The 62,916-nt window shown below is 41.7% G+C and overlaps 6 protein-coding genes across 6 annotated transcripts in view; 3 read left to right on the forward strand and 3 right to left on the reverse strand.

Annotated features, from left to right (window-relative positions):
- Positions 1-8,120, forward strand: part of prickle2b (prickle homolog 2b) — a 21,285-nt gene extending 13,165 nt beyond the window's left edge. The window contains exons 4-8 of the mRNA XM_080025450.1: positions 1,182-1,319; positions 3,033-3,236; positions 3,857-4,043; positions 5,305-6,186; positions 6,527-8,120. Coding sequence (XP_079881576.1) covers positions 1,182-1,319; positions 3,033-3,236; positions 3,857-4,043; positions 5,305-6,186; positions 6,527-7,503 — 2,388 coding nt within the window. The 3' untranslated portion in view covers positions 7,504-8,120. The remainder of the gene's footprint in view (positions 1-1,181; positions 1,320-3,032; positions 3,237-3,856; positions 4,044-5,304; positions 6,187-6,526) is intronic.
- Positions 8,121-16,629: 8,509 nt separating this feature from the next.
- On the reverse strand, positions 16,630-21,850 carry slc2a9l1 (solute carrier family 2 member 9, like 1; the record flags this gene model as incomplete). Its single annotated transcript, XM_080026609.1, has 12 exons — positions 16,630-16,815; positions 17,220-17,347; positions 17,471-17,546; positions 17,774-17,878; positions 18,405-18,515; positions 18,654-18,841; positions 19,004-19,152; positions 19,454-19,583; positions 19,677-19,801; positions 19,880-20,040; positions 20,136-20,231; positions 21,827-21,850. 12 exons carry the CDS (start codon positions 21,848-21,850, stop codon positions 16,630-16,632), a joined length of 1,479 nt encoding a protein of 492 aa, XP_079882735.1.
- A 927-nt stretch (positions 21,851-22,777) lies between these two features.
- psmd6 (proteasome 26S subunit, non-ATPase 6) lies at positions 22,778-26,680 on the forward strand. Its single transcript, XM_080027009.1, has 8 exons — positions 22,778-23,004; positions 23,479-23,684; positions 24,631-24,776; positions 24,859-25,078; positions 25,223-25,331; positions 25,594-25,762; positions 26,288-26,365; positions 26,456-26,680. Exons 1-8 carry the CDS (start codon positions 22,860-22,862, stop codon positions 26,550-26,552), a joined length of 1,170 nt encoding a protein of 389 aa, XP_079883135.1. The 5' UTR covers positions 22,778-22,859; the 3' UTR covers positions 26,553-26,680.
- A 135-nt stretch (positions 26,681-26,815) lies between these two features.
- On the reverse strand, positions 26,816-50,510 carry atxn7 (ataxin 7). The gene is made up of 13 exons (XM_080027007.1): positions 50,375-50,510; positions 49,303-49,400; positions 45,348-45,563; positions 45,083-45,151; positions 40,342-40,446; positions 36,104-36,383; positions 35,152-35,471; positions 34,873-34,955; positions 33,134-33,414; positions 31,586-31,775; positions 31,294-31,415; positions 30,075-31,188; positions 26,816-29,865 (listed from the first exon to the last, which is right to left on the reverse strand). Exons 3-13 carry the CDS (start codon positions 45,553-45,555, stop codon positions 29,848-29,850), a joined length of 2,790 nt encoding a protein of 929 aa, XP_079883133.1. The 5' UTR covers positions 45,556-45,563; positions 49,303-49,400; positions 50,375-50,510; the 3' UTR covers positions 26,816-29,847.
- Positions 50,511-51,253: 743 nt separating this feature from the next.
- thoc7 (THO complex 7) lies at positions 51,254-53,469 on the forward strand. Its single transcript, XM_080025741.1, has 8 exons — positions 51,254-51,300; positions 51,562-51,682; positions 51,808-51,935; positions 52,162-52,248; positions 52,781-52,838; positions 52,939-53,005; positions 53,095-53,164; positions 53,300-53,469. Exons 1-8 carry the CDS (start codon positions 51,282-51,284, stop codon positions 53,359-53,361), a joined length of 612 nt encoding a protein of 203 aa, XP_079881867.1. The 5' UTR covers positions 51,254-51,281; the 3' UTR covers positions 53,362-53,469.
- A 669-nt stretch (positions 53,470-54,138) lies between these two features.
- LOC307249806 (interferon-induced GTP-binding protein Mx) lies at positions 54,139-58,901 on the reverse strand. Its single transcript, XM_080026657.1, has 12 exons — positions 58,621-58,901; positions 57,824-57,961; positions 57,558-57,712; positions 56,896-57,034; positions 56,603-56,801; positions 56,429-56,507; positions 56,210-56,332; positions 55,967-56,108; positions 55,563-55,721; positions 55,357-55,433; positions 55,002-55,244; positions 54,139-54,885 (listed from the first exon to the last, which is right to left on the reverse strand). Exons 1-12 carry the CDS (start codon positions 58,805-58,807, stop codon positions 54,661-54,663), a joined length of 1,866 nt encoding a protein of 621 aa, XP_079882783.1. The 5' UTR covers positions 58,808-58,901; the 3' UTR covers positions 54,139-54,660.
- Between the last annotated feature and the right edge of the window lie 4,015 nt (positions 58,902-62,916).

Genomic DNA, 62,916 nt, shown 5'->3' on the forward strand with positions numbered 1-62,916 from the left:
GTTGTTATACAGTATGTGTGTATGACTATTTAAGTTTTTAAAATCAATTAATTATAATCTTGAGATTTAGTTGATTGCCTTAAAAAAGTGGTCACTAAACAGTTTATCACACATGTACAAGACCAAAATTGGTGTTTTAATATAGTTAGTATCAATGCATTTGAACATGTCCGTTTTTCTTGGAACGATTTACGGCAGGCAGATTAGAACAGCTTATGTTCCTGAATGGTACTAAATCAAAGTTTTACCTGCTTTACCATCATCATATTACCATTATTGATCTTACAAAGTCACATAAAAATACATTACCTCATCACGAGGCATCTGCGGTCTCTTTTTTCATGAACGTATTCACACGTTTCCTCAACAAAAGCCCGCGCCTTGGCTCTTGCGTTGGAGCCTAGGCGCTACTAACTAAAAGCTAAAAACTACTATTATCCCAAGGTGCCTCTCAAATCAAACAGCTTGTATGTCGTCCACATCTCCATGTGCGGCTTGTAGCCATTTTTAATGATTCTATATGTCTAGCTAGCTATGTAGCCATCCCCATTCTTAAACCCGCCAGCCAAGCTTGATTGGTTGACTTTCCTACTGGAAAAACGGCTGTCAATGAGCACAACGCCAGACGTATTTGAATCCACTAGGACAGTGTTTCAGTGGCCTGTAATCAGGCTTCCACTTGGATGAATTTCACTTAATTCATTGGTTTTATTTAGCAGGACATTTGATTGATAGTTTAATTTCACTTAAAGTCTTTCCTCCTGCAGCACAGATAACTCTGCTGCAACACAGCTTATCTCAGTTCCTTGGAATGGAAAAGGATGGAAATGTAAAAAACGCTGATAGAAAATTGACTTCCAGCATGTTCATCCTCATCTGGAAAGCCAGTTGGGAATACCCCAGGCTGAAATACCATCTTTCCATTTGTGATGGAAAGCACAAAGATAATTTACTGAAATGGTCAGTACTATTTACTTAAGATAAACGTTTCCTTTCATTATGGTAAGGTTTGACGATAGTATATTGATTTAAAAAACACAGACACTATCTAACAGTTTGCAGTAACCTTGTGTGTGTGTGTGTGTGTGTGTGTGTGTGTGTGTGTGTGTGTGTGTGTGTGTGTGTGTGTGTGTGTGTGTGTGTGTGTGTGTGTGTGTGTGTGTGTGTGTGTGTGTGTGTAGGTGCGCTACTGTAACAGTCTGGACGAGGAGGAGAAGCGAGAACTGAAGCTCTTCAGCAACCAGCGGAAACGGGAGAACCTGGGCCGCGGCAACGTCAGGCCGTTTCCCGTGACGATGACAGGGGCCATCTGCGAACAGGTAGCCTGACATGGATATTAAAATAAAATCATTCTTGTATCGTTTCCCCAGCGGTCAAGAGACATGACAGTCTCAAAGAGGCTCATCAGTTTCACTTCTAAATGTTATTTCTGCATCGCGTCCCGTGACAAGAGTGAATTAAGTTTGACGAGATCAAAGGTGCCTCATGTGGCCGGCGGAATGAAAGCAATGAATCATGTGACAGAGATCCTGTGCAGCTTGCTGACATGTCTGGTTAAGATGTATGAGAGGGGCTTGATGTTGACATATAAAGGGCAGTTGTCTGCTTTTATAACAACGTCACGTAGTGGCATCTCACAGTCTTGTTTGGGTGGTATGCGTGTGCATGCTGTGTGTCATTTGTACTCATTCATACTCGGCCATACCAGCTGTCTCACTCAAACTACACCTATCAAAGGATTTTAAATGGAAACATAGCTTTATATCTCATCGAAACTGAGGTACAGTTAGAACTGCTCCCCTGGAAATATTGCTGAGTAGAACTCCATTCAATATTTAATCTATTCCCTACATTTTTGTTTGTGGCCTTATGGGACTACGAAAGTGCAATGGAGAGTGTTCTTTAAACATCAAACTAACGCACTTCAGCATCCGTTAGCAATTTGTTTTTTTGTGTACAACAAGCTCTAGCAAAATGGAGCTACCATCAGTTGTGTTAGTGTCCCCCGGTGTATAGCTGCTTTACAGCTTGCGTTTCTCGTTCGCTTAGCTGACACACACACACACACACACACACACAAACACACACAAACACATATACATGAGGGAGCAGATTGTGAGGAGAGAGTGTATTGATTGAAATCCCCACTCCCCTTTGGTCTCCTTGCAGCAGGAGGCTTTGTGGCAGTTAGGATAACCTGATTGTATCTCTCTCTCTCTCTCTCTCTCTCTCTCTCTCTCTCTCTCTCTCTCTCTCTGTCTGCAACGTCCCACCACTGTAAATCTACCTTGCCTACCCGACCTTTCAACCTGTCTCTTTAGCACTCCCTCTCGTTTATCTCCCCGGGACCTCAACCTTTACACCCCCATGCCCATCACCCTCTTCTCTTTATCTTCCAATGCATCACTCACTTTTTATACCTCCCCTTTGCCCCACCAATGTCCTCCAGCAGCCGTTCAACCTCCTCTCTGTATTTGCCGTAGGTGGCCACACATGTAAACATATCCTCGTGCTCTCAGTTAAGTCCAGCTTCCATGCAAAATTGTGTTAAGGATAGAGACACACCAATCTAATACTCTGAATCAGTGTCGGCATTGCTACGGAACATGTTAAAGATCCCAGGAAAGGAGCTTGAACTGAAAAGAATACCTCTTCAGTGGTCAGTTGGTCAATTTATTTTTAATTTTTCTAGGAATTTCTTCACACTTAGCAAGCATTGACCATACAGTGTTTCAAGATGATGTCTTATCCATTCATTCCAATGAATATGCTTATGCTAGCGTTTTTAAAGAATGCTTTTTGGCATTCTGCTTTCGTTGGACATTGACAGTGTAAGATGCAGACATTCACAATCACTTGGAAACCCATGTGTATCCCAGCCATGCAAGATCAACTACTTGGTTAGTGAGTGGTTTAGTTTAGGTATCCAAATTGTTATCGGGAGAGATAAATAGGGGAAGGCGTTCATAGAATCTTTGTGGCTGCTTCCATGTGATGAAAAACTCTCGTCTTTTTCCTCCTTGTCCTTCTAGTGTGGAGGCCAGATAAACGGTGGGGACATTGCTGTATTTGCATCGCGGGCAGGCCACAGCGTGTGTTGGCACCCTGCCTGCTTCGTGTGCAGTATGTGTAACGAGCTGCTGGTGGACCTCATCTACTTCCATCAGGACGGAAAGATCTACTGTGGCCGGCACCACGCAGAGAGGCTGAAGCCGCGCTGCACCGCCTGCGATGAGGTACAAGCCTGTCATGTACACACACGCATGCATGCTCATGTGTTAATGGGCACAAATATCCCCTACTTAAACATTATGTGCCTATAATGTGGGATGGTGTTTATAGAGCCATTCATTTAGTATTTACACACACAAATTCTGCACGTATGCACGCCGACATGCGCAACAAAATGCTGTCATATGATGCTCATGTGCTTCCAACGCACACTGTCACATGCAAGAGTTTTCTCCAGTCTAATGGGGTCATCTCTCAATATTCTCACCCCCTCCCCAACCATTAGCACTGACGTACTCTCTGTGCAAATGGGGACAAGGACACTGTTAGTACTTGACAAGCACCCAGGCGTTTTTTAACAGCAGCATAATTAAAAGTAAATGCCCCATCTAGATTTCACCAAGTCCCCACACGCATTAGCCTCCCACGCAAGTCAGTGACAAAGAGGGAAGATCTAATAGTACCTTGCCACAGAGGAGAAAGTGGTGCGTATGGAGGAAGGAGGGAGGGGGGGGGAGCCGAGCCTTTGTCCTGTCACTCAGCACACGTTAATAACTCTACTAAGATTTAACCTCAGTGGACCCGTGATAAACGATACTCTTTCTTATATCTCCCCATTCTTAAGATCATCCTTGCGGACGAGTGCACCGAGGCAGAGGGGCGTCACTGGCACATGAAGCACTTCTGCTGTTTCGAGTGCGAGACGGTCCTGGGGGGCCAGCGCTACATCATGAAGGAGGGCCGGCCCTACTGCTGCTCCTGCTTCGAGTCCCTCTACGCCGAGTTCTGTGACTCCTGCGGGGAACACATTGGTATGCTGCACCACCACCACCACCACCGCTAGGCATCCATCAATGTTCATACAAACTGCATTAATCTCCAGCAGGTCATGTAAAGAAACCATTACAGAGAAACATATAATAAAGATGGATAAATGGATGCATGGGTGGAATGTTTAGGTTTTCTGAAGGAGGTCTTAAAGAGTGACCTCAATTTTTTTTTGCGGTAAGAAACACAGAGGAAAAAAAGCCACAGTAGAGAAGTTGTGGCCTAGTTTCTAGCATGTTATCACTGTATGATGTCATCCATGGCCACACATAAAAGGGAAAGGGCAGATAGCAGGAGGCCACAGAGTCCTCAGTTTACAGCGCACAGAAATATGTACAGTACATATCATGCAGCGTGAAACCAACCTGCGGCAAAGGCATGTGTGTATCATGTGACTTTTCAATGTCAGGATCTGTTTTTATCTCGGACACATGCACATGCAAAGTGTCAGTTACACAGTGCAGTACACATTTAAACATCTCACAACCTCTTGTGATAGTGGCAAAGCAACTGAGGGAAGAGACTGGGGTATGTTCCAGCAGGAAACCTTTTATATTAGCGCCTCTTGGCCCCATTCCACCTCCTGTTAAAAAACTCAGCTTGTTCGTATGTGTGCGTTATCCCCCGGCAGGATGCCCAGGTGTGATTTTGGCACATACCTCTAAACAAATTTGCTCTGTAATTATTTTTCAGACAGGATACACAAAAGTATTTGGCTAAAAAACACAACTGATTATAAATTGAAACTACCAGAAAACATGCTCGGACCAGATGGCAGCGATTAGCAAATAGCTGGTTTTCTTTTCCCCTGCTACAACTTCAGTGCAATGTGTTTATACAATGCTGAGCATGCGCAATAATGGGGTTTCCCCCAAGCACAGTTAAGTTACAGCCTTCTGATCTATTTTCTCAGTCAACAAGCAACTTGTAATGTGCTATTTTCACATTAAACTACATTTTAAATATAGACATTAAGGTTTTCAATATAAAGCTCTTTGGTACAGACATGTTCTGTATTTCTTTATTGCATATACTGTATAATGTATATAATTGTTGTTGTGTCCTTTATAATTTAGATATTGTACATTTTCACTTTCTTTAGTTTCTCTATACCGCTTAGTTTTGCTTTACTGTTTGCACTATATTAGATATTTTCGATTCCTCTGTATGTCTGGCAAATATTGCAGACATTGACAATGAAGTTGACTTTGACTTTGATTGGTGTGTTGTTTATCTTTCCTGCAGGCATTGACCAAGGCCAGATGACATATGATGGGCAGCACTGGCACGCCACGGAGGGCTGCTTCTGCTGCGCCCGCTGTAAACGCTCTCTGCTGGGTCGGCCCTTCCTGCCCAAGCAAGGCCAGATCTTCTGCTCCCGCTCCTGCAGTCTGGGAGAGGAGCCTAATGGTTCGGACTCGTCTGATTCGGCCTTCCAAAGCGCTCGCTCCACCAGAGAGTCCAGACACAGCTCCAAGACAGGGAAGAGTGGAGGAGGGGGAGGGGGGCAGACTGAGAGGTTTTCAGGTGAGGTGGACCCACTCTCTTTGCAAATGGATCTTCTGAGTCTCTCCAGCCAAACGCCCAGTTTGACTCGAGAGCCGCCTGCCTGGCAGAGCCAAGAGCAAGCGGGTGAGGGCTATAATTATGAATCCCAGTCAGACCAAACCGCCAACCCAACTCCTCTACAGCTCCTCAGCCAGTGCAATGTCAGGACTGCCTATAACCCCAGCTGCTCCGGACAGAGCAATCTACAGCACGATCACAGGATCAAGGAGAGCGTCGGTTTAAAGAGACCGCCCATCTCAGCCATGAAGGGCCACTCGCTCAATGAGACGTGGTTCCAGCAGCCAGCTCCAGAGGAGTACTATCCACCAAAGCTGAGGACCCAAAAGAGCTTCACCGAGGTGTCCCATTGTTCACAGCACCACAATGGCTTCTCCGCTGACAAGCGCTCCATCAGTTTGCATGGCTTTCAGAGGGACAGAGATGCAGGACCCCCAGCAGCAACTCAGGTGGCAAGAAGCAGGAACCCCATCAATGCACTTAGCTTTAGTGAGCAACTGACCCCTCTAGAGCAGACCCCAAGAGGATCAATGGAGTCCCTGGCTCTGTCCAATACTACAGGTGGGTGTGGAAGCAATCTATAGACCTCTGTGCGGTTTTGTTATCTGTTTGGTAGCATGACCAGGTTTTGCTGAGTGTTTTTATGGTAGTACACTTCACAACTTCTGGTCATGTTATCTCAAATTCAGCTTGTAAGAAGTTCCGTCTTAAATTAAAGGTTGCTCTTAAAAGAGAACTTTAAATACAATTGAATCGATATATTCAAATGGTTATGTTCTTAAAAGAAAACATCAGTGGACTTAATTCCATTTGCAGAATTTCTAAAAGATGTGGATTCAAGAATATTCTAATGAATAAAAGGCTGAGTTAACAAAAAAATGTCTACTCTATTTCCCTACAGGAAACTCAGCAGACGGAGGAGGGAGGCGTCAGGAGCACCTCTCTCGTTTCTCCATGCCAGACCTGAGCAAGGACTCTGGGATGAACGTGTCGGAGAAAAGTCACCTGAGCACCCTCAACTCCTCGGTGCAGTTCCGTAGCTCGGAGTCTGTTCACAGCCTCACAGCCGGTCAGCCCTACATGGAGATGGATCCTGGTCCTAGGTCCTCTAAGTACAAGGTGCAGTACTGTGACCCCCCTGGCATGGCTGTGGGTATGGGCATGACTCATTTACCCCCTGGCTTCACCTTCCAGGAAGAGGATAGGGTGAGTTTGGTGAGCAGCGCCAATGCTGCCCGCCTGCCGCCCATCAGCGAGCGTAGGGTTGGCGGTGTTGGAGGAGGAGGTGGGAGGGGAGCAAGTATCCATGTAGACGCCCCTGAGGAGACTCCCCAGAGGCGCCGGCACCACCACCACCACCGCTCCCGAAGGTCCCGACGCTCTCGCTCAGAAAACGCTCTCCACTTGGTGTCAGAGCGCAGGGCCAGACCTCAAGAAAGACCACAGCTGCGTGTGCGTGAGGATTATGACCGATTCCCGCCTCCAAGGAGCGCCAGGGAGCAGTTTGGAGTAGGAGGAGGAGGAGGTGGAGGAGGAGGAATGGGGCGATACCAGCCCCAGCCCTTCAGGCCGTGTCCCAGAACCACTTCAGACTTGACTCTTCAGAACCCCGGGGCCGGCCGACGCACCGGCTTGAGCCAGTACTCTTGGGACGATTACGACGACGATGACTGGTGCTCCACCTGCTCGTCTTCCTCAGAATCAGAGGATGAAGGTTACTTTCTGGGCGAGCCCATCCCCAGGCCCATCCAGCTGCGCTACCTCAGCAACCAGGAGCTAGTCCACAAGTACACCAACCCAGGGATGGGGGGACCCAATCGCAACGGGCAGTTACACACCCGAAAACGCCGAAAAAGCAAGAACTGCATTATCTCCTAACACCCCTTGACGCTCAGTACAGTAAATGACGTCTAACTCGTGTACACTAACATCTTCCATCTGGAACAAAAAAAAACAAATACAACTCACAGTCCACGTATTCAGTATTGTTGAGTGTTGAATATCATGTAATTGAAAGTCCGTGATGAATTCCAGTCAATACAGTGAAAAAAGGCAACAGTGTTCGCATGTTTGTTCATTTTAATGTTTCGGAATATCTCCTGAGTATTAAGGCTAACTGTCACACGTGCAATTCTATCAAGTCACACCGTTTATCAAAAGCTGATGTGCAATTTTCTTTTTTAATCATAAGTTCATTTCCATGCAGCAAACAAGTGTGCAAGGTAGTCCGTTTGCTACAGTTTAGCTTTTTCAAGCAATGTGATTTAGATGTAGGATATGATGTACTATTGTATTCAGTTCATAGTGTGTACATAGATAAATGAATTAATAATTTCACTTAAGTTAAGGAAGTCTGTGTACATATGGTTGTAAATGAGGTCTCACATATTTTTATATTTTGTATGGATAGAATCATTTATGTATTAAATATCTATAATGTAGAGATGTAGAAAATGACAAAAACAACTTATGCATGTTTTATTTGGCTGAGCTGGTCCTGCATTTGGAATAAAGGAGTATTTCAGTGAGTATTTTGATTGATGGCTCATGTTTTTCTCCCGGGGATGACAACACGTGTGTGTGTGTGTGTGTGTGTGTGTGTGTGTGTGTGTGTGTGTGTGTGTGTGTGTGTGTGTGTGTGTGTGTGTGTGTGTGTGTGTGTGTGTGTGTGTGTGTGTGTGTGTGTGTGTAAAAGGCACCTTCTCCATCTGTTAAATGCATAAATGAATGACAACATGGTGTAGAGGTTGATAAGAGAGTCACCTTCCACTGGAGTGTACGCAGACTGTAACGGCTGCCGTCACATTCAACACAACACAAAGCTCCATTGTCCTGGAAGCAGATGCCACTGAAGTTCTGGTTTATTGCATCAGCCTGTACAAGTTGGAAACTGCTGACAAAGCTAGAGACTTAGTTATTGAAATCTGGTGATGCTTTGTGTGAGTATTTCTTTTTTAAGCCATGGGGCAATTGGGGCTCTGACAGAGCTGCTGGTCCAACACTTTTAGAAAACTTCTAGAGGGGTTGCCACAAAATTTGGCACAGACATGCATGTTCCCCTATGGAAAAAAAGCAAAAAACTTTGGCGACCCCCTGCTTTATTATTTTAGCATCATATTTATGTTAAATGTTTCATTTGTCCAAAAGATCAACCTTAGCTATTCTTTTACACCTAATTGGCGAATGTTAACCATGCCGAAAAACAAATCTTATACAAGTGGACTGTTCCCATTAGAATATTGGCACATAAAGTATAACAGGTTGTATCTGTAAGTGTTAAGCAGTGTCATACTGTAAATTGGATTGCCTCTGACGTCCATGTGGTCCGAGGATTACTGTCGCTAGCCCCCATAATCCACCGACACACACAAACACACATATGTTTGGAACAGTGTATGAATGCCAATCTCTTGATTAGGGGCGTTAAAGCACTAATGCCGTTAACATGATTGGCACATTAGTACGTTTAGGCTACTTCACCTAACCATGGCGTCTTAGGGCTGGGCTCCAGGTTTCATGTTTACTCTTGGACACTCTCATAACTCCCAGACAGGGAGGAAGAGAGTCCTTGTTTAGTCAGCTATGATACGACGAAACCAGCTGCATAAACACGTGAGATACATTATGTTACATGACTGCTGATGGCCTGCTTCGTAAATGTGGGCTTTCCCCTGCTCTTAGCAAGTCTTTAAATCTCCAGCTGCAGACTATGAGTATCACTGCAATCACTGTTTCCAAGTGTAATGAGACGGACATTAAAAACACACACAAACCTCATTACTGGATATTTTCGTCCCTGACACATGAGCTTTCCTGACATCACCATTAACTTAGCCTACATTAGTTTGTTTCTTTATTAGTGCTTTGCCAGACCTTTTACCGGAGCGTAGGGTGTCTCCATGTGTTTAATTAAAAGCAAATGAAGGCCCTACAGTGAGGGTTTGCCACAGATTGCAGCCATATGCTTCCCGCGGTGTGCCATATTCATGGTAGTGAATGGTTGGGATATAATCCTCCGTTAGCTTTGATGCTTCCAGTTGTGACAGTCGTGTTGTCAGCCAATCTGTGACTGCCAGTGAATTAGATCCACCAGTGGTTACAGTAGATACCGTCAGGATAAACACAATGTATTGTTTTCCAGGTCAGGTGGAAATCAATGATACAAACCTGCCTTTCTGTCCAATCCTTAAAACCAAAGTTAGGAACAAGTTTAGTTACAACTTTAGATAATATGCTATTCTATAAGTGTTGCACCTATTTGACTCAATAAAAGTGTTACTCTGTTTGGCATCCTTTGCTTGTGTGTGTGTCACATTGTTTAGCCTACTGACAATTACATAGTTGGTTAATTAATTTGTTTGTATACAAAATGGAACGGTGTATTTTTATAACATATAAGGAACCACAGCCATTGGTTATACCAAGTTACAAGACTTGAAATGGAGCTAAACAGCAGAAGTGAATCCAAAGATGAATGCAGGGAAACAGTTCAGCGTTATTTAGTGAAGGTTATTTTTTAAGTAATTTCTGAAATGTGTCATTTCAGCTGGGAAAACAGCCAGGCAGGTTAGTTAGACTGGATGGCAAATCAATGTTGGGGCATCAATATATGATAAAGGAACATACAACTTTGGTGCAAAATAATAATGAAAATTATTGGGATCATTGCTGCACCGCGGGTTCTTCTATAACATAAACCAGCCAAGGATTCTTATCTTATTTTCTAATTTATTTTCCCCCAGTAATCCATCTGTCAAGTGACTCACATTTATTGCATTCTGCTTGGTTTAAGCCTGAGCCTGACCGTGTCTGGAGAACAGACAGTCATCATTTCATTAACCCGGAGGTATGTGTCTGCACTGGATAAACAACACGAAAAATCAGCTGACAAAGAAGACAGAGGTCCGGTAAGGTCCACGATCTACCTATATCTGCCTACCAAGCTCCCTCTTTCATCTTTCTTCATTTTAAATTTGGTAAAATTGCAATTTTTTTCATAAGAAGGGTGGGAGTTGTTCAGCTTGTATTCATTTTGCAAAACAAGATATTTCTCAAATGATCCCATTCATTTCACTGAAGGCACTAAAATGTTGAGTGGTCTAATTAATATATTTTTATTTTTATTTTTATTTTTATTTTTATTTTTATTTTTATTTTTATTTTTATTTTTATTTTTATTTTTATTTTTATTTTTATTTTTATTTTTATTTTTATTTTTATTTTTATTTTTATTTTTATTTTTATTTTTTATTTTTTATTTTTTATTTATTCATTCATAAACGCACAAAGTGGACGACTCGAGTAGTATTTGAATGAAATCCACAACAGTTGGAAAATGTAACAGTTTGATTAACAGCCACACATGTACACTATAAGGGCATGTACTGTATGTACAGAATGTGTTTGTTAAGGCCCAGATGCACAGCTGTCATGAGTTGTAGCCGTTTGCGTGGTTTTCGGAACCTCTAAGAGCTGTAATTACCGGTCCTTAAGAGCAGAACGGCTGCAAATTACAGCTGCGCTCTGAGCAAACTAAAATAGCTTGATTCAATCATTTACAAATGAAGAATGCCAATGGTGTGTTATCGCACACAGGACCAGCTTGCTTTCATATAGGCACGCAAGTACACACACACACACAAACTGGGATGGTGAATAGGAGATGTGTGACAGTACTGACTGGTGCCTTACCAGAAGTCTGCCCTCCTTCGGCCCCATCATGTGTGTTCAATTACCATGGCAAGACTGCAACAGAACAATGTCAACACAAACACAGATACCACATTGTACTACAATCTGGCATTAAGATACATGAGCAACACTGGGATGAAAATCACTTTTTCAAGCCGATGTGGTCAAATCATTATCAGAGCTTGTGTTTATCTCTTCCCTGGGGGTGTGAAAGCCCCATATTAAGATCCGGATGTGCTGGGATATATTCGCTCCTTATGGCTCATAATCCGCCAAAAAAAAGGTCATCAGGGCATCAGGGATTCCCCCTGGTTGCTCACTCTCAGAATCCCCTCTGTCATTCAGACCCACGGACCTGTCTGAGAGGCTCACTCCTCTCCTGAGGTGGATCCGTTAATATCGTGTGACAGTAACCCAGCTGTCCATCTGCTACCTCTCCTCTCCTCTCCTCTCTTCTCTTCTCCTCTCCTCCCCCTGTATCCTCGATCCACCCCGCTGGCTTAACCTCCCGCTTCACTTCTTCATACCAGACCCCAAAAATGTGATTATCTCCAACAAGTTCCTTGCTGTTTACTTTCAAGCAGCTTCCAAGTGTCTGCACAAGAAGAAAAAGGATAGTGAATGATAGTTAAGTAGTCAAGCACAGTATTAGACTTGTAGACCTTGACTAAACCCACTAATCTCAAAATGCATCCTCGCCCACTTAAGTGTGACCTTTGACCTTCCACTGGCCTCCACTGCCCCGGTCAACACGTTGTATCCCAATCTGTTTCACTTCTCAAACTAATCCCTGCTTTTATAGACTTGACCTGGAGTTTGTTTTAATTTCGTTGAAGTTTTTGAAAACAATTAAATACTGCTAATAATCATGACACACGTTCTGCCCCATTAATTGGAGCCCATAATGAGCCTCCATGAGGTGCCCTCATCAGGCCTGCTTGTTGTCTTTCAGCCACAGTGAAAGAAAACAATAATTCATTTCCAGTGTTTGCTCAGTCTGACACGTGGCGCGGTGAAATGCTGCCAAGGTTTGGGTTAATCCGCAGCTCCAACGGCCTGAGGGGGCACCTCGCCATAATGGAGAGTGGCATGCTGGGTACCTCGATGTTGTGTTGCCAGAGGGCTCTGTCTGGTTGCTGATATCAGCCCAACTTCACCCCTCCTCATGGTGACTCATTAACAAGCTCAGGTCTCAGGAGGGGTCCCATCTGTGTGCCACCTGTACCAGATCAGCACCGATTACAACATTTAACGCAGGACAGCGTTCACGTTTGTTTCAAAGTTTCCCTCATGCATACCACTTAACTGACTGTTGTGTCTACTCACTTCTTTCCTGCCCTTTTCCTTCTTCTCTGTCTCTGCCTGTCTGTTGTGCACAGATGATGGATGGACCGATTAGTCCACCAGATGTAAATGAGGCAGACAAGGTCTGTGATATTGACTTTACAGCGACACATTTTCCCAAACTTTCCATGACCTACAGTACACATTATCATTACCCTGTGATTTGAATAAAAGGCAAATGGGCCTTTTGGTCTTATAACATTTGCAGTTGTAGCTCTGATGGATTGCATGTGTCTGAGAAAAGGTACAATGGATGAAATATATGAAAATATTGATTTGACAAAGTTTTAAATAACCAAAAGTGTCTGCAATATTTTAGGACGGCCATACCCTCTACAGTGGCTCTGCTTAGCAACATAAGGTGTTGAAGTTATAACCTTAAAATCTTGATTATGCATCCGTAGTTGTAATGGCTCTAATGCTTTATCCTTCAAACGTGTTTGCTCTCTGTAATGGCCTCACTGTATAGTAGATTTCATTGTTGGGGGCGGAGTCTGCCATAATTAAATTTCCCATGTGTACAAAGGGATTCATAGTCAAATAAAGACAACAACCTTTATTATATATATTTTTTTTTAAGATATTTTTTTGGCATTTTTATGCTTTTATTGATAGAGTTGAAATGGGGCAGAGAGGGGAGTGACATGCAGAGAACGACCGCGGGCTGGAATCGAACCCGGGTCCGCTGCTGACCGAGGCCCATGGGGGGGACGCCCTACCTACTGAGCTAAGGGCGCCCCCAACAACCTTTATTATATTCTATATTGTGTTTGTACGATACAGACTCACTGAATCTTCACACAGTCCAGCCATACTAGGTTCGACAAGTCCTATGGCAGATCCATATCCCAAAATATTGTCAAGTGATTTAAACGCAGTGGTAACACAATGGCATTAAGGCAAAATATCATCACTTTGGGTATTGGGTATTGTTTATTGTTAACACAGCTACGGTTGCCATCTATGTATTGGAGACAAATCAAGCATAAAGTTAAGAGCTGAAATGCTTTTTGCATAGTGTATAACTCCAAGAAAATTTTTCATTTGCACAGACAGGGAAATTGAAACCGCCCTTCACTGGGGCTGCTGATGACTAATGTCAGTGTGACAGCGCTAATTCCCCTGACATCTGCTACACATCCTATCCTACTTAGACAAAGGAGATAACCTCTAGACACAATGGACAATTTAATCAGGTAGAATTGATGTGAGTCCTGTGACCAACTGACATGGTTTGTTTTAATAGTTATATTCACAAGGTTTACACTGATGATCAAACTGTATAGGCCTATTTACTGAGGAAATCGGTGCAGTTTTTGCATGCCCAGAAAATCATCCAAGTCGACTGATGTACAACTTGAGACTTACAAAATGTTGACTCACTTTGTCTGTTATACATCCAACTGTATTCACGCCTCTCTGATTTGCAGCGCTGCCAGTGAGCTCAGTGTTGCCAGGCGGAGAGAGACAGAAGAACAATTGGCCAAAATGCTGCTTTTTAAAAGTATGTCCCAGACAAAGACTTCTTCTAACTTCAGTTTACCTTTGTGTTTTCCCATAAGATATAAAAATTTAAACATCACGCAGACCCAATTTCCAAAGTGTCTTTTTCTGTAGTAATATGGGACTAAATTACTTCAGGAGTGATTAATCACTGGGTTATAAACCTTAGACGCAGTAGATTTAACATGTACTCAAAGTTACTGAGTTACTGCTTGAACTGTGCATCCGTGGCTAAAGCTCAATTACCAGAGCTCAATTATAGTACTAACCGTAAATGTTATTATTTATTTCGACTTTGTTTCATATACTTTATATCAGGACAAAGTGGGATGAGAGCACCTATGAACCTTGATATTTGTGAATTTTCAATGAAATTGCCCGTCATTATTATGGGCTAGGGTTATTTTAACTTGTCAATGTGCATGCTTTGAGGGCTTCATCTGTCTGGTGTGTCATGGGAGAAGATTAACAGCGCCATCTGTTGATGCGACAGAGCCATTACAGCTTTAAACTAAGGCCACTGAGAACTAGACAACCACTTTAACACTACACATCGCTGTATTCTTACTCCTTATGTTTCTCTGTTTGGTTGCCTTGTTAGGACATGCTTTACATTGGACAACAAGAAATCATTGTTTTTATTTCCTGTATATCATTCCTCCAATTGGTGCCAAAATGCTAAATAAATAACAGGCAAACAGCCAGGGTTTGCCAGGATTGCAGTAGTAGCCCTGGCGATGGTTTCCCCAATTAATGGCCCAGTTAATCCTCCTCCAGTGTTAACAAGGCACAGCGGGACATCGGTGCAGGATGATCAGCCTAGCCAAGACGCTGCCAATCAGAGCTCACATCCCCTTAGTGCTGGACTGTGGACAGAGCGTGCTTATAGCAGCTAATGAAGACCCTGTGGCTACTCACAGCTGCTGGCTAGAGATAAGGAAGGTTGACCTTCAAAGACTCACATATATTTCATTATAGGCCAGGACTCATGATAGAGGAAAGTGACCACAAGAGTGGGAGAGTGTCCTGCACTATAAACTGTCCACTGGGCATTTCTTGATTCCAGTGTTCTAGTTTTCAGTTAGTAGAAATTGCTGACACAATGTGCTTCACTGGCCCGACACATACTGTATAAGCAAGCAATACTATGCAGGGAACACAGCCCCATGTCCTGATGAGACGAAGAAGAGATGTAACGTTAAGGAATCAGTTAAGTCCATTGAACAGTCAGTGGAATTGAAATGAAAGCCCGACTATAAGCCTTCAGATAATAAGTAACACATCCTTCCTCTTACAAATTAAAGTTAAAATTCATAAACAATAAAAATAACAACGGAAGGCCTACCATTTCTGAATTCATGACACTCTTCCTTGGTCTGGTATGAACACAAACTTATGGTTCTCAATGTTAGCAAACTTTAACTAAATATTATTGTATGAAAAGTGGAGAAGGATCAGGAATCCTGCCCTAGTAATGTCTGTGCTACAGTCACAGTACAGTTTAGCTAATTGCTTAACAGAGATTAGTTTATTAGTTTAGCATTATACTATACTTGTCACCTGTAGCCGCAGTAGCTGCTGTTCAGTCAAAGTTAGTACCACTTTAAGGATGTGATGTAAGAGTAGAATACACCAGTTAGTGTGAGTATGAAGGTGATAAACACCAAGGTCACCAAAAGGCCTCCAAAAATGACCAGCGCCTCCATGTGAGCTCAATCAAATGCCCCCAGAGAGGGACAATGGGAGAGGAAAGAATGGTGCTGTACAACGTTGTGTGAATTTGTGAGACAGTCTCCATTAATAGTATTCCCTGCTGTGGTCAAAGAGCGGACAGCAGAGCCCACAGGGACCAAAGGGAGCAGTGGATGATTTATTGCCAGAGACCTGAAGGGAGAAAACTGCTGACCTCAGTGACAAACACATCGCAGCTGCAGGTGCTGTTTTCCAGGTACGGTTAACCCACATGACAGCGCAGCTGCACTGATCTAGAACTGTATTTTTCTTTCTTTTTTTACACGGTTAAATAAAAACTAAATTAATATTAATAATAATGAATACAATTGCTTAGCTTCACAAAAGTATTATACATGTTGGTGTTAAATTATAGCAGTTTGTTTGCTGTTCTAGGTGTTTAACTTGGTGTTTGCACATGTGGGATGTTGTAGACTCTTGGAAAGAAATCCCATAAAAAGCCTCCCCGACAAAGACACATTTGTTGTGGAACAAGAATAGACATAGCCTAACAGAAACTGCACCGTAACATTACATTGGCATCAAAAGTGACACCTACCTGACAATGACAGGAAATCAATTGCACTGTTTTTGCAGTGTTTATTGAGTGACAGCTTTGCCTTTTGATTTGATCGCTTCACAAAGCATAAATGCTGTCCATTTCTCACACAGAGTCATCCATTATTTCTCTGTTAGTTTCAAAAAACAGTCTGTAGCTACTGTCGTTAGAATGCCTCAGAACTTGGTCTCCACGCTCTTTTCCCCTATGAAGGATTTTCCACAGACCGTGATGGCTTTGAACTCATTGGAGATCTCCAGCAGGGTCTTCCCTTTGGTTTCAGGCAGGAGGAAGAAGGTATAAAGGCAACCCATCAGGCATGTACAGGCGAACAGCACAAAGCAGTACGAGTTCAGGGCATTCTGGGACGGAGGAAACACAGTGTGAAGCATCAGAACGCGCTTCATCTTTTCACAAGGTTTCACAGGGATGTTTGGTACATGACACATGACACAAATTGCACACTAAAACATTTCCATTCCCAAAATATACCATGACCAAAAGTCCATATTGTTCATTCAAAGGTGGAGTCAGCGATTCTGGAGAATGCTTGTTGTCTAAGACACGTTTGTCAAAATGGATGAATATCTCCTCAGTACAGACAGGTAGCGGATTGTGATATGATATTCACTGGTTTTGGCAAAAATTGATTTTGACAACAATCGTTCTCCATAATCACTGACTCCACCTTTATTTAAATCCTTCAAAGACAGTTGTTACAGTGAACGCCTTAGTGTGTTTCTTGACTTTGGCTTGTTGTACTCACTATAAGGAATGGAAAGACTAGGCCCATCACAGCAAACATCATCCAGCGCAGGATCCCCGTCAGCACAAAGGCTGCCGATCGATCGGACTGGATGAAGATCTCATTTTCGAGAGTTGCTGTACCTGCAGCTGGGTGAGAGAAAGAGACCACACAGGTGATTCTTCAATTAGCTTTAATGTGTGTCAGCCATAATGTAATATACTGAAATTCCTTTTTTCCACCCCCAACACTCAGCTTTGTATAGCACGTACCAGGTCCTCCGCCGAAGAAGATGATGAAAAGGATGATAAGACTAGCGGTAATGTAGGGAACCCAATAGCTGGAATCCTGCATGAAAAAAATATATATTATGTAAATATGTTCACATTTTGCTGTAGAGACATTTATGAAATCAGAGCAGAACACTCAGAGACAGATGTCTGAAACCTGCGCAAAATACTGAACTGAAACAGTTTGCACGGCTTGACGCTAATTTGGGTGAACTGACCTTTTTTTTTAAATACACATTTTGTAACCTCACGCCTGGCTCCATCTGAGTCTAGTAACAGGTTTACCTTCAGGTTGAGTGCGACAGTGACCAACACCCAGGTGGCAGACATGGCACCATAACCCCCCCAGAACAACGGTCTCCTCCCTGTCTTCTCAATCAGCAGCAGTCCCTGAGAGAGAGAATGATAGAATTATTATGCTAAGAAATAAAAATGTATTGTACGGTATGTCCTTCAGAAGTACTTAGCCAAGTGTCATTTTTCTGTTTCTTTTTTGTCTGTTCGCACTTTGCTCTTTAACCCAACGATAATGTTGTGCTTACGCAGTACATAGATCTTGTTTGTCAATCATTCCACCAGCTCATATGGAATGGATGATGTGAGTGTTGAATATGAACAGTGTTCTATTAGGCTCCCTAGAAAAATATGATTACTGTACACACGGAGCTTGCGGGGTGATGCTGCGAAGGAGGTGGGGCTTTTGAAATGCTATGTATCGTCAAGTGACAGAGTAGTACACCATGTGTTGGATATGCAGTATGTTACAGTGAGAAGAGTTGCTTTATGTGAATTGAACAGCCCAGAAGGTAAACTAAAAAAAAGAAGAAGAAGCAACTTTTCAGGGCCGTCATCACAACTGCAGTGTGAAGATTTGGAAGCACTCGAAGAGCTGATACAGTCTGAGGGAGTCACTCACACAGGAGATGGAGGTGAGGATTTCAGCTAGTCCAAGACCCAAGGTGACATAGCGAATCTTGTCTCTGGGTATACCCGACTCCAGGAAGATGTCAAAAGAGAAGATGCTGACCTGGGAAGTCGAGAAGCATGGGATTGATTTTGAGTGGCAATTATCTGTATTGTTTGGAGGCTGATAACTATAAATATGTATTTATTCTTAGGGGGCATCTGCTGTATTCAGATGCCCTAAAATAAGAGGCATCCTCACGGCAGACATGCCCGACAGCTGGTTGCAGCAGTAGATAGTGCACATGGTGATGAGCTGCAAACGGACAGTCCTGTGCCTCAGCAGCTGCAGGGGGCTTTTGGGAGGGGCTGCCTCAATGGCCGCCTGCTCAGCCAACATCTCTTCCATCTCCTGTTTGTAGTCGCCTTGGCCCCACAGACTCTGGAGAGCTGGGATGATTTAGTTTCAAACAAAGACCAGAGACATGGACACAATAACTGAGAAATGGAAACGTTTCTGTCATTCAAAACATTTGAGAGAAATATGTTATTATGGGTGACATAGTTTTAGTTTTTGAGGACTGCTGCATTTATATGAGGAAATACACCAACCTTTTTTGCAAGCCTTATCATCTCCTTTCTCTATGAATAAGTATCTGGGAGCTTCAGGAAGAAAGGGCAACACTAAGACATGAACCACGGAGAAGAAAGCAGGGACACATAGGACAATGTTCCACAGCTCCTCGCCACCAAGGATCTCACTGACAACAAAATATGTAAATAAACAAAGTATTTTGTTAAAGCTTGTTTAAAGACATAACTGCGTCTTTTTTTACTTTTTTTTTAAAACACAGGTTTTAAATAGGTGGAAAAAAAAGTGAGAGGGTTGATTTTTATTTTGCACAGTGACTTTCTGCCTCCCTATATCTTGTTCACATTTTCTTCATAAAAATGAAGAGACGTTGGCTTCTGCCTGGATCTTCTCATTTGCACATGAAAGAAGTTTGCCAGGAATATTTTTTTGGTTTTCTTTTCTTACACAATGACAATAATATAGCATACCTAAGTCCAAAAAACTGTCCGGATAGTTTGCCGAGGGATAAGAAGGTTGCTGAGGTCAGAGTCACCATACCTCTGAACTTTCTGGGTGCAATCTCTCCCAGGTACATTGAGTGGGTGCTGCTTCCCAAAGCTGCAGGTCACCAAAGGGAGCTTAATCAGCAAAGTGAAATAAATAAATAAAAACATGATATATGCATTATGCTCATCACCGAATACTGGTTACCTGCTGAGTAGCCATACAGAATCCTCGCCACGATAATCATTTCATACGACTTGGCGCCTTTACTCATCAGCATGATCCCCGCTGCAACAATGGCAATGAAGCTGTTGGCGATCATGGCCTTCTTTCTGATGAGGGAGAATATATCACTTCCAAGTCTTTTCAGGTGATTGGACTGCATGCACGGAGTCTCTCTTTATACTCACCTTCCCAGCTTCCCCGAGACCAGTTTGATGCTGAGTGCACCAAAGAGTCCCCCGACTGCATACATGGAGACAATGAGGGACCAGATCATGGTGATGGTCTGCAGAGGCGGGGGCTCTTCGTATCTGTCATACCAGCTGCTGTTGATGAAGCGCTGTATGTGCTGCAGTGGGAGATTTAAACAACATTTTTGTTCAGATTTTAAACAGACGACCGCACACTGTCTGTGACTGGAGTTGAAGATTGGAAGTAGCTCACCGGCGAGGGAGAACTCAGTCCAGTATTGTGGTAGCCAGTTTGGAAGCTTCCGCCAATTCCCAAAATAATGATGAGGAACAGAGCATTGCCACGTGTCTAAAAGTCAAAGCGGTGAACAGAAATGGGACTCAGAAGTGATGTGACATTTTTATTTATTCTATGGTTTTTTTAAACATTTTAGTCCCCTTGATTCCTGTAAGTACATTGTCTTGTTTTGGTGAAGGTCTGCAGAATCACTCAAAAACACTGATTAGGGTATTTCCTCAAGATATTACTCTTTCTTAAGATATGCAAAATACAACTTTACCACCTCAGTTGTGTATTTTAATGGTGTAGAAGAGTGAACAATCCTTCCTGCTTTGGACCATAGAAAACTGGAAACCTTCCCTGAGGTGTGATGCTGAATTACCTAACATAAATTGTTCATAATGAGGATTACACGTACTGGAAAAAGGATGGTCTTTTGTGAAATGTTACACAATAAATTGATCATTCTCAAAAAAATATGCTCTTATCTTAATCATTCAGGATATCTTCAGGTATACTGTTTCCCATGGGAATAAATACTGAGAACATTATCATATCTCAGAGAGGAAACCTGTTTCATACGAAAAAGAAATGCAATCTTAAATGTCTTTTTTTTTGTTCTCTTATTTCAAAACTGCTTGTTTTGCTCTCAACAGCTGTGTCTTTGCTATATCTTTGTACTCTCTTGTTTTGTTCTGTACTGTGTATTGTTTTGTAATGAGTTCTCTTCTTTTGTTCTCTGTTCTTTTGGCTGATTCTGGCATTTTCAACCCATATGATTATAATTTTTAATAATTTGCACTTCTTAAATAAATGTAATTGAATTCAATGTATAATTTAAAAGAAACTCACACACTGACTAAGTGGGATGACTCAGCTAAAAACTGAACGAGTCACTGAACTCTGCTCGCCTGAAACAACATGTTTAGTTTTTCTTCCATTTTCCCTATTAATAAAAGTTAGCATGAGGCTAGAGCTGGGGCATAATGTAGGGAATAACAACAGTGTTTCTAAAAGATTTTGACATATTTCTTTTACTGCTTAAACCGTCCAAGGTAACATTTATTTACACTATAATTCGAAATTCATACTGTATTATTTGTATTTGAAATAGTTTGACCCCAAAGAAGGATAATACAATGATTCAAATTTACATTTAGTCGATGTCCCCACAGAGTTGCATGACAGGGAAGAATGCTGTTGTAACATTTATAGTCTATAAAGTCTATTAATCTCAGACTGAATAGGTCTAAACTGTGATTTATCAGTCCTTTGTGTGTACAGCTGAATGATGAAACAACATGCTTGTTAATTCAAACGTGTGGACCTGTTCCTATTTAAAGTTTCCCATATGTTGATGCTAGGTGTCAAATGTATCTTACTAATGGCTGGTGAGTTGTTATATTCTTATTTAACAGGCAACTGAAAACGCAAGAAGTGAGAAATAGACCTCCTGGTAATTTGTCAGTCTAATTTGCAGTTTTTTGTCCTCCATGTACAGAATTTTTTTTTTCAAACCCTTCATAGAACATAAAATCTATTAAATGTAGGATATTAATAGATAGTAAAGAATAATGCATTCCAAATTTCTGAAAGGTGTAGTATGTATGTCAAAATGATTGTCTTATTTTAAACAAATCCAGTAGAATTCAGTAAAAGCCTACCAGCTGTTGCAGCAAAGACTCCATTCTGTCTTCACTGGCATGGACCTTACAGTGCATGTTTTTAGACCGCATTGTTCTCTGCTTGGTATTTCAGGCTGCTTATCATTAACTTCTCAGACTGTCTCTCTAGAAATAAAGTAACCAGCAATCCCCACGCAACACTGACAATGACTTGCTCCTTTGTGAGTCACTCGTTTGCCAGGCGGAGTGGACGGATGTTACTGTGCAGGGCAATCGATTCCTTTTCATTAAGACCGAAATCTATCCTAATAGTACAAATTCATAATCAAGTGATGTAGATGAGGGATTTGATAGCTTTTGCCAACATCATCTGTGTGTTTGTAGTATGTTAAATGTCAAAGGATTGGCCTACGCCAGTGCTTTGGCATGTTACAGAGCATTTAAATAATTTAAAGCTGCTACGAGGAACTTTTAAATGTTTCTGAAACAGTCAAATTTTTCCTCTGATGATCATGAATTACATGTAACAACAAACGAGACCATCAGTGCAAAGAATGCTAATTTTATAGGCTATAGTTTTTCTTCATGCCCTTTGAATTGAAAGTTCCCCGGAGCAAATAACACACTTCTGTGGGGCACACAATAGATTCTTTTTGGAGTTTAAATTGTGTTTTTTTATACAGGCATTCATTTTGGTCTATTCTTCTCATTTAAGTGTAGACAGGGGGACTGAAGGATGGAGGCACAGACTGCTAACCATTGAGCATAATTCGCATTACACGAATGCTACTGAAACCCTGGAAAAACACTATTTGGAAGTTCATTTGGTTAGTAGGCCGGTATGGAAAGGGGAATTGTTGTTCATACTCATGTCCGGCAGAGGGCAGTACATTATAACTTGACTGTAAAACGTTGTACTGCGCTCCGCTCTTTCCTGTCCTCACTGTCTCACGCTCCGGCGGAAACAACACCATCCAGTGTTTCCCCGTAGTCATCGTTGACTAGTAGGCGAATCATCTACACAAAGAAAGCCATTCAGTTTTTTGCGTTGTTTCTATAGTTTAGACTAAAAATGCCGCAAGAGAATCTGGAGGAAGAGGGTCTTCCCAAGAACCCCGACCTGAGGATAGCACAGCTGAAGTTTCTGCTCACAATGGACGGATACAAACAGGATGTTAAAGTGAAGACTGAGCTCATGGACGCTATCAAAGCTAACAGTGAGTTAGCATCTATCTGCTCTGGGGCGCTTGTAGTGGGAACCTCAGTAGCCCGGTTAATTTATACACGGCCCTGATATTAATGGGCAGACATATTACATATTCCTATGCGCATAAAGGCTAAACAAGTCCAAAAAATGTATTCCAACGTAACATACCGATCACCACAGAGACATTAGCACGCGAGCTAACTACTGTAGCAAACGTCAGTTAGCCAACAAGCAATCTGACGAAGTGTTTTTAAAGTTTGCGCTTACACTTGATAAAGCAACATTTCTCATTGTTTCAAGCTCCCCGTGTTTATGTCGCCCTCCAGATGAATTAACATGGAGTAAAATAGAGACTGCTCCCATTTTTAATTAGTAATATACTTTTTTTATTTATAATAATCCCCTTGAAATCTGACTGGGTAATAGGCCTATACATGAGATTCATCAGCAGGTTATACTTCATTGGTCTCTCTCTCTGTTTCAGACATGGCACCCTACTACGAGGGTCTGTGTAAGGACCTGAAGTGGCAGCTGGACGGCGACCTGCACAACAAAATGAAGAAGGCCAACGAGGAGGAGCTGAAGCGCCTGGACGATGTGCTGGAGGACGCAGAGAAGAACCTGGGAGAGAGCGAGATACGCGACGCCATGATGGCAAAAGCTGAATACCTCATCAGAATTGGAGACAAGGTGTGTCCCTTATTCCATCTATGAATAGGCTTTCTTTGGCTTCTCGTCCTGCAAAGTGTGAAAGTCACATCTGGGCCACCTGTAGGTGTTTAGTGCGACGGTACATTTGTCTTGTCTGTCTGTCTGTCTGTATGCGTGTTTCATTTTGTTTCTGACCAGCGATACACAGCATGCCAAGCCATAGTGAAGAGGGGGAAAATGTACTTTTATTGCAATATCTCAATATCATAACTATTTGTGCATTATGTCAGGTAAGTTGGAGTATTAAGGAATTTCCTTTCCTTTTCTAAGGTCACTATGATAATTACTTCAATGACACCATTAATTTGTCTCAAGAAGTGCAGGCTAAACTTCCTCGTCATATTGAGTAATACAGTGTTGAGCCTATATGACTGAAAATCATCTGTTTAAGGTAGTCTGTCAATTATTTGTTTCTGCTGTAGTCACTCAGCCCCGTACTGAGAAGAATTATACTGTAATTGGTCATTTGCTTTGATTTGTGTGTGTGTGTGTGTGTGCGCGCGCATGCATACGCTAGGCCAGAAACCACAAAATCTTAAAGTCACACTAAAGCATTTTATTCATATGCGAGACCAAGCTTTTTCCATAAAAAAATACATTCTAAATCAAATTTTACTTTCTTTTGATTTTCTTCGTGCCACAGATTCCAGTAAACCTTGTCAGGTGTCTCCTTAGCAAGGGCCCATTCCTATCTTAATAATATGATCACAATCTCAAACCCTCCATCATTGTTTACCTGTCATCCCAAGTTGCACTCTTGCCTAGTCTCTTTAGTTTCTGTACATACCTCTTAAAGTGATAAGGCATTAAAGCAACGTGACTGATTATTATTATTTTTTTTTAATGGTATAGCAGTAAATACATTTATGTGAGCATTTGAGTTGTATGAACACACATTTTAACAGATTCATTGATATGTCCACAGGAGGGCGCCCTCACAGCCTTCAGGAAGACCTATGACAAGACCGTGGCTCTGGGTCACCGACTAGATATTGTCTTCTACCTGCTGAGGATCGGTCTCTTCTACATGGATAGCGACCTCATCACACGCAACTCGGAGAAAGCAAAGAGGTAAAGGCTCTTAATATGCTTGTCCCTCAACAGTTTGGGTCATCTCTTCAGTACTCAATCATCCTCCTGTGCATCTCCACAGCCTGATCGAGGAGGGGGGCGACTGGGACCGGAGGAATCGTCTGAAGGTGTACCAGGGCCTTTACTGCGTGGCCATCAGGGACTTCAAACAAGCTGCCGAGCTCTTCCTCGACACGGTCTCCACGTTCACCTCCTATGAGCTCATGGACTACAAGACCTTTGTCACCTACACCGTCTACGTCTGCATGATCGCCCTCAAGAGGCCTGACCTCCGTGAAAAGGTAGCAGTGCAAAAGGAAGGGAATTCCACTCACTTCTTCATACCTACAGTTTTTCCACGGGATTTGTGAAATACCTTCAACCAGGTTTTGAAACATATGTTTAAGTTGGCGCTATGACTGACAATGAAATGTGTTTCTCTTCAGGTAATAAAGGGATCAGAGATCTTGGAGGTCCTGCACAGTCTGCCTTCTGTTCGCCAGTATCTGTTCTCCCTGTACGAGTGCCGTTACTCAGTCTTCTTCCAGTCTCTGGGTGAGGAAGCCTTTTCATTTTTGGACTTGAAAAACGTTGAAGGAACAAACACCTATCTGGTCACCTGTAGACTGTTATGTTGTTGTTTATATCATTCATTACTGATTGAAAGTTTTTTTCCAGTCTGTTATTTCATATATTCCAATAATGAATTTGTCAGAATAGGCTTTCTGTGACAGGCATTGTGTGTGTGCCCTCAATGCTCCACCTCATCGTGACACTTGAGTAATGACCGTGCACCTTTGTCCTCCCTGTGCCACAGCCACGGTGGAGCAGGAGATGAAGAAGGACTGGCTCTTTGCCCCACACTACCGCTACTATGTGAGGGAGATGAGGATCCAGGCCTACAGCCAGCTGCTGGAGTCCTACCGCTCCCTCACCCTGGGCTACATGGCTGAGGCCTTTGGTGTCAGCACGGAGTTCATCGACCAGTGAGTACCCATACTTCTAAAAAAGTCATCTTGTACACCGGCTGGGCCTCAGATGGTTTCCTCAGGACTTAATAGTAGGGTTAGTGTCTACATGTACATGGGTGGAAACATAGATCTGTGCTTTCTGGCCAAATTCTATAGAAAGGACATGTAAAGGGCAAAACAGAAACTACAGGAGACTCCTGGAAGTTCGTCCACCTGGGCCTGGCACATAACCCCCACCCTGTAACACTTATGTTGTTTTTACTTAATCAAACAGGATGTTAAGTATTGGTGCTGGTGGTTGTGTTAAGTTGCCTTTGCACAGAGCCAGTCTAGCTGTTTCCAGTCATTATACTAAGCTAAGCAGCTGATGGCTGGAGCTTCACATCTTCCGTACAGACATGACAATCTTCTAACTCTTGGCAGGAAAGCGCATTTCCCAACATTTTTAACTACTCCTTTAAACAACCACTATTTGTCATACCACGTGTTAAGGTTTTATGGCTGCATCAGGTTGACACTTAATCTCTTCTCCTTCCTCAGGGAACTGTCCCGATTCATAGCTGCTGGCCGTCTCCACTGTAAGATCGATAAAGTGAATGAGATTGTGGAAACAAATAGGTAAAGTTACTTTTCTTCAAACTTTCAATACATGTAGAAATAACTCCATAAACAAAGGCAGAACTCTAATTATCTCCCTTTTCTTTCCAGACCTGACAGCAAAAACTGGCAGTACCAAGAAACCATCAAGAAGGGCGACTTGCTGCTCAACAGAGTCCAGAAGCTGTCTAGGGTTATAAACATGTAACCTGAGGCCATATTTTCTCACCACAGCAAGGGGGACTTGCATCATTCTTATTGGTTTACCCTTTCCTGTAGTTTGTCTGGCAAAGTGACTCTTATATTGTGTATATAATACAATTTTGTTTAACTGTTGTCAATGTGGTTTTATTTTCAGAAAAGAGGCAGACACATCATTTCATATAAATAGCAGTATAAATTATTTTATTTACAGAAACTTGTTACAAAACAAATATACTATACAATCTTTTTTCTTTAAATATTAATTCTAACCTATGTTTTGTTCATGAATTACATAGCAGCCAATACATAAGTCCAGCTGAAAATGATTTTGATAATGGATACAAAAAAAAATCTATACACGCTTTTACATAGTATGAATGGTGGATTCATTTTTTTCCTCCCAAACAAGCTGTATCCTCTCACTTTCACATTCCAAGTCTATGGTGCTAATAAAAAAAAATCCTCCCAGTGTTTCCGTCTACTGGAAACGATGTCAAGATGTCAGTCGAGTTTGAGGGTAAACAAAACACTTGATTGAAGGTTTTTGCGTACAAAAGTCCTAGTAAACCACAGGGCGCTAACAGAAATTCTCGACGTCTGGTCTGGAAAACTTGGATAAACCTGTGCCCCCACCCCAAAGAAAAACACAATACTTAAGTGTTTCATAATGGGCAGCCGACAAGCTCAGGTTTTTAACCACATTTAGGGTTCATAGGCAGATTTAAAAGCAAACTCCTAAACACTTTGAACATTCAAGTAAGGTAAAACAACCCAAAGAATACTGTACTCAAACAGTCAGGGCGACACAAATTCAGGCACTTTCTTAATTTGATATTTCTTTAAAAGCTGTGATTCAAATTACTTGTTTGGCAACGATAATGCAAGCAGTTGGACTGTTTTGAAGTGCTCATCTTCCTCGCAATGATTGCTTAAGTCCCCTCCGCCTTTATAAAATAACGTAAAGTGTTTAAATCATGAAATGTGTTAAAGGTCTACAAAGTGTTGTATGACCGGAGAGTCCATGGAAACTGGTTAGACAATGGGCACAGCTTCAAGCCTGCAGAACATTTTAAAATCACAGGCTAATTGGGTCATATAGCAACTGTATTTGTTTTGTTGAGTCATAGGCAACAGAAAATGTCTTGTAAAAGCACATGTGATTGAGACCTTGAAAAGTGAATAAAGGTATCCTCTGTCTGACAGACACATGCTACAGTGGCAACACTTCCAACATTGTTCCTTAAAAGGTTTCAGTACACGATTCATGAGATGCTTCAGCTTCTACATATAGGCGTATTGCATTATACAGACCTGGCAGTGAACCACTCAGACTTATTCCTTTTTTTTAATTAAATAAATAATGTATTTTTTTATTGTACCAAAAATTCCGCTTGTACAAAAAAAGTCTGTGCAAAAATACATATTTCACTATGTACACTTCTTTTTAAACAAAATATGTATTCTCAAATAGGGATACTTGTTTGATACGTAGGCTAAAAAAAAAGAAAGAAAAAGCTAAAAATTCAATTGTCTACGTCTTCTCTACCTTTCCACACTATCTGACATCAGTGGAGGTTCCATAAAATCAACAGGCCAAATGTTTAAATATGTCCCATGTAAGCCATCTCATGAATCTTGCACCAGAAATTCCCTATCAAGACTCAAATAAGCAAACGACCCAATGAGGCGGGCCAGTATTGCCTGATTTAAGACTCAATTTTGACAAAGGATCAGAGTATAATGCTTGGCTTTCTGTTCTACTGTGACAAATCTTTTCTCTACACACGCCAACTTAGTGTTACGGTGACGCATTGGAACTTTGAACATCCAGAGCTTGGGTAGTGGTTACACATAGGCGGGACAATCCAAACCCACAGAAGACCGGTGACGTGCATAAAGTTTGCTCCAGTTAAGACGTACCATACCTGATTCCCTATGCAAAAGGAAAAATAAACATTAGAATTCACATCTGCCCACAACAGCTGTGGAGTTCACACAGCTGTATGGTTAAAAAGTATAACATGTGGTATGTTGTGGCAATAACAATACAATTTGCACTGATTTTCTTCATATCCACACGGGCAATGCACCATCGCCGCTCCATGAGCAAGACTGCCCAACTTTTAGTTTAAAATTAAATTAAAAACAGAAAGCAGTTGGCAAATCTGAAAGCAGCTTTTGGCTAGCTCTGTGGACAACTAAGCAGTGCCTATGGAGAATGTAGTTATTTAGTGCTGTTCACAGTTGGGTGCAGGGTCTACTGTGGCGATCATTTTGCACAATGAAAAGATTCAGAAAAATTAACAGGTGTCCTCAAGAGCAAGCCATCTCTCTGACAAAGATTCAATCACATGGGCACATCAGGCGTCCTTTTCACATTTGAAAGCACAACTGTCTCCACCACGTCTACAAATACTCTTTGTAGTTCAGTGTAAAAAGCTCATAAGAAAAATCATAAAAAGGTAACACTTGCATAATTATTCTGGATAATAAAAGAACAGACCAGATCGTCCCTATGGGCTCCTCTCAGGCTACGGCGTGCAACCCGAGGTTGCTCGACGCGTCGCCAGAGACAGTCAGACTAACGGAAAGTGAAACAACAAGGTGATTGTATGTTGTTTAAGGTGTTGCAAGTGTTGCAACAGGTTGCTGCTCCTCCTGCTCTCCTTCCAAGGCTTCTGAGATCAGGCGCTGGGGGTGTAATTAAGTTGGAAATTCCAGTAGTCCAGCAGAATCTGACATGAGAAAAATACTTGTACACGCACATTCAAGACAATCATTCTAACAAACAGGGAAGAGATGGGCTCGCTGTCTCCCCAGTTCATGACGGCCTGTAGTGGCAGCCCTTAACCTGAACCCGAAGAGATTTGAACCGCAGCTCAAGAGACCCATGGCTGTTGCTATTGTTCCTCCTACTTCCAACCAGACAAAAGACCTCTCAGAGTGCTGGGACAACACTTGCGTGGGGGGGTCCTTGGCTTGCTCATTAGACCCCATGGCGCTCCACGCTATCCCCATACAGTGCCGCCGCCGCCACCGCCCCCCTCTCCCACACACACGCACACACACACACACACACACACACACACACACACACACATGGCTTTGGGAGAAATAGTAAGGACCACATTGACTTCACTGGGCAGTCCAGATCATCTCCACCCTGAGGATTGTGGGAAGCTGAGAGTAATGTGGGTTGGTTTCTACAAGGCCTCATGTAGTCCAGAGCGGTATGCGGACTGCTCCGGACTATTCCCCGTCCGCCTGCCGGTTTCATACACAGAAGCCGGACACCGCTGTCAGGGACGAGCCTTTGGCTGGGGAAGAGGGAAAGAAAACATGGTCAAGTAACTTGTCTGTATATTTGCTCTGAGCTACAACATGAACACAGCCTAGGCACAACAAACTATAACTCATTAAACACTAGGTGTCAGGCAGCCTTGAGAGTATGTGGAATTGGGGGAAAATTATTTAAATCTCCACTTTATACTGAAATGCATCCTGATAGGCTCAGTACAAAACCTACCTGATGTAAATGGGAGTTGTTGGGTAGCCCTGGCGTCCCTGCAATGCTCCGCCCATGCTTCCCATGGATGTTGTTAATGGCAGGTGACTTGGCCACTTTGGGTCTCCCTGGTCCGGGTCCCCCTGCTCCTCCTCCACTGTTAATGCCGCTGGAAGCAGGAGAGCTTTTGCGCTTCTTGCCCTCCAGGCGGCCGTCTGAGGAGTGGTGGCTGAAGCTGGTGTGGTGGTCTGACGAGGACTGGTGGTGGACAAATGGCCCCAGGGAGAGGGTGGAGTCACTGCTGTTCATCACCACGCTCATGCGCTTGATAGACTCTGCGGGGCTGCCAGAGGGGGGACCTCGGGCTGGAGGCCCAGAGGAGCCCCCTGCCGACCCTCCGGAGGGCTCGGCCTTGAGGCTGAGTGAGTTGGTCCGCACGTTGGGGCCACAGTTAAGCCCCACGCTGTGGACTCCACTGTGGGAGGAGGATAGTGACGATGAGGAGGCGGGACCTATTGAGCCGTGGTGGTAGGTGCTTCCTGAGCTGCCGACATTTGCACAGTTCTTCTTGAAAGAGGAGGAGGAAGAGTAGTTGGCATTAGCAGAGGAGGATTCAGAGGGGCCGTGAGATGAAGAGAGAATAGAGCTGTTCTTCCTCTTCTTCCCCGAGCTCAAACTAGTGCTGCTACTGTTACTGTTGGCTCCACCAGTGGAGTTGGGGGTGACGGGTGTGGAGGAGATCTCCTTGGGCCTGAAGGACGATGACTTGGTAGTGCTGCTGCTGGAGGAACGGGACTTTAGCGCCCGGCCCGAGGCGAGGGAAGGAGCTGAAGAAGACGAAGAGGATGAGGACGAGTGGGCTGAAGGCATCTGCGGCGACGAAGACACTTGTCGGGCCTGCGTAATGCCGTAGGCCGGGTGCTCGGCCCCGCCCTGTGGGGAGCTGCGGGCGTTTAAGGTGGTCCCGTAGGAGAGCATGGACCTGCCCTCGTAGGATTGGCTATAAGGAGTCTGGGGCAAGGTGGCAGGGGGGCCCAGGAAGCCTGAAGAAGGAGTGCTACCGTGGGAATTTGTGCTTGTCCTATGAGCAGGTGCAAGGGAGGAGGAGGAGTTCTCCAAGGCCAAGGGGATTTTCCTGATAGGGGAAGAAAATCATTAATTAGTGATGGCCGCTTAAAATACGATTCTGACCATATAAGAAAGGAAGGGTGATTGTTGTGTCTGAGCTGGACAGACTTACTTCCACATCTGAGAGTTGACATGCTTGTCCATCATTGAAGTTAGGGCACATCGCACTCTGTCCCATCGTCGGTCGAAAGAGTAACAACCTCTCCCAAACAGTCGACTTCCAAAGGTACAGTGCTGGGAACAAAATAGGGAACTGATGAACACTTTTACAAGTATACAATTATGAAGTATAGTAAAAAGGATTAATAGAAAGCAAATAGTGGTCACTACTCTAAAACCAATAATGGATTTTCTTCTACAATCCTCTATATTTAAAATTACTGGTGATCGTAGAGTGTACTTACAGCTGCCGGTCGAGGGTGATAACCTGAATAGTGACAGTCCAGTTTGTCAGCGTTGTCCTCCCGCTCCTCGTTCTCTCCCTCGTCACTGGAGGGTCTGGAAAAGCCATCGGGGGTGGTTTGGGGATGGTGTGGGGAATCATGGACTACTGCAGGATCTCCGGGGGTACCACCTCCGTGACTGCTGTTTAGTCTGATGGACAGATAAGTGTGGCCAATCATTTTATCTGAATCATAAAAACTGGTAGTGTTTCACCACTTACCGTACTTTCCGTACTATAAGCCGCACTGGACTATAAGCCGCAGGTGTTATAATGTTTAATTACCATATGTAAGAGTTCGTGCACAGAGGGGATTGTCGGGAAAGAGATGGCTGCTTGAGGAAGCTCCCATTTATTAACATTTCAACAAACAAGTTGCATATTTGTATAACGTACGTAAGTGTTACCATTTTGTGCAATAGTAGCTATTAGGGATGGGCACGAGTGTTTTCGCTACTCGTGTGATCGCTTGCATTCCTCGAGGATCAATCGATTCCTCGTTAAACTTTTTTCTATTTTTAGAACGCAACGCATCTGTCTACAGAACAACGGTTGACCGCAATAAAGCGCTCAATGCTTATGTCAAACAGTCACAGTTGCCATATGATATTAAGGATTTATTTTCCACAAGTTTAAAACACATTTTCCTAACTGAAAGTAATTAAATAAGCGGGCCACAATTTAAACCGATCGAGTAGGTCTGCGGTGGAGAGAGAAAAAAAGCATGGGCTGTAGTTGGCTAACAATCAAAATAGACATTTAAAATAAGAAGGGCAGCAAATACAATAAAATTATTGTCCTACAATTTAAACACATAGATAGGCTAAATAACTCACCAAAGCAGTAGAAGTAGTAGTATATCCAACCGCGTAATGCTCACTCCTGTCCGTGACTAATTACCGCAACTAATTCCTCGTTAACGGAACGTTACACCGGTCGGCTTTTGAATCTCAATCCTATATTCCATAATAAAGGCTTCTTAAATGTCGTTTGCTCGAATGTGCCCGAAGTCAGCCTGGCTTCTTTAGGTGACTTTCCAAGTTTTCCAGCACCGCATTCAGCTCCGCGGTGCTGTGGAGACCACACACTGGCTGCGCTGCATGGAGGTGGCAGTTATTTGCGGTTTCTGTTTGACACAACGCTTAGTTTATTTAACTTGGATCAAAATATTTAATTTTGTTAAACTTTATATCCGTTTTGTACACGTATATAACATTTTAAAATAGGGGCGGCCCGCCGGCCGGCCTAAAGGCTACAAACACTAAAAAAAACAAAAAACGATTTTCCTCATCCACCAATCGAGATCATTTGAAACGAGGAGTACTCGAGTACTCGATTACTAACGCCCATCCCTAGTAGCTACAGAATATATACTGTGCTGTGTAATAACAGGGTCGAAAAACGGGGAAAAAGTCGCGGCTTGTAGGCCGAAAAGTACGGTAAGTTAATTAGGCTTGTTAGTCTGGTTTCGCTACACACAATACATACATACATACAAGCCAGGACGTACCGTGGAAGACCAGGGCTGTGAAATTTGGGCTTGCCAAGTGGCAAAGGCTTAGTGGCGTCTGGGGCAGGGCCGTTGCCATGAGCGACCTGGTGGGCATCATTTGCAGCGGTGAGATGGGGGGAGGGGTGTGGGTCCCTGAGAGAGGGGTTTGGTTGGGAATGGGGTGGGTGGACTTCCTTCTCCCTGTCCCGCTCCCTTGTTCTGTTCTTGTGCTCCGCCAGCAACGTGTCAAAGCGTTTCCTCCGTCCTGGCACCGCCCTCCGCTGGCTTAAGGAATGTGTCTGATGGGACATCGGAAAAGCCAAAGGTCAGATATGGCATATATTTGTGACTGAAAAAAAACAAAAAAAAAAACAGAACATCCCAGAGAAACTATTGTTTTTTTGTGTCAACGATGAAGAGATTTTACTTTAAAAAGATTTATCTGTAAATGTGAAGCTTAATATAGCTTACACCTCTTTGCCACAGAGCGCCGATCAAAAATACATTAATGTGCCACACTGTAGCACTGGATGGCAGGTTTCTTTATTATTGTATGTTAACATGCACAATGTTGTTTTTGTTCTCTCAATGTGTAAGGCACACCAAATCTACCCAGCACCCAGCTCTTTAAAAACAGAACAAAACATAAGGCTTATACAGTCTTTGTGACCTGATATAAAAGTCAAACTAATTAAAGTCAATTGTCAAGAAATCAGTGACATGGTTTTTGTAATGAGTTGTGTACTTACATTACAATAACTAAATAGCCTCTTGCAATAACGCCCGCTACATTAGTGTTGTCCACAGGGTGTGCATTTTTGGTACAGGATGATAATGTCAATACTCATAATTTGATCTATGCAAATCTGTAAATTCACAATATCACTCCAATTGAAACGGCCATGAAGGCAGCCAACCAGCAGGAGGGCAGACCAGCTAATGTGTAGCCACATCAGTGATTTGAGCCCACTTGCATTACTCCGTACACTATAAATGATGGAGTGCTGAGGTTACTATTATTGAGTTTTGAAAGACACATTCACATCTGACCCAGTGAAAGACAGCCAGCTAACACTAGGTAGACCCCTGTCTTTCTATAATACAGGATGAACAACACTGAGGCAGTAGCTGCAGATGACTCAGTAGGTGTGGACCTATCCAAAGCAATGCTAGCACTAGCAAGAAAGCTAACTGGTTTCCATTATCTGAGTTAAAGTTAGTGAACCTTGTTTGCTAGCCCCAGTATTCTGAGAATAATATAAACACAGCAGCAGAACATGTCCTCCTACATGCTGAACATTGCAAAGGGACAATATCATTCTTAAAACAGGAGGCAAAAAAACTTTTGTATGAAGGTTTGCAGGCTATATAGGGCTATGCTAGTAGGCTGCATAAGGCTGTCGTGCTCTGGTCAGTGCTGCACCACCAAAGTTGACAGCACGTGTCCTAGAAACACTGGCCCTCAAATGTCAGTCAGCCGCTGCCATGGAAACACAATCTTATCCTTTTTTGAGAAATGAAAAGAAAATTCCTATAATTTTTTTTAGTCAAACAATGTTGAGAAATATTAGAGATAAATAGTTTGACTTTCCGGTCAATTCACTGGAAACAAATTAAATAAAAGAATAGCTAAGTTATCATGTCCTTAAATGGGATTTTTGTTGACAAAAGCAAAACTGTAGAACATTACCAGCTTTATGTTTTAAATGATAAACAGTTCATACAGCCCAAATGCACAGCAGGGAGAGAATAATTACCTTGCATGTGAGCGATCTTGTGCATGTTTTCCGAGCTGTGATATCCACAACACCACAGTGGATATCTGGATTGAACTCACGTTCTGGAGGCAGAGAAAAAGCGTGTGAGAGGAAAACAGGAAAATGTACATACTTTGTGACAAAAATCCCTTGCTCTGGTAACTGTTGTTGTAAATTGTGTTACGTAAAATAAGCCGATATATGCAACTTTACGTAGACACTGACTGAGTGCACCACACTAGAACAGCAGTTTTTACTCCATTTCCACCTCAAACTGACCTGTCACTCTCTTGTTAACGTGGCGTCTGCTACTGGCACTGCTGTCCTGCTTCTTGTCTGAGAGGACCGAGGGGTGGCCCTTGCCATTGGGAATCTGACCCGGGGCCAGTAATGGAGGCTTTGGTATGGAGGGACAGTTAAGGCCTGCTTTAAGGGCTGATGATGAGGTGGTGATGGTGGTAGTGTTGGAGCTCACAGTGGTGCTAGAGGAGGATGTGGAGGAGGATGGGGTGGTTGCGGGGGCAGAAGGGGCCTGCACCAGCTTAGCGGACGAGTCCACCCTCAGATGCATCTTCTCCACCTTGACAGCCGGGGTGAGGCTGGAAGAGAAGGTTACAGAGATGAAGAGGGCCGCAAGGAGGAAGCTGAGAGTTAGAAACACTGAGCCAGTGAGAAAGGCATGGCAGGAGACAGATGTGCACGTATGGGTGGGGCTGGGAGGACAAAACATAAATCTGTAAATGATCCATCATTTATCAAACAATGGTTCAAAGAAGAGATTTCCATAATAAAAAAGTCACCACATTGCACTTTACAAGCTTTCATCCTTCAGATTGCAGGGTGTTCGATTATTAAGAAATGTTTTAAATACATTTAAAAGCTACAGCAGTTATTTAAATGTCTTGGATACATGTTTATTCAACATTTAGGTAAATTGAAGAAGCGGATTGGAATCAGTAACCGCAGATACCAAATATGATATACAAGGACGACAATCAGGGCTGAAAAAACTTGGGGCATACCTAATTAAATCATTTATGTACTGAAGATTTAACAATCAGCTTTTTTGATGAAGTGTAAAAAGGACACCATGGCTTGTGGTGTAGTGGTTAGAGTGCGCCCCACCCCCCCAAAAAATGATCTTAAAAAAAAGGACATAGCGCGGGTTTCTTCTACCTCAAGACCATCCTTAGCCAAGTGTTAATGTAGACGAGGCACCAGTGAAACTTACATCTTGTCCGGCTGGAGCATCCTGAAGGGTGCTAGGGGGACTCTTCGCTGAATGCCTGGCAGCTTGTCTTTGGCTGGTTTGAGGAGTTTAGGATTGGAGGAGGAGGAGGATGTTGAAGAGGAGGATAAGCTAGATCCAGCGGCGGGAGTTCGGCTGAGGATGCCTCCACTGGCCACAGCCCCCGAGCCCAGGCCGGGCCCAAGTCCACTGCTCCGGTTCCTGCCCGACACGGGGAAGGGCGAGGTGGTGGCTTGCTTGCTGACCGAACTGTGTCTTCTCTCTGAAACAACAGTAGATTCCCAACATTTATATGGACTAGTATATACATGTATGAATTTGGAGGAAAAAAAATATTGGTCCATGAGTCAGGAGAGAAAGCACATGGGGACACAGAAATCCTCCTCTGACAGTGGTGAGCAAGTTACCTCGACAACAAATACGCAGCGTTTGTGATTCATGCCAACTCAGCCAGAAATAGAACCAGCCAATAGGTCAAGAACTTAATTTCCTGCCTCAGCCTCCTAGAACAGCTACTGTGCAAACTGATAAAAGGTAGCGTGACAGCAGAAATGATTAGCGTGATACTGAGTTGTGGATGAAAGACAAAAATAGAACAAAGGAATAATATTCCACGTTGGGAAATGCTTGCATCCAAAACTAAATATATTTTCCTTGGAAAAAGGAATACAATAATCGAAGAAGGGTTTGGGCTTTCAAAGGACACTTTCATTAATCGCCATTTTTCGTAACCTCATACAACAAAAAAGTGAAACGCTCAAAATAAATTACACTACTGTATGGTAAAAATAAAATCATTTCATACGGTCTAGATTCTGGAGAATGCTTGTTCTCTAAAAATCAAAATCAGCGAATATCTCCTCACGATCTGCTGCTTGTCCGCACTGTGTGTGCGCTGAAAGAAAACATCCAGTCAATACACAGCCTAGGCTCTGTTAACTGGTAAACAACAAAGGGGGGGCACTGTATACAAAATGCAGCTTTACAGAGTCTAAGCTGTGTATTAACACCATATTTTGTTTCAGCATACACAAAATACATACAGGCAGCGGATCCTTGGGATATATTCACCGATTTCAACAGTGATTTTGACAACAAGCGTTTTCAAGAGTCGCTAAACCCAGCTTTAATTAGTCGCCACAGCAGAAACTACCGATGGAAAAGCAGTGAGCTGTGGGCCTGTTTGCTAACCTTGCACAGGGCTAACTCCATGGTGTAGCTGGGAACTGGGACGCAGGCCAAATTTCAGTCTCAGCAGGTGAGCTCCACACAAGCTTGTTGCTGCAGAAACCGTGGAGGGGATGCTAACACACATACACGCATAGCGCTGCCACTGCCACTCATCCAACCGTATCGCCCTGGTCCAATTTCCCCTTTCAAGGAGACCAAAATGCTCTCGAGAGTGCCCTCTTCTCACGTAAGGGCCTCTCTATACACCCATTCATGACACACTCCAGATATCTCCCCACCCTCTGCTTAGCAGCCTTTTCTTTTGCTTCCTCCCTCCTTCCCCTGCTGTCTTGTCTGTCCCAGTCACAGTCAATAGCACACCCTGCACACACACTCACACCAGGAAGCCCCAGCGTGACACTAACAGCACTAACACTGAGTAAAGAAAGCCAACACCAGTTGAAGAGGGATAAAAGGGAAATCAACAGAAAAAAAGGAACAACAAGAAAAAGGAGGAGCCTTAGTATCCTATTCCACTCGTTGGGCTCAGTGCTGAGGGGAATCCCTGGCAGTGGGAGTGAGATCAACAGACAAGGGTGACAACCTTACTGTCATCCCTACAAGCACTATGTTCAAGACGTAGCATTGCCTGGCCTGCCATTGCTGTACACAATTTGAAATAAAATAATAACCTTCATGTAACACAATAGATACACTATGGTGAGTTTCGTTGCTATCTAAGCTCAAGGTGCATTATTCAGAAATGTGTGTTTGTTCAGCCAAGGCAATGTGTGAAAGTCTTTGTTGAATCAAGTGCAGAGAAGGCACACAGTGGCATACGAGCTTAAAGCCTCCCGTTCTGCTGTGGTGAAGTGTCCCCCATGCTGGGATCCACCTCGGCCGAGAAGCACAAACACCTAACGGGAGACAGATGGGCTCAAAGAAACCCGCTAGAATCATATCGAGACCATCTAGAGGGTGCCGAGATCGGTGCCTTTGCCCCGTGTTAACGCCACATGGGGTCTCTCCCTATAATGATATCAAAGGGAGTAAGACAGGAGCAAAACCACAGTAAGAGCATTTCTACTCTCTCGCAGTAGCATAGCCACAGAATTTCCCTTAAAACTATTGCCATGTGGAGCTGCAGAGATGTGTCCATTAAACAGGGAATGAATTGGCAACTATTTTTGATAGACAAAACAAGACTAATGGTGTGGACTAGTGGTCAGCATTTTCCACTATTTTCTGACATTTTATAGACGAAAGGATTCATCAAAAAAGTGATTGATACGGAAAATAGTCCAACTTTGATGTTAGTCAAGGGAGGCACTATTAGCTGCTTATTCATCAATTTGTCAAATTACATCTAAACAATAATTCAGTGGCATACAGGTTATGGTGAACAATTCTAGTTATTATAGATGCATCAATGCAATCCACTGAGTTGGAATCAGCAGTTACAAGTGTGAAGTGGATCTGGTAAAGGCTAGATGTGATGATTCGTCATCATTTCATCACTAGTGTCAATGTACAGTTTTGTATTTCCATCATCAATTATATACATTCAGTCGAAACATCCATCTCTGGACCATAATAGTGCCTTGTTGTTTTGCTGTCAAGATTGTATTCGATAGATCCTTAGGAAAAGAAATTGGTATCGGGAGAGAAAACTGAATGTGTTGTTGTTCACAAGTAATAGAGGGGTCTAACCAGCGAATCACTCTTCATTATTTAAGAGTGTGGGAGAAGTTCTTTCTTTTTCTTTCAAGTGTTGAAGTGTTTCAGTAGAACAAACAATTCCTCTATGAGCCATGTGCTATTATACCTCCCTCTTGTGGCTGACAAAAACAACTGTCATTACTGTCACACTTCATGCACGCCACTGTAAAATATTCAGTGACAAATACTCAATATGCATGTTTGACCAAAACAAGTTATTAAAATACTCAAATCAGGGACATCTGATAATGGCGGACAGTGTAGGATAGGATGAAAAAAACTGATGCTAATAAGAGTGGAAGGAAGCTATCACATTTCTGTCAGGACAAGGCCATGTGAACCAACTTTAAAAAATTCCTGTCCCCTTCCATTTACTCTATTTTCAAGTTTTATATAAAAGCTCACAACATGAAAGGACAACGTCAATGCAACTTCCATACCACTACGTGGCAATGAGCTGAGTTAACAGACAGCTCATATACACACTCACCGGCCACTGTCTTAACAAGGCATTTTCGTCCAAGTCACTTAAACCCCATTTCTCCCCATTATGATGCTCAGTTTGAACTTCAACAAGTTGTCCTGTCCACGTCTACATGCCTAAATGCATAGAGTTGCTGCCATGTGATTTTCTGATAAGATATATGAGTTAACAAGAAATTGATCCGGTGTACCAAATAAAGTGGCAGGTGAGTGTGTATTCAGGGACTGTGGGCTTTTGTGAACTTAACAAGACACACACTGATGCTTTATCATTATATTCACATATATATAATTCACCCATTTACTTAAGTACTGTAGTCAAAGGATCCTGCTTAATTTACGAAGCAGCGGAAAACCAATGCACTGAAACACACACAAACTGGAATCGGATCTTAGCTGTAAGCGTTAAAAAAGTACATTACTGCAAAGACCCAAAGAGCCACATCAAATATTTACAGGGGAATTGTGAACATGCACGCACAAGTGAGACGCTGATGGTGAGTTAAATAAATAAATCAAAGTCCCCTCTCAGGTTACGGTGTAAGGAAGAGTGGTTGGGGAATACAAAGCCGGAAGGAGAAGTAATATCACTGAGTGTGTTAATGTGTGAAGCATCACCGCCAGCCTTAAAGGGGTATATCGTTCCTACGATGGAAAACTAATTTGTTACTTCCATTTCATCTTTACTGATCTACCGTCTTTACTTTCCACACTTCCACTTCCCATTCTTGTATGGGGTTACGTATGAGATTCAGAAACTCTTAAAAGCTAACTGCATGGTTCTACACGAAAGGGGACATGCGAATGTACTGTATGCATGCATATTCACGTGTGTGCATTAAACTTACCGTAGTGTGCTTGGAAGGCTTGGGGCTTCACAACCTGATTGCAGTGGCTGCACATCACCAGGTAGAAGTCGTCCTGTGCGGGACACTGGCCAAATATGGGCATGTCTGTACAAAGGGGAAGAATCAACCACAGAGGGCACATGTCAATAAGAGCGAGTTAAATAGACCTGTGCTCACCTGGCGCTTGAGTTGGCAGCACACTAGCATACATAGCATACTGATCACTACATACTAGTCCCCATTCATCCTAGAGAATATGTCCTAGTGGTAAGGAGCAGGAACATGCCAGAGCCAGCGATCCAAAGGTCCTTCTGGCACCTACACCTAGAGTCACTCAAACTCTTTCTTGTATTTTAATTCATAATCCAGAATATGTTCATACATTTCATCCTGGCATTTTCTTAATATTCATTCAATTCGTTGCAATTCGACAAACGAGAGATTTGGTTCTCATGAGGGTATTATGTGATGTGTGATACTGAATATATTTGGGTTTTTGCTTAGATAAAAACAATGCCACTATGGAAGTGCATCTTAATCATCATTACAAACATGTTCTGTATGCAGCTCTAGCATCTCTTCCAACCCCAAAGTAACAACCAACACTACCACTCCACAAGCCACTCGGAGACAAATCTGAGGGAAACACCGCTCCTCACCACAATGTGATCAAAATTTTGCCTGGCGGAGAAAACCAGAAAGCACCTCATTAAGGATGCTAATTAAGAGATTGCCCAGGGCATTTTGATGAGATGAGCAGAAGACAGGATAGGAAAAGGAGATAAGTGGAGGCCCTCTCCAATTGTGTACTCCACCAGGGCTGTCAAGGGTTCTCCAAACTTCACTGGCTAAGTCTGGAAGGACCGGTAAGGACCATTAGCAAAGACGATCATATTTAAAAAGGACCTACCTGGCGGATTCCCTCTCATTGAGTGGCAGTCTTGTGTGAATGAGTTAACAAACCCAATGCTACTTAATGCCTGCCGATTGTCTGAAGCCACTCAGTCAAGTGTCTCCTTCAACTGCACTGGAGTGAAAAGACTTATTTTCAAAACGACTGGGTTCTGCCACAAAGAAATGCCACATGCCTACACTTAATGGACAAAAGCGTGTAAATTATAGAACTTGAGTAGGGAGGCACACTGCCAAGGCGCACAGGCCTGGGTTAGACTACTCAGCAAAAAGTACAAGCGCATAAATGTGATGTTGAGGGGAAGTACTTCACTGGTGTCCACTTGCAGAAGTGTTAGCCATTAAAGCAGTATCAGGAACGTGGATTAAGATCTTGATAACTTTTCAGTTCTACATGCCTGTTTTCATACAATCCCCCCCTACGAGCAAGTCTCCAGTACCACTAGAAAATAGGGAGTTGTAATGAGAGAGCTCACATATTTGCTGAATCAATAACTTCCCATGTATTCTCCATTATAAAATCCACCTTCTCCAAGATCCTTTATTGAAATGGGCCAAAAACTGCGGAGTCCAACAGGCCAACCACATTTCCTTGCTGGATCAAAAGCAAGGTCAAACCGGACTCATTCACAAACTTCTGCTGTTGTTCACTCTGAGCGTTGTCCAAACGGTTTGCTCAACTATAAAAGCAGCCCCGGCACAAATCGCCCGGCCACTCTGCATTCAAGGCCCTGGCACGGACTAAACTGTACCGCTAAAATGGCCTGACTTGAAAAGGGGTCCAACGCCACTGTGTCTGCCCCATTCTCAATCTCTGTTTCCTTCTTGTGCAAGTAAGAGATGAATAGGGTATTTAGAGAGAGAGAGAGAGAGAGAGAGAGAGAGAGAGAGAGAGAGAGAGAGAGAGAGAGAGAGAGAGAGAGAGAAGTCATCGTGGAAGAGAAAGAAGAGGTAGAACAACCGAGCCAAGCCAAGAATGGAGAAAAAAACACAGTGAGGAAGAGAGCAGAGAAGCAGGCCGAGGCCACTGCAAGACAAAGAGAGTGAGCAGAGGAGGAGAAAAGAGACTGAGCATGAGACAGAGGAAGAGAAAGAGAGTCCAGTTAATTTCAGCATCCTCGTCGATGGCAGTGATGAATGATCTAGACGGAATAGCAGCAGCTCCGGCTGCCTCAGTCGGAGCAGCACACACGCTGGCTGAATCTGACCTGTGGCTGACACCAACACTACATTTCCAAGCATCCCTGACCGTGACGGCGCTGCTGTAAAAATATGTATTAAAAAAGTGAGACGGATGATGAGTGAATTCGCCAGGCATCGTCATTAATTGCCATACATCTTTTCAATGTGTGAATCATCTGTGTGCGTTAGAATGACGGTTACAGCACAGGAGAATTCTGGTGGTGAGTCACGGCGGAGAGGTGTAGTCATCCACTCATAATACCCCTACTTGATACAAACACACGCAGAACAACATTCTATGAACAGAACACACACGCACACTTCTGCCAGGAGCAGCATGAGTTGATCAGCCCAATGACACAGGCAACTGTCACTGACAGACGCTGCTACATGATGGAGACGTGTTTCAAGCCAGTTATGTCAAGTGACCTCACAACATTGAATTTAAAAGACAGTATGTCTCTCCGCCTTGTTCTGAACTGGAGATACAATGATCTTGTGCACTAACGAACATCATTTCTTTAGCACAAAGCAGACATCTGCTTACACTGCCAAGGTGTATTCAGTGAAATGGATCTCACACCATATTAAGGATTTTGTGTGATATGTGAAAACTCAAATTTCCCTGCACACGGGTACTACTGTTGAAGAAATGCAGATGCAAAACGTGCCCTGTCAAGTAGCCAGCAGATAACCTTTTCCTTCACGGAAACACATTGAGATTTTAAAGAAACTACAGCTGGACACATACTGATAAAATCATCCAGCCTGTGAAAAAAATTATGTGACCGTAGTGAAATGTGCCATCTTTCCTTGCAACCGTATCTCATTGAGATATAACTTCAGACGGAGACCCTGTTCAGCAAATAGATTTCAGACAGCATGAAAGACAACCATAATCAGTCATTCCAAATTAGTGACCAAAGGTGGTCTATTTAGGAGCCACCTCAGTAAGACGACTCAAATTTTGTGACCATTCACATCAGAGTGAACACTGTGTTGTTGGCTTGAGAACTAATGATTAAGTGTGTTAAGTGTCCGACTCTGAAGATGATCCTTGTGATTTTTTGCTTAATTAGTGCCATTTTTCCCTGCCAAGTTAAATTCTGTAGAATTTTAGGTGGGGAAAATAGAGAATACATTTATTTTCATACTATACTTGGTTCTGAAATAGAGTTGAAAAGAAAAGGACGCCTCTTAATATTGGTGTCCTAGTAGCTTCCGTGACCGCCACAAAACAGCAAGGTCACATTTGACTTGCCCTGCTCATAATAGTCCTCTCTGCAAAGTGACAATGTAGCTGTGGTCGTGTCGCAGAAATGTGTAAAATACAAATCAAGAAACAACATCTTTGTGACTGTATGCTTCTGAGAGGGTTGAACAATTTTAGAACCTTTCATTTTAACAACAGAGCATTGGACTACAATCACTGTATCGCTGTTGTGAAAATGGATTCATCATGTATTCAGTTCTGAGTGAGATGAACAGGTTAGTCTTCAACTTATCCTGTCAAATTGTTCGTTCTAATGTGTAATATCTAAATGTTTCAGTGAGTTGGGAATTGGGAGTGCACGATTGTGGATTCGTAAATAAATAAGATGCCATTTTATTGTTGAATAACATTTCACTTTTGTGCTGAGGCTCATTCTAAATCCAGGCCTGTCAACAGGACAAATCAGCCAACGCTAATCGAGGCGCATCCAAAAATAAAAATTAAGCTCAAACTGCTCTGAAACATCAGTCTGTGGCTCAGAAGAAAGATGATGATGTGTGCTTCTGACTTTGTGGGTTTTTTTCAGACAGTGTCCTTCTTCCTTTAGTCTGTCATGGCTGTCCCGTTCCCTGTAACTGCCTATTACAGAATGAATGAACATCTGCCTTCAAAAGCACTAATGGTGAAAACTACAATGTGTCCTGTCATAACCGAGATGGTAGTTACTCACAGGATTAAATTCACCCTAGCATTTTTATTATCGGAGTAATTTTTTTTCAAATTAAGCATTTTGTTCACAACGTTTCCTTTGCTTACAGTATGGACCCCGACACGTAACAACAACTTCACTGATGGTTATATTTTGTGTTGAAGCTGAATGTGAAATAGGACAAGCCATATATTAAAGAACTTCCCATCAGTTTAACAGAACTATAACAAAGAAGAGGCTTTAAAAAAAGACAATGTCATTATTTGAATAGTAAGAGGTTTAAAATAATTAATTTTCAAAGTATTAACTACCTTGAAATTGTCAAGCAAACAACCTAGCAGTTGCCTAAAGACAGGGGAGACATGCAATATGGTGGGAGGTTTCATATGTAGCCAAAATTGGCAGAAATGTAGTTGTTTAAAAATAAAGTTCATTAAAAATATTTTTTTCAAACAGATTAGGACATTGTTGTTGATGTTTGGGCCTATGGCATGTGTTCACCAATAAGTTATTTTACCACAGATGTAAATATTAACTACAGCACGAATAAGACACTAGTTTCACTTATTATATCCGGTTGAACAGTCAATTCATGACTAGAATAATTTACAGTAGGTGTACACTTTGGCAAAATAACGCGTGTAAACTGTCTGAAACCATGTATTTGTGCAAACCTGCAGAACAAAAATACACCTTTGGCCCAACAGACAAAAAAAAACACTCACCTTCTCTGCACAAACGCATGGCTTCTCGATTTTTCCCGAAGTCTTTGAAACTTTCCTCCAATTCAGCACCTGAAAATGAGGCGATCCGACACACAGACAAATAAATAGTTGCACTTGCTTGCCTGCCCGTGCTGTTGCTACCAGTAGCGTTTCTTCATATTCCACCAAAAACTGCATGCAATCGGCCAAAAAAAAAGGACAGGACTCGCAACTGTCGCGCTCCACCTCGCTTCCTCGCGCACATTTGGGACGCTGGGGAACTCACCGTCGTTGCCGTGGAGTTTGGTGGCGTCGACCCAGTTGCTCCAAGGCTGTCCCAGCATTATTTCTGGACTAGGCAATGATCTCCGCTCCGCAACAGTCGCCATTGCTGTGGAGCCTTCTCCCCGCTGGATCTGCTGCTGCTGCTTCAGCTGCTGCCTGGCCGCTCGGCGCTGCTCCCCCCTGACGTCATCCTCGGCCCTTTCCGACATTCTTTCCGCTACAATGTAACAACACAAGAGTCAGCGTTGGTCGGGCTCGGGATAGGTGGACTTTTTCACTGATTGACGGGCAACCGCGTGTTGTTTCACCGCACCCGCCCCTTAAAAAAACCTCTTTGAATGGCCACTTGACAAGCAACAAGTAAAAAGCTTATACAACATATGGCATATAGGCCTACCGAATTTACTGTCAGTTTTTTTAATCTCAAGGTTTACGGGTCCCTGGCTAGTTAGTTAGCATTAGCTTTAATCTATTTAACATGCGATGCCTTTAACTACTCAGCTTGCTGGTTCATGTTAAACCATGTTTATTAAATATGACAGAATACACATGAATAAGCTCTGGTTCACTATGGTAACACAGCAATGTGTAGGCTAGTATGATATGCTATAATCTATTTTAGACAATTATGCATGATGCATATAAATAAGTAGACCTATGGTATAGTTTACTAGGCTAGGCTATATGAATGCAGTATAGCACTACTGCAGTAGCCTACAATTATAAAATTGGCTTAACAGTATGTGACTGTATGATAGCATTCCTTGCAAAGGGCATGTTTATATTTTGGAATATTTAGTAAGCTGTTAAAAATGCACCTCTCCATTTCAACATCCTATGAATTGCGTTTTTCATATTGGATGATATAATTAAATTAAATAATTGCATGTGTCTGTCAAAAAATATGCCTTTTACAGTCTGCACCAGTCTTATGGGAATTCTGAATATCACAGATCGTGCGTTGACTTTTGGGAGGCAACATATTCGGTTTCTTTCTTAATTTGCATGTTAAGGAAAATAAAGTAGTTTAAATCTCAATGCTATCTGCTATGACGAGACACATCCGCAGGCACACCAAAACTAAAACGTCCCATTTTCGCAATGACAGCATCCAAACATATTTTCCCTCAATCCTATAGCTCAAGATTACTATGCAGACTAAACAACAGACATTGTTGGACAAATGTGCATTTTTTAGATGTTCTGATCAACAAGTTGCACAGTAACTATGTATTGTGCTTTCCCTTGAGATATTTATTTTTATGTGAATACTCACACACAGCAATATAGAAGAAACATTTAAAAGCAAGTTGATTTGAACTTAATGGATGATGGATCAGTGACTGTTAGTTTGCCATTCAAGGGTTAGGTAAAGACAGACCCAAATGATATAGCTTACATTGCTGTTAATTCAACAAAATGTCTTAAAAGGAACATCGCATCAATGAGATAGGACTGCCTTGGAACAGCTTCCCCCGTGGTTCCTTAACCTTTTAGCTGTGTTGGTTGTCTGTCTTAATGTTTACTTTCAAAATGAAATGTTTGTACTCTATCCTAAAGATGCACATACAGTATTTCAACTGAAAAAAGATGACAAAATGGATCTCTTTATGTGGATTGCCACAGAAAACATTCAGAAAAGAGACTGCTTATTATTATAGAGACAAAGGAACCCGCTTTACACATGGCATACACACCTCTGTTCTTAATCTGATGCTGCCCTTCCTGTTTCAAATGAATGGTGTAGTTGTGGATGGATCTACATAACTAATTCTCTTTTCCATCTCACATCATCAGAAATTCTTAAGACGTAAAAAGTCTGTCAGTTGAACAGACAAACAAGGACAGTGCAAACAGCCTTCTGTGCAGTCTATTTTTTCTGAGATCAAAAGAAGAATCTCTGCAAAAAGATATCCTCCAAATAAATGGTAGAACATCTGAATGTATTCCTGTTTGCCGTGTATCCTGTTGAGCCTTGAGCAAGAATGACCTTGACCCTCTGTTGCTAGTTTCAAGTGTGCAGTTCAAAACAAGGCTTTCTTTTTAGACCAACACTAAATTTAGAAAACACTTGTACTGCAGGTTTTGCCACTGACTTAAGAGAAAAACATTATTGTATTTCCTTTCAATTTTATGTTTGTCACTTCTTGATTTATCCTAAGTATTTCAAAAGACATGGACAGGCCAGAGTCCACTATTGACTTGAAGGTGAAGTAAGCGATTTATTTATGGTAATATAAGTGTTAAATCGCTCTTTATTCATACAGTGATAAATTACATAACGTGCGCGTTTCATAAAGCCGATCTCTCAGTCACCCGCTCTGCATGTAATCGGCAAATAAACTTTTTCGGGGATCCCGAAACTGATATCCAATCACAAGAGAGAACGCTACAAACCGGCACCCGTCTCACTGCCGGTGCACGCGCAGAGCGACAGATGGGTGAATATTTATGTGCCTACAATGGCGGAGCAGGTAAAAATCCTTGCCAATGTCTGTTTTGATGGTTTTTATCATGTTTTATCACACTTACTTATCTGGGATGATGCTAGATAACTCGCTGTTTGAAGACTGCAGTGCATTAATGTGGTGACGAGGGAGGGAACTGCTAACTGCTGTAACTGACAGGAAGTTAGCTAAACTGACCATTCCGCTTACTGAACCTTTTAACTGCATAGGTTCTTCATACTATGGGGATGTTGAGCTTCACAGTGCACGCTTTCTAATGTAAACTGCTACTGTTAAAATGGTCAAAACACTGAGGTTGACCTCATCTTTGACAACATGATTCATACGTTCCTTATGGGAAGTCTTGAAGATTACATTCAGATCGTTTACTGGAGCCAATATATCCAAAACTAGAACCCACTGTTGACCTTAATTAAAATACAGTTTATTACATCCAGGATACCTGGTTGGGTCAATTAAATGTCACGTTACATTGAACTGATAGATTTCAAAATGTACTCCCTTTGTAATTTCCTTTTAAAGTACTATACAAATAGTTTGCGTGACATTCAGCAAACAGAGGGTCAATGGTAATACTCTGCAAGGATTTCAAATACATACAAGGCACAACACAGTTAGATTTACCCCAAAACATTAACAGCATTATTCAAGAGGAATGCATCAGATATTTGTTCAGTCTAATGTGTAACTTACCCATTTAGTCCTTTGCCACAAAGTACAACAGTACGTGGATGACATTTTTGGTAGGGCTCTTTGGAAGACCAGCAGTTCTTTTGTCATTACCAGTCCACAAATAGCTTCGACTAGCAAAACATTTAGGTTATCATTCTAATGCTAGTCCATCTCGCTGAGCAGCAGTGACCTTAGGTCTGGGATGGGGCCGGAAGTGTAGTCTTCTTTTACAAACCATCCCAGATTGTTAATATTTAACAGATAGAAATCACAGGCTTTCCTCAATAACCCCCCCCCCCCCCTTTTGACATCAACTGTAATGTGAAAATGTTTTCAGGCAGGTATCTTGCTTGAAAAGGACTTTTCTGCAAAAGTGTCTCTTTTACATTGCGCAACTGTGATGAAAAGTAGTGATAAAAAAGTTTTTAACTTTTTTCACATGGCATTATTTTTTCCAGTGTGCAAAACTATTACTGGGTGTGTGTGTGTGAGTGTGTGTGTGTGTGTGTGTGTGTGTGTGTGTGTGTGTGTGTGTGTGTGTGTGTGTGTGTGTGTGTGTGTGTGTGTGTGTACTGTTTAACCATCCATGTATGATCATGTAAGAGTAACAAAGGGAAAGGACTTTTTTGCACATTGGTTTTTATCATGACTACATTAATAGTAAAACAAAAACAGGCACAACATGTTTTTTTGTTGTGCGTTTAACTGAAAACAATCTGGAAGCAGCCCTATACAACAACTTCTCATTACTGTGCAGCTATAGAAAATAGTAATTGTAAATAGAGTTTGGATTTATGAGTGGCTGTGAGATCTTACCTTGGCAAAATAAGAAAAAAGGAAGATATTTTAACTCAATCAGCAGATCCTCATCAGTTTTGGTGATCGCTGGCTGCCACACACACTGAAGAGGAAGTCTGGAGACACACAGAAGGCCACACACATAGACATTGAGAGAAGACAACTCAGCATCAGGGGTAATATGGATTTAGAATACTATGGCATATGCATATAACGATGACTATGTATTAATAACAATTTACTTTAGATTGATTTAAGTTTCCATAATTCTTCAAAGGCTGTTCATCAAAAGCAAGACTCAAATAAACTGCCTTCAAAATCAGCTGAATTTCTTAGGCTTAAAAGGATGTTTCAGTATTTTTGAAGTAGGGTTGTATGGTACTTCTGCATAGTTAACCTGACAACAATAGTAAATGACTCGGTCATGGCATGATCGAGTCAAAAGATAATATTGAATTTTCCCCCAGCCTTTGTGCATTTCTATAAACACTGATCATCACTACGACTTTGAAGTAAAAGTAGAATACAACAGCCTGCTATCCTTCTATTAAAAACATGCCACTGTGCTCGTTACTCAGACTGAATCCAATCGTGGTATGGGCTCTAGGAGGCCAGAATGTCAAAGGTATACCAGTATGCAATTTACTTGGAAACGAAGTACTTGTCATTGACAAGTAGGTGCACAAGTTGACAGGACAACCCACTTAGCTAGCTAACCGGAGCTAGCAGAGATCAACAAGAGGCAGCAGTTTTATTGGCAAGCGTTGCTCAGACTACCCACACTCACGTACATTAACATTTTTTTCGCACAAGTATAAGAAAATGTTAAGTAAACGTTAAGCGTAGAAACGATATGTGGGTTAAAAAAAGAGACATGTCTATCTGGTGTTATGGCATGAAAACAGGTTGCTTCCAGTGTGGGTCTGTGACTGGTACAAACGTTACTAGAGAGCACTGGTGGCTACATTAGCCTGCTAGCTGCAGCCTGTGGCCAGCCATGACTAGCGTTAGCGGGGAAGCTGGCAGGAGCCTGACAGCACAGCACAAGCCGTTAGCAGTCGTCGCGGAACGACAACTAATTCACTCTTACCAAGGCTCTGGGTGATGCAGACGTGGACGTGACACCAGGTAGATGTATATCAACCGGATGCACTGGGCAAAGGAGACAGGAGACGGTGGGAAAGAGCGAGTGCGGTGCTCAGCCTCTGTGGAGGTCTTCACCTGGTGCTTCCATGTCTGTTTACCAGACTGCATTCTGGGACAGAGACGTCACTGCGCCAGGACGCACGCGCACACGGCGCACAGTGATCAGTTAAAGCGTTTGTTATTTTCGAAAAACTGTACATCCCTTGGTGGATTTGTGTATGTTATTTTCGAAGAACTGAACATCCCTTACTGTCGGTACAGTCATTGTATAGAGACTACATTTCTGTATAATAAAGGAATTTAGGAGCTGCTCACAACTGAACAACTTAAAACTAAGTGTGGTTAGTGGTTACAAAACATAGCCTATATATAATTTAATTATTGTGTGACAAACAACAACACAAAAAATGTTGGATAACCACCATAAAGCACTCATAGGCTATAACGTACGTTTATTTGAATGGGAGGATACAGTACATCTAGTCCATTTAACCATATTGTTTGGGAAATTTAACCAGAAAGGATTTTTTACACAATTTAAAGACTTTGAATTACATTATAAATCCCTTTCAAAGTTTTAAACAACAATGCCTAGAAACGGCCACATATTCTATGTTGCTGTCTTGTGTGAAATGTTTTAAATCGTACTCGTGCACATGTCTGTTTTCCCTTTCTTCTATTACGTATTTGAATTTGATGTAAATGTTTTCTTTTAGCTGTTATTGATTTTCTTTTTAAATAAATCTTTTTTTTTTTACTCTCTCCTCTCTGGCCAATCAGCGACATAGGCGGCGCGAGCTCTTTTGCTCACTTCCGCCGGTTCAATAAAGTGTTTCCAGCTAGATACAGACATGGGAGCTGTTACAGATGGTAAGTAACTGTTTATTTCATTTATTTCAGCGCCCTGGTAAAAAACACGAGTAGAAATGTATACCGAGGTTCTTCAAGTATCAATACGTACAGAGTCATACTGTCCAAAACACGAACCAATTCAGAGAGGGAAGCTTTGTTCTTAAAACTGCTAATATATTGTAGCCATGCTAGCTAGCAAACAGTTAGCCCAGCAACTCCAGGATTTGCCTGCTTTGTCGGAAAGGTTTGTTTTATCCCCTGCTCTCGACCCTATTCTAGACGAAGTTATCAGGAAGCGTCTTCTAATTGACGGGGACGGAGCTGGTGATGACCGCAGAATCAACGTGCTGCTGAAGAGCTTTACCAAGTGGTGCAACTCGCCTGGGACCCCGGAGGAAGGGTATGTGTCTGTGTGAGCCCAATAGACCTCAGCCTTGGATTTTGTCACTAAACGTTTCTATAAAAGTGTGGCAAAAGACTGACGTTTGTGGTTTGAGTCATAATCCGTTCTGCTATTGTGTTCAGGTTCACGCAGTACCAGAGGATGTTGGGTACACTGGCCCAATGTGATTTTTCCATGGGGAAGACGTTGATGGTTTATGACATGAATCTTCGGGAAATGGAGAATTATGAGAAAATTTACACCAACATAGGTAGGGAAAAAAAGATTTTTCTGAAACTGACACTAAGGGAGTTCCTGCCCTATTTGTATTTAATAATGCACACCATTTGTTGCATCGCATCGCCTGTATATTATTTTATATGACATAAAACCTGTTCTTGTATTTCACACTCTTTATACATTATGTAGAAGAACTGGGCCGGAGTCACCACAAAGCGACTTATTTTAAAATAATCACCAACTTGTCCACATTTCAGAGCAAAACATCACGTCTGCACACGAGAAGATATCAGAATGCAAAAAAGAAATTCAGAGAGCAAAAAGAATACGAAAAAATCGCCAAGGTAAGATTATGTCCAGTGCCCAAGATACATTTTTGGTAAAATATTAACCTGAGAGTTTTATTATTTGTTTTTATATACAGACCAAAAGGCAAACATTGGAGGTGTATGTAGTAAAACAATGCATTTATTATTTTTAACATAGTGCCAAAGGAGTTAGTTGATCCATTGATTGGTCAATCAGCAAAATAATGTCACCTCTGGACAATGGATACGTTATTTAAATCATTTATGAAGGACACATTCCAAACATAATTTAGGACCTATGTTTAGCATTTCCGATACTTTCTTCCATGTTTTATTTACTTAACAATTGATTAATTCTGAAAATGATGCAGGGTTTTATATGGCATTTCCTTGAAGAGCACACCTGGCATAGGTGAATTTATTTTCTTGTACACTGAGATCATCAATCATTTGATGAACAATTAGTGGCAATAGATGTTTGTTTGTTTTTTTATTCTAAAAATGTATTATTTGGAAGAGCCAATTAATTTCTGCCTGTCTCACATTTCACTATTTTGGGTTCCTTCAGAGTACGATGCTTTGGCTAAGGTTATCCAGCAACACCCAGACCGACATGAAACTCTAAAGTAAGTCAGTCCCTCCTTTGCTTCATCTAGATGATGATAATCAGTTTTGCCTTTCATGATAATCACATGTTTTGCTTAATTCTGTTTTGATCACATAAAGGCAGTTGGAGGCGCTCGACAAAGAACTCCAGCAACTTTCTAACATTAAGGAAAATGTAGATGCAAAGGTAAATTCATTATCCCTTCTTTTCTAACCAGTGAAGTCTTCAATCATCAGTAATAATTAAATTTACTTCCTCTGTTTTTTCGCACCCAGTTGGAGTTGCGAAAGAAGCAGTTCCATGTGCTACTCAGTACCATACAGGAGCTACAGCAGACACTGGAGAGTGAGTTAACAAGGACAATTTTAATGTTATCTGTATTCCTAATGGCTGTTGATATGTATATTCATCCATTTCATCTGTGAAGTTTAAAGAAAGTGTATGTACCAGTGCCTTGCTGATCATGGCTTTCCTTCCTAGATGACGAGAAAAATGACAATGACGACAACAATCAGGAAAGTCCTGCAGAAATCGGAGAATGAACATAATGGATCCTGACCGAGATAAATCAAGTGACCCGCTTTTAAATCATTTTGTTTTTTGTCTAAGGATTTTTATGTATTTTTGAATAAAGCTGAATTGTCCAAATACTTTCATTTATAATGTATTTACCAAAGCGGTGAATTTTGAGACGCATGGCTGACAATACATTTTGTTTAATTCGCCTTTTGTTATCTGGAATTATTAACTGAGCTTTGTCCAGTCTGATGATGATGTCATGATGGGAATGCACTGTATGCAAGATTGATACATCAGACTGATATAAATAACACAGGAGCAGAGGTTATTTATGAAGGGAAAAAGCATTACTAATCCTTTTAAAAAAAAAAATGATCAGTGCACTAGGAGTAAAGATTGAAAAAGTTGCATTTAAATTGCAGACCTTTTATTGCTGCAAGTGGAATACCACAAACGTATTTATGATAAGAGAAAGAGAGGTTTATGTAGTTGGTAAGAAAATATCGAGGTCTTGTAATGACCTATGGTAATAACAGATTGCAATAAAGCTATTGTGTTTCTGTCAAACAGAATTCCCTCTAAGCCCACAATGGGGAGCCAAAGTACATCGTTTTATATTAATAGCTGTTGATTTGTATTCAGTAGATTATAATAGATTGTAACATTGAGTAGACTTACCTGTAAAAGCAACTCATGCAATTGTAGGAGCCAAACAATCGATTTAAGTCAAATATTTTCTTTATTTGAACAAATATATTTGGAAAAATATGAATTTGCATCATTTCTAATACATCAAGAAACATTAATTACCTGCTTGTTCTGATCGGTCCAACCATTAGCAAAAAACAAAGCATAAAAAGTGTTGGGTTTGTTCAGCATTTTTGCTGTACTTATTTCTATTGAAGATATCTCCAAAAATCTATTCTTGCCATTTTATGGCAAGACAACAGGTGTTAAAAGTTTTGCAACAAGCGCTTTTTTATTATAATACAGTGCATATTAGAGTATATTTAAAAATAATCCTCATATGCTGTGGTTGAGCTGTTTCGACTTAGCTTTTACATCCTAATCAAATGTAATATATTCTACATACAGTATACGGTAAAAAATAAAATGTAAAAATAAGTATAACAATCCTGCATCCAATACTATAAGATAATATATAATATAACATAACCCTGTATTAGTCCCACAGAGGGGACATTGTCAGTGTGACAGCAGCAAAGGAGGATAGTGCAAATAAAAAAAGCATCAGTAAAAATTCAGAATATAACTGTATGAGGTACAGTAGACTGCTGCTGTCAGAGGAGGTCAAGACTCCTCTAGAACTCTACCAGGTATGTGCGGGCCTTCATCAGGCGTTTGAGGCGACTCTGCAAACCAGCCCTCTTGCTACCGATGTCCAAATCCTCCTTCAGCAAGAACTCCAAGTTCTCCTTGTCTTGAAGCACCATCAGCATCTCTCTCTGCAGCTGGATGGCTGACTCCTGTAACATCTGGTAGCGAATCACCAGCGGGATCTGGTCAGCCAGACGCTGGCTGGCAATCTGAGTGAGGAGAAAGATAGAAAAGTTTGAGACGCAAAAACCAATATCTAAAAACCTGCCCTTCGTCTAACATTGCTGTTTTTGTTTATGAATTATTCCTCGAGATTAAAACTCACTCTGTAATACGATTTAAGATGCAACATCAGCTCCTGAAGTGTTGCATCGTTATCTGTTCCATACACAATACTGGAAGAAACATGTTTTTCTTCCTCCTCATCCCCCTCCTCTTTCTTGCTGTCACTCAAACTGTTGCTGTATGTTCTGTCCTGAGAGTAAACAAGCAGCTCCATCTTGAACTGGGTCCTCAGCATGGATTCAGCAGTGGACTCTTCTTTCACCTTGATGGCTTCAATCTTAGCCTATAAAACAAGATTTTAAGTAGTCTTAACACCAAATAAATTATTTATTCAATGATGATAGTCGAAGTATTAATGTAGAAATGAACTATCAAACTTTTTAGAAGATTGCTACCTTGGTAGTTTTTAAGAGGTTAGGATATCCAGTAAAGCTACTTTGGGCCAGCTGTATGAACACCTTCCTCACAGCGTCTTGAGGAAACAGAAGTACCACAAGATACAGAAGCTTGATCTAAACTTATCATGTCACTGGTGGATTTATGAATATGTTTGAATAAAACTGAGAAAATCATTTAATATGTCATTTGTTCAATCACATACCTCCTACGTCCTTGAGTCTCCTGACAGCAGGTTCTTCCAGCTTTTTGATCTGCTCCTTGACCATGACCTCAAAGGTCTTGTAGTTGATGAAGCCCGGCAGTTCTCTTCCACGGTATCTCTCTTCATACTCCTCCACCTCGTCCTCAATTCCCTGGTTAACTGCAACACAAACGTATATTTGTCCTGCTGATGGAAGTTTAAGGATTGAGGCCTGAAGTGACTTTATTTGCTTTATAACAGTTAAGACATGCTGTCTCCTTTGGTCATTTACACAGCTCACCCCTGTAGGAAATGAACCAACCAGAGTCATAGGCTACCTCCTAAATGGCCTTATCCACATCCAAAAAACACTAAGTCCTCTATGTTACAGAGGGCTGTAGACCAGATCAAAACGATCCACTCACATTTTTCTCCTGACTGGTCCAGGTGGGCATTCCACTTCCTAAACTCTCTTCTGAGCATTGAAAAGACGTTGAGCTTCTCTCCACAGTGGAGTTCCTCTCCTGTCGTCAGACTGATGGCGTCCTGAGTGAATGCTGTCACTTTCTGCAGCACACATTACATATTTAACATTGCAAAAGGTTATTTACATTCATTGGGATTTTGGCATTTGTCTTTGTAGCCCTATGTAGAGTGAGGGAGCTCACGTCAATGAGGAAGACAAGTCTCTCAGCTGCATCAGATGGGGGTCCATTTCCATATCTCTCCAGCTCTTCCCGAGTCTGTGCTAGTTTCTCCTCTATCTGCTCTTCTAGTCGAGGCAGAGATCGCTGCAGATCATAGCAAGGTGAAAAACTTTAACACGTAAGGTGACTCATCATAATTTGTAGGGTTCATTGTTGAGATGAAGCAATAAAAACATTTACCTCAATGTGATGCACCAGCTCAAGGGTGAGTTTCTCAGCCAGTTTAGGAACAGTGGCATTTCCTTCATTGTAGAGAGATCTACAGCAAGAATAAAATATCTACTGAGTACATGCTCTTCAACCTCTCAACACTTTGATGGATTTTGTGTAATAACCCAAATATTATGCACTTACTGGAAAACCATGTGATCACTGAAGAAGGCTTTCTCTCTTTCTATTGCTTCAGTAAGAGACACCTTGTCTGTGATCTCCTTCTGACCCCTGCACTTGACGATCATGTAGCCCTTCTTCAGGTGGATGACCTCATTGTGGACAATGTCAACCACCGTCTCTTCTGTGCCTTTGTCCACCAGGTCAGGCTTGGTCAAGATACCTTACACAGAGAGAGAGAGTAGACTGGGTAAGAGTTAAGTAACTTAGCCTACCTCAAAGCTGGGTGATTGTTATTCAAAATCAGCTTTTATTACCCAAAGTCCTCTCTCCCTCAGGATCCACCTCCTGTGCCATCTGCAGAGCCTCTGTGGTGGCAATGTCCACGTTGCATGGAACAACCACCAAGCTGATGGTTTCTTGTTTTGTGATGAACTTCTGGATCAGTCTTTTAATCTGAAAGTATGAATTCATATGGTACATGAGAGGCTGTGTAGTGGTGTTGTAGTGGAGGAAACTGGTAGGTGTATTGTCTCTGGGCTGATCTTCTCATATCACTAGATTCACTTCAGGTGTGACGGCCAGAACACTACTTAACACCCGATATGTTAGAATATGAAGTAACTGCATTTAGGCCTATTTATATACAAACCTGTTAAGAAAGCATGTTAACACAGTGCCATATTATGTTGCTGTGGCTACTTGGACGCTGTGATAACTCAGAGAGAGAAAGAAAAGACAACTTCCCTGTGTGGACAGTCTGGCTTGCTGATAGTAACTTTGTGATTGGCATTAAATAATACACATCTTAAAAAATACTATAAGGCACTAATAGTGAACCATTGGGGCTTTTTCTACAGGTGGGGAACACAGGGCCCAGGGTTATCTTCGCAGTCAACACTTGATCTGGAAAAACTTTTTACCAAAGAAAGTGTCCTCATAAAAACAGTTGACAGTGTGTTTTGGGGAACAACCATACCTGGTCTCCAATGTTCTCTGGTTGACCCTTTACAGCCACCCTGGTGATGCCAGGAAGGTCAATGAGGGTCAAGTCTGGAACATCAGGAGAGGCGATTTCCAGACTGATGAGGTCATCACTGATCCCCACCCCAACCCCAGCCATTTCATCCTGAGCTGTAGAGAGATGAAATGATGTATGGTGGTTGCAAATGAAGACGTTTAGTAGCTCCATCAATATGTGGCTTGATAGTTGACAATGACATTTAATAATGCTGTACACTGTACCTTCTCTGATCTTCTTCTCCACATCTGCAGGGTCTTCTATCTCTTCCTCAAAGTTCTGGTAGCTTATCTTTCCATACCACTCCTCTCCTTCTCTCCTTCTCTTCATCTTCAGTTCGAGGGGACATCTTGTCACAATGCCTGAATTAATGAAGAGTGAATGACCAGAGAGGGGAAAATCCTTTAAAATACAGTGTGCTTTATGATAAGTCTCAGATAGTCCCTTCTGTAAAACCAGTTGGGTAGGTTTAGAAAGGATTGTTCTGTGGCAGCCAAGCTTTTGGTATTTGTCCTGCCACAATGTAATAATTAACCCTTAATATTTACACAATAGACTAACTTGGAAATGTGGTTAAAATATCATGTACAACACATAAAGGACTTTGTTACTGAATGCAGTTCCTGGCATTGGTATGGATTTGCTGAGTAGGTCCTTCACTCGAAATGTACTTATTTCACCGTCATGTTTTAAATCATTATTGGGGAAAAAAACTGTTTAACACAGGTTACCACTTCTGCTTAATTTCTTTGAAGGCTGTTTGTATGGTCAAGTTCTTTTTTTAACCATATTTAAACTGAATTTCTTATTTTCTTTAGTCAGATAGATAGATAGATAGATAGATAGATAGATAGATAGATAGATAGATAGATAGATAGATAGATAGATAGATAGATAGATAGATAGATAGATAGATAGATAGATAGATAGATAGATAGATAGATAGATAGATAGATAGATAGATAGATAGATAGATAGAAATATATGGATGGATGGATGGATGGATGGATGGATAACTCACCACTTCCTCTTGGCAGAGCCACCCCTGACAGCGCCTCCAACACAGAGCTCTTCCCAGAGCTTTGGTCTCCGATCACGGCGATAGCCGGCAGCGCCAAGTCCTTCTCTACCCCCAGAGAGCGAAGAGAGTCAATGAGATCAATGCAGGGACGCACCTTCTCCTCGTACTGTTGGTTCAGGGTGTTCATGTTGATGACTTCTTGTTTCCTGTAAAGAAAGTGTTTACAAAAAACGAATGAAAGTCACTAAGATTTTACTAATCAGTTTCTTCCGTGACGAAGCAGATGCTTGAATGCGGAATGTCAGAGCGCACACAGCCACACACATGCATTCGTAGCGGGTTCCAATTGGCTCTGTCAAATTCCATCTGCAGGAAATGAAACTGCTACATAAGTTAGGTTTCGTTTCATTGTCTTTGATTTTTTTTTGCCCCTAACGGATAGTATGAGACAAGAAAACAACGTTGTCATTCTACCATGTAAAACATTAAGCGCATAGGCCTAAACGTTTTCTTTATCTATTTGATGCCATATGGGGAGATATAGTTGAGTTTTTAGATGACTTGAGTTTGGTCCAAATCATTATTATATGATATTATTTAAACACTGTAGTACACATGGAGTTGTCATGTATACATACACTTTCTCACTAAAAGGATTAAATGTTATGTTAACATAATGTAAAATAAAATGTTTGTTTATTTTTGAATCTCGTTTAATGTGTAATGTAAATGTATGTTTTCTTTTCCATCAACAGCATTTGCTTTTTATTTTTCCCCCATAAGCCCTCTGTGAACAAGTCTGTGTATCTTGTTTAATTTTGAACTTATGGTTATTGTTATTACCTGTTTCCTAGTTGTATTGGTGTATTGGGTCATTCACATTCCCCTCAAACTCCCAACAAATCTGGTATTGTTGCAGTTGACTTGTAATTATCCACCTTATCTTCATCTAATTAAATTTTATTTTATTTTATTTTAGGACAAACAATAATTTGCTCCAATCATGGCATGATGAACCCACCTAGAAGGCCCAGGGACAAAAATAGGTTTATAATCTGCTTTAAGGTGAGACTGCAGGTGAATAGTCTAACACTGTTATCTCATACCATCTGGAAACTTTGCAAGTTGATTACTTACCTAAAAAAACATTAATTTTCATTACAATATTCTCAGAAAAGTTTGAACAATACAGAAATGCGCCAATATGTAACACATGTTGCACACGTGCACATCGTAAAAAAAAAACCAACTATAGATGTTGGAGAAAGCCAGTTATTTTTATTTTTATTTTTTTTTTACAACACTGATTCTGGATACAGCCTTTTTTCATTTTATAAATCAAAAAATACCATGTACAGGTCTTAAAAATGCATTTACATCAAGCAGAAAATGTCTCCTAAATCAATCAATGAACAACATATGAACAAGTCATTTACGAACAACCTTCAGAATAGTGTTAAGAATGATTATTGAATGTTTAGTTCATGTAAGTGCTTTAGAAGTTGAGATTTTTGATTCAGATTATAAAAACAAAACTATCAAATAATATTTTTCTAACCACTATCAAACCAACATTAACACACCATTTCTCAGAGTGGAAGTTTTTTTTGTAAAAACTATGGACACCCATATATTGTCAAACAGAAATAAAGATTTCAGACCAGGTTGTTCATCCAGAATGTGATCCTTGAAGGTCCTAGATATACTTTCTGGTGAACAACCTTTCACAACATTTCATGCTTGTAAAACCACTTTGCTCCCTGATTATAGTGCTAAGAATGGTTATGGGAATTTAAGTTTATTATTGTAAGTGCTTTAGAAATTGAGATTTCTGGGTCAAGAGTATTAGCATAAAACTAATGATGAGATAATGGCTGTTAAAGATGGTTGTATCATGTTAAAGTTTTGCCTACAGTGTCATGCCTTAATTTTATTTAAATTGACCACAATGGAATTATCACCTGACATGAACATGAAGCCTTTGTCATCAATTATGCATGGGAACACATCTAAACTCCACACACCTTCTTGCTGTGTGAATATGTATATGTATTTTCATGGGATGAGAGGATTCACTAGCCAGGGCAGTATCATTTCATGGCTGATTGTCCAAACATTACTTAGTAAGAACTTAACTAGCAATTCTATAAGTTATTGATCAAGGGGAAAAGGCATTATTTAGTTATCATTTTTTTTTTAAATCGATTGATGATCAGTGCACTGGGAATCAGGACTGAATCAACTTTGCATTTGAATCATAGACCTTTCATTTTTTCAAGTGGACCCCCCACCCCTTCAAGCCCTTCAGCAATGCTGGCAGCACTCATACGTCTATTTTCCAAAGCCAACCTCTGTGTATGACGCTGAACATGTGCATTCAACCTTCGTAAACTGGGCCGCAGGGCAGTAGGGGAGAACGGGGTAAGTAGGCACACTTTTTACTCTAGTGAGAATTGCTCATCACCTAAACATCTTTCAAAAGTCATTCCTACATTAAATTGAAGCTTAAGGTGTTGGCTTGAAATGTGAACCCCTCACTTTTTCTATCTTATTGTAATAAAGAAGAAATTAATCATCAAAGACACCCTTACACATTGTGACAACCAACCCCATCAAGGGGTCGGTTGTCACACACTATGGGGTTGTTTGTCACAATGTTATCTTAATGGGAATAATCATAAAAAGAAGGAAAGAAAGTAGAACTAAATTTGAACATTTAATTGCATTGTCAAGTTGACAAATAGGCTTACATAACTTACTGTAGCCTTGGCAACTGGTCTAGTTTGGGATGCACTGGGTTGTTTTGATTTTGTTGCCCTTTTTTCTTTTGCATGCTAGCTGGCTTTTCCTGCTCTATTCTTTCCTTCTCTGGGGTGTCAGTGAGGATACAGCTTGACAATTTCTTTCATTATTGGGTTCCTTTTCTGGCTGTAGCCTTTGGATAACATGTGACAACCAACCCCCCCCCCAAAAAAATGTGACGACCAACCCCAACTTGAATTTCTTGCTAGCATCAAGGCCAACAACCATCTGACAACTAATTAGCTTGCTAAAAACAATCTAAACTATAGCTTACCCTTCACACTTGTTTAGGGTAACAACTGTTTTGTTATGAACCCATTGTGTAAAAGCCTAGAAGAAAAATACTGAGGAGCTAAATATTTTCAATATGACATGAAAAACACAAACAGTCCTCTCGCCTCAAATTCAGCAGTCTAACTCCAAGGAAGACTATGTACCTCTGATCCCAATTCTGGATATTTACATACCAAAATTTCACAGACAGCGCCTTCTGGTTCCGAGATATAACGATTGTGACAACCAACCCGTGTGACAAATTACCCCGTTCTCCCCTATCGCAACATGATAACGACCCCAAACACACCTCCAAGACGACCAGTGGCTTGCTAAAAAAGCTGAGGGTGGGGCGCCCTTAGCTCAGTTGGTAGGGCGGCCCCCCCATGGGCCTCGGCCAGCAGCGGACCCGGGTTCGATTCCAGCCCGCGGTCGTTCTCTGCATGTCACTCCCCTCTCTGCCCCATTTCAACTCTGTCTCTACACTATCAATAAAGCATAAAAATGTCAAAAAAATATCAAAAAAAAAAAAAAAAGCTGAGGGTAAAGGTTATGGCCTGGCCAATCATGTCTCCAGACTTAAACCCTATTGAGCATCTTTGGGGCATCCTCAAACGGAAGGTAGAGGAGCGCAAGGTCTCTAATATCCACCAGCTCCGTGATGCTGTCATGAATGAGTGGAAGAGGATTCCAGTGGCAACCTGTGAAGCTCTGGTGAACTCCATGCCCAAGAGGGCAGTGCTGGAAAATATTGGTGGCCACACAAAATATTGACACTTTGGGCCCAATTTGGAAATGTTTTCTTAGGGGTGTACTCACTCTTGTTGCCAGCAGTTTAGACATTAATGGCTGTGTCGAGTTATTTTGAGGGGACAGTAAATTTACAGTTATACAAGCTGTACACTGACTACTTTACATTGTATCAAAGTGTGATTTATTCAGTGTTGTCCCATGGAAAGATATAATGAAATATTTGAAGAAATGTGAGGGGTGTACTCACTTTTGTGAGATACTGTATGTAGTTGTTAAATGTCATATGGTTTTATAATTAAAGATTGTATTACAGCTATTGTGTTTTGCGGTCAAACTAGGATAATTTCCTCAATAAGCCCAGAAGGGGGAGACAAAGAACATCGTTTTTTATTGATAGCTTACTCATTTGTTTGTAGTCAAGACGAGAGACCTCTGATGTAAAAGTTTACCACATTCACCATGTGTAAA

Source organism: Ammodytes marinus (genome assembly GCF_949987685.1).
Source record: "Ammodytes marinus genome assembly, chromosome: 4".
NCBI lineage: Eukaryota > Metazoa > Chordata > Actinopteri > Uranoscopiformes > Ammodytidae > Ammodytes > Ammodytes marinus.

Coding starts and splice junctions, on each gene's coding strand:
- psmd6 (XM_080027009.1), top strand. CDS start 22,860: ATGCCGCAAGAGAATCTGGAGGAAGAGGGTCTTCCCAAGAACCCCGAC. Junction 24,777..24,858: donor AACTCGGAGAAAGCAAAGAG/GTAAAGGCTCTT, acceptor GCATCTCCACAG/CCTGATCGAGGAGGGGGGCG. Junction 26,366..26,455: donor GAGATTGTGGAAACAAATAG/GTAAAGTTACTT, acceptor TTTTCTTTCCAG/ACCTGACAGCAAAAACTGGC.
- atxn7 (XM_080027007.1), bottom strand. CDS start 45,555: ATGTCGGAAAGGGCCGAGGATGACGTCAGGGGGGAGCAGCGCCGAGCG. Junction 45,152..45,347: donor CAAACTCCACGGCAACGACG/GTGAGTTCCCCA, acceptor CCTCATTTTCAG/GTGCTGAATTGGAGGAAAGT. Junction 31,189..31,293: donor GTCAACTCTCAGATGTGGAA/GTAAGTCTGTCC, acceptor TTCCCCTATCAG/GAAAATCCCCTTGGCCTTGG.
- thoc7 (XM_080025741.1), top strand. Junction 51,936..52,161: donor GAAAATTTACACCAACATAG/GTAGGGAAAAAA, acceptor TCCACATTTCAG/AGCAAAACATCACGTCTGCA. Junction 53,006..53,094: donor AGGAAAATGTAGATGCAAAG/GTAAATTCATTA, acceptor TTTCGCACCCAG/TTGGAGTTGCGAAAGAAGCA.
- LOC307249806 (XM_080026657.1), bottom strand. CDS start 58,807: ATGAACACCCTGAACCAACAGTACGAGGAGAAGGTGCGTCCCTGCATT. Junction 56,508..56,602: donor AGTGATCACATGGTTTTCCA/GTAAGTGCATAA, acceptor TTCTTGCTGTAG/ATCTCTCTACAATGAAGGAA. Junction 55,245..55,356: donor ACCTCTTAAAAACTACCAAG/GTAGCAATCTTC, acceptor CTTGTTTTATAG/GCTAAGATTGAAGCCATCAA.